Here is a 72,089-nt window from a genome sequence, read left to right as displayed (position 1 = left end):
GAGCGCGTAGAGCATCCCGGACAGAGCGCAGCCTTGCCGAACACCTCTACGCACCCTAAAAGGAGCACACAGGTTACCGTTAATCTTTAACATGCTCTCAATGCCACTGTACATCACCTTGATCTTGGCGATCAGACCGGCGCCGAACCCAAACTTCTCCAGCACTTGCCACATGAAGCTGTGTTCGACGCGATCAAACGCCTTTTCTTGATCTAATGCGATCAAGCCAGTTCTTAGACCCAATGAACCGGAGACCTCCAAAACGTCCCGAATTAGGTAGATATTATCTACCATGGACCTGCCGGGGACGCAGTAGGTCTGGTCCCGGTGGACGACCTGCTCCATAGCTTCCCTCAGCCGGGTAGCCAAGGCTTTGGAGAGGATCTTATAGTCGGTGCAGAGGAGAGACACAGGGCGCCAGTTCCTGATGTCCTGCAGATTCCCTTTCTTGGGCAGGAGGGCGATGACTGCCCTGCGACACGAAAGTGGGAGCGAACCTGCGGCCAGACTCTCATTGTAGACATCCAGCAGGTCCTCTGCCAAGATGTCCCAGTAGGCTTTGAAGAACTCTACAGTAAGACCGTCGATGCCTGGGGCCTTCTGGCCCTGCATACTCAGGAGGGCTGTGCGGAGCTCCTGAAGTCCCAGCGGGCGCGCCAGCTGTAGGTTACTCTCACCCGACACCTGAGGCAGCCCACCGCAGAACTCCTCTAGGAGCCCCTCGTTCTCCTTATACTCACTCTCGAACAGAGAGGAGTAAAACTCAACAGCCCTCCTCCTAATCTGGCCCGGTTCACTCAGCTGCTGCCCTGTGTTGGACAGTAAGGAATGGATCACCTTCCTCTGCCCGCGTTTCCTCTCCAGGCTGAAGAAAAAGCTAGAGGGAGCATCCATCTCTGCGATGTTCTGAACCCGAGACCTGACCAACACGCCTTGGACTTTTGACTCCAGCAGGTTGGCTAGAACTAGCCTTTTGGATTTGAGAGCTTCAATATGCCCTCGATTTCCTGTGGAATCACTTAGATGTTCTAGTTCCACTATGTTCATCTCCAGATCTCTAATAGATCTGGTGACATCACGAGTGACATTAAGAGTGTGCTGCTGACAGAGTTGCTTGATTTGAACTTTTCCATGGTCCCACCACTGCCTTAGACAAGTAAAATCCCCCTTTCTTTGTCTAAAAACAGTCCAAAAATAACTTAGAGCTTCTCTAAAACTACGATCGTATGTTAAAGCCAGATTAAAATGCCAGTAGGCGCTTTTAGGTAAAATGTTTGTGATAAAAACATTTCCTAAAAGCAATGAGTGGTCGGTAAAAGCTACTGGTAAAATCTGACATGTTTTAAACACATTAAAATGGTGTTTAAAACAATAAAAACGATCAATACGAGCAAAAGAGATGCAGCCTTGTTTAACGTGGGACCATGTGTACTGTCTGGAACCTGTATGCATCCTCCTCCACACATCCACCAGGCCGTGGGACGAGACCAGCTGCCGCAGGGTTTGCTGGGAAGCTTGATGAGGCTCTTTGTGGTTTCTGTCTAACAGGTCGTTTTCTGTACAGTTAAAATCTCCGCCTAAAAAAACATAATCGTCAGACCCACAATCTCCCATCCTCTCCCCAATTTTCTCTAAAAAATTCTTCCTCTCTGCACCGACATTAGGAGCATAAATATTGATAAAAACCAGGTTAAAATGGTCAAAACTAGCTTTTACTAAAAGACATCTTCCCTGGACGATATTTTCTACATTAAAAGAATTTGGGGTAAAAGCCGAGGAAAATAGGAGGCCCACCCCAGAACTCTGGGAGGTGCCATGGCTAAAAAAAATTTCCCCCTTCCACTCTTTGCGCCAGTCTGCTTCATTTTTAAGATCACTGTGTGTTTCTTGTAAAAATGATACACTAATTCTTTTCTGGTTTATCGTTTCATAAATCATAGTGCGTTTTACAGCTTTCCTAGCTCCATTGACATTTAAAGAAGCTATTTTAAAATTGTCCATGTTGAGTAAAAGGCTAAAAACAACACCACAATAAAACAAACAAAAATATAAGTTGATACACATCATTGTTTCAAAGTTGTTTTCTCACTTTACCCATTAATTTCCTTAGTCTGTAAATCTCTGTATCAGAAAGCCCAGATTCCTCTTTTCTTCTAATGTAATGTCTTGCTGACAAATAAAAAGTTTTTAGATTGGGAAAGTGTTTTTCTAATTTTATTCCTCTTAAACCTTTTGTCTCCTGGAGAAAGTTAATAAAAGATTCAATTGGATAACGTGCTTCTGTACTGTTGCTCGGAGGGAGAGACACCTCACTGCTGTCAGACAGCTCCCCTTCACTATCACTGCTGTCAGACAGATCTTTTTTCTCTGTGGCCAGCATGCAGGCTTGCTTGCTGGTTTGGACAGCAGCTACTACATTTTTCCTTTTGCTTCTCCTTTGTAATTTCAAAGGAGCCTCCTGCTCCATCACTTGCTCTCCCTCACCTTGCTCCTCCACATTCACCTCCCCTCCATCAGCCACCACCTCACCTTTCCCTCCCTGATCTCTACACACACCATCCTGCTCCATTTTACCCAGATTTTCCCTCTCCTCACCATTCACACAAGTTTTCCCTCCACCACACACCACCGTGCTCCCCTCACTCACCACACAATCAACACTCTGTGGATTCATGGTTCCATCCACGTCCACGCTCTCCCCTCCATCGGCTCCTGATGCCGTGGGTCCCTCCGCGGCTACGCTGGAGTTCCCCGCGGAGCCAGGCTGCTCCGCTGCGGCAGGCTCTCCAGCCTCGCCGGACACACCCACCTCCGCTACAGCAGCAGCGGGCTGCTGCTCCGCCGCAGCCGGCAGGGCCGGTTCGGCTCGGTTCGGGCACATTTTTATCAAATGTCCCTCCTGTCCACAACCAAAACACTTCATGGTGGACGATGTTGCAAACAGGATGTAATCAAAATCATCAATCTTCACCCTGAAGCGCAGGTTGAGCTCCTCGTCACGTTTATTCAGAATCATGAAGAGCTGCCTCCTGTGAGAAACAACATGTTTCAGTAAAGGTGATTTACACCCCGACAAGATCTTTTTAACGGGGGAAACCACCTTTCCGTGACGTGACAGCTCTCTGACAAGGAACTCATCGCTGACAAAAGGAGGGACATTTGATAAAATGATTTTGGTGGCAGGCTGCGTGAGCGGCGACACCTGAAGGAACGAGCCGTTCACTGAAATGCCCGACTCCACTAACAGGTTCGCCTGCTCCACCTTTTCCACAAAAAGCACTGCAGCTCCGTTCATCCGGGCTGCAGACTTGATGGAACTGTGCCCGATTACCTCACCGACAGCCAGACAAACATCCTCCACGCTGCACGGAGAACCAGCACCCACCTTGATGCCGTTCCTCCGAGTCAGCGTGGAGAAACCTCCCGAACTCCCCACCACAACCATGGCGTTCAAAGACGCCGACCTGCCGCCGGGTAGAACCCGACGGCCCCACAACCCACAAAAACCACCAAACAACTAGAAAAACACCAAAAACACAATTATATACACAATATTTACATACACCAAGTGAAAAAAGGAAAGAAAAAGTAAGAAAAATCCACTCAAACAGAGTTTTTCTCACGCGCTCTCTCTTCCACTTCTCCACTCACACTCCTCCCTCTTTGGCCCCAACTTCTGATTTCTGATTTGAAATTAAAGTCAGAATTCTGAGATTAAAGTCAAAATTCTGAGAATAAAGTCAGAATTCTGAGATTAAAGTCGGAATTCTGAGAATAAAGTCGGAATTCTGAGATTAAAGTCGGAATTCTGAGATTAAAGTCAAAATTCTGAGAATAAAGTCGGAATTCTGAGATTAAAGTCGGAATTCTGAGATTAAAGTCAAAATTCTGAGAATAAAGTCAGAATTCTGAGATTAAAGTCGGAATTCTGAGAATAAAGTCGGAATTCTGAGATTAAAGTCGGAATTCTGAGAATAAAGTCAGAATTCTGAGAATAAAGTCAGAATTCTGAGATTAAAGTCAGAATTCTGAAAATAAAGTCAGAATTCTGAGATTAAAGTCGGAATTCTGAGAATAAAGTCGGAATTCTGAGATTAAAGTCGGAATTCTGAGATTAAAGTCGGAATTCTGAGAATAAAGTCGGAATTCTGAGATTAAAGTCGGAATTCTGAGATTAAAGTCAAAATTCTGAGAATAAAGTCAGAATTCTGAGATTAAAGTCGGAATTCTGAGAATAAAGTCGGAATTCTGAGATTAAAGTCGGAATTCTGAGATTAAAGTCAGAATTCTGAGATGAAAGTCAGAATTCTGAGAATCAAGTCAGAATTCTGAGAATAAAGTCAGAATTCTGACTTTTTTCCCATGTTAAACTGAAATAAAATTTAAAAATCATTTAACTTTTTTTTTTTTCAGTTGCCCTAATCCTACACTTTGATGACTTTGTGTGTATTGTTAGGGTGAAACTACAGATTATAGATGTGAGGTTATCCACAGATGTCCAATAGAGATGTATCCTAGGTTACAATTATCATTTCATTTTAATTTAATCTAACTTTTCCACAGCTTTGAATATTTTTTTATACTTTTGCAAACTATATAACGTCTGTCAACTATGTAATAAAACCGTTTAACATTCAGTGGTTAAGATCTGTTGGATCTTTCATCAAATATGACTTAAGGTGTTACTTCCAAAGAATGAATTTTAAATGGATTGTAAAAAACCTTGACAGAATTAATTGATTAACTGATTTATTGATTGACTTTATTGATCGCACACTGGAGAAATCTACTTTAGATTTAAAGTACAATAGTAAGTATTCAAATTTAAAGTATTTGAATTTAAGGAAAAGTGTGCATAGGATATATACAGTGAGTCTGCATATGACAGCTTTTTTTAATAATAAGATCATTATACTGGGTTATTGCACAGGTTGTTTGCATGGATATCTATATAGATGAATATTTATGTATGTAGTTATTGCACTGGATGCCTGATATAGAGTAACAGGTTATAGCTCAGGATATCAAATAAATTGCACATTATACATAGCACAAGTTATTGCAGCTGTATAAAAAATAGGTTATTGCACCGGGTATTAAATAGTAATTAGACATTAGATATTGCACAAGTTATTGCCGCTGTAGTGTTGCATTGTAGAGTTTGGTTACAGCAGGGATGAAAGACCTGTGGTAGCGCTCCTTTTTACAAACAGGGTGTAAATGTCTTTGACTAAAGGAGCTGCTCAGCTCCTCTACAGTCTGGTGCAGAGGTTGGAAGGTGTTGCCCATGATGGATGTGAGCTTGGACAGCATCCTCCTCTCAGCCACTTCCTCCACTGAGTCCAGAGTGCCGCGTGGGACAAAAACTGGCTTTCTCACCAGTTTGTTCAGTCTCTTTCTGTCCCGCACTGCGCTGCCAGGGACCAAGCAGACAACAGCGTAGAGGAGGGCTGATGCCACCACAGGGTCATAGAAGGTTTTAAGCAGGGGCCTGCTCACTCCAAAGGACCTGAGTCCAGTCCAGTCCAGCTTATTATTGAGGTGAACACCCAGGTATTTGAAACTCTCCACACTTTCTATGTCCTGCCCCTGAATGTTCACAGGGAATTTGATTGGGGAGCTGTGGTCCACCACTGTACTTCTTACCTTCGGTTTTGGTCGCCACAGATCGTTTCTGTTTTAAATTTGATGCATTCTACATCCTACAGCTGTAGCCATAGTGTTGCCTTTTAGATCAACCCATAGAAATAAGCCTGGTAAACACTGTCAGAATCCTTGGGTTTTTGGTTATGGTTCCAATTTTTTGCCCTTCTTTTACAGTTTCCACAGATAGAAACTGTAAAAGATAGAAAACTTTGAGTCAATTTGACTGGATGATCTGATGAACTGTAAAGTGCCTTGAGATGATGTGCTATGAATTGGCGCTATAGAAATAAACTGAATTGAATTTAATTAAAATAAAAAAGATTATACAAAATATTTAGTTCTGTATAAGTATCATATTTTTATATTGAGCATGTGATAATTTTTGGTCAAAGTCTAAATATTGTGCATAGCTACAATACAATGCAAAACTCAGGTGGAATCTCAAATTAACTAATTTGTTCTGTAGCGTGAACTTGTCATCCAAACAACCTACTGGTATATATAGTTCAATGCATGACAACTTCATGGCTCAAAGCTGCATGGGTATTCAGATCTACATGATTTTTAGATTGTAAGTTTTTAAAAGTGTATAAAAAACCAAATTGATGAACTAATGATTTGGAAGCACAAACCTTTAGCTCCTTTATCTCCAGCTCACCCCCTCACACCTGACTGGAAAAGCTGGAGCAGGCCTGAATAACCACTCCTGATGCAGTGATTGGCTGGATTTTACTGTGTGACTGACTGTCACTCTAACCAACGGAGCAGCAAAGGCGGGACCAGGGGCAATTTTTACCGTGGGTTACACACAGTTTTTGAATGACTATATAATGACAGATATGCTCCCTTCTTATCAGTCATCTTACCCAGCCTCAGATTGTGAGCAAAGTGGACCTCTCCAGTCTGGACCCACAGAGAATGGTTTTATCCATTATGGACCAGAAAGATCTTTACCACAGCTGCACAAAAGCAATACACCAAAGCCATCTTCAGAACCGGCCAGTCTGCATCTGGATAGAAGAACTTTAGATAACAGCACCCCAGTGGAGGACTTTATACAAACCTCCAATTAAAAAACGAACTGGTGATCTCCAATGAAGAAACGAAACGAATGAATAAACCAATTACCTTTCTGCAGCCTGTCTGAAAATTAGTTCCAGGATTTAAAGGAATGCACAAGACTAATGACAATTTTTAGCCTTTTAATAAGTGTTTTTAGTCCTTTTGTGACGGGTTTTACAAAAGCTCTTTTATTGGAAGAGTTTGCCAGAATGGGAAAAATAAGCCAAAGGCCCGACTTTAACATTTTTTTTAGTCAGTGAAGCAAAGATGGCTGTTTACCTGTCCTGCAGAGATAGACTACAGGAAGGAGCTCACCTTGATGCCGTGGTTTTTGGAAGTGCAACGTTTAAGCCAGTATAAGGCTGGAGTTTCACAGAGCCACACAGAACATTGAAAACTTTATTCAGCTGTGGGGTTTTAACAACATTGCATTTACTGTGTCAGATGATGGACAACTACAATTCATAAAGCTCCTTATTTAATGATTTTTTTTTTTTACCTAAATAGTGATTTTTAACTGACTTTGTTTTACATCAATAATTGATTCTATTGTTTGAATTGTGTAAATAAAGTGTTGTTAAAATTCAAAAAAATCCAGATTATCTTTTGGATCACAGCATTATTACACTGTAACGGCAGCCTTTTTGGGAAGCCTGGGGGGATTTACTCCTGAGTCAACATGCCAGACCCCATTTCCTCCTTGCTCACAGCTTCCTCTCAACACCATATAGGGACTGCAGGAATGGTAAATCGCCACATGGAACCCGTGTAGATTAAGAAAAACCCTGAAAGTGACCCTGTATAATGTCTTAGTTACACACAGGGAGCTAAGCAGAAAGAATCTGACTTTGATTTAAGAAAATAGCTAAAAATATACATGACTGGTAGGTAAACACATTGAGAAATCTCCTGAGACTTGTTGTAACTTGAATGCTTACTTTGTAATATTTGGATGGAAACTGGGAATTTTAAAACAAAAATTGGGTCAAAAATTGTGACCCAGTTTTTTGGATGAGATAGAAAGATTAAATGGAGTCTTATCATTTTAAACAGAGGGTAATTTTCAGCAAAGAAAAAAAGGAATGATAGATCAAATGATAGATTATAATTATTGTAGTGTGAGTACCGTACATGAACTATATAAATATATATATATATATATATATATATATATATATATATATATATATATATATATATATATATATATATATATATATATATAAATATGGCTATTTATTTTATTTTATGGTTTGCGTTTTGTGTTTGACTTTCTTTTCTTTCTATAGAAAAAAACAGATTGAAAGCAGACTTTTCTTTGTATTGTTTTTTATTGATTACTGACAGCAGCTCCAGTAGATGAATTTAGTCTTCTGTGATGGTCACATGGTCAGTAACCCCACACAACACCACTTTTTCATAAGTTTTTTTAAATCAGAGTAGCATAAATATATTGGTTTGATTTTGACAATTTTAAAGACATTAGTTCCAATTGTAGCGCGCACATTTGGTTAACTTTTGTTTATTTAATTTTGTCAAATGCTTAATATATTTTCTGCTTTCTTTTCTGGTGCTGTGGGAGTGCAATCAACTGGGGGAATGTGGCTGACATCATGGACTGATTGGGTGGTACCATCTAGAGTTCCACTATGGGGGAAGACCATGGACTCCACATTTTAAAATATGTTGCATAATTTCTTCTTCTTACTTTTGTGATTTGCTCATTTTGTTAATTTGTATATTGATTGTTATTTAAGTTTAATCCTTAAGCTAACTGTTTAGTTATTTTTTTTTGTTAATTTGTTGTAGATGTTCTCCCTACCTCTTCCTCAGTGTGTCAGTCTGGTCTGATCAGCCAGTATTTAAGTCCCCTTTGTTTGCTGTGTGTCAGGTCAGTTTTTTGTTTGTTCAGTTAGTTTGAGGTTTCATATGTTTGAACTTAAAACTTTTTGCCCTTAGTTAATTTCTTCATTTGACCTCTTTTAAGGGCCCTGAATTTTTTGTTTGGATTATTGTTACTTTGGGGAAATAAAACCCAGTTTTTTTGACAATCACCACTGTGTCCTCATGCTTGGCTGGCTCGGTCCCTCACATCTTCTGATAATCTAGACCATCTAGTTCTTGATACTTTAAGTAGTCCTGCAACATCAGCGAAGGATGATAGCAATCCAGACATAGAAAAAGGACTTCAGAATTTTTTTTCTACTGTTTTCACTGTTTTGTATTTATTAGAAATTAGTAGAAAGTACAGCAGTTGCTTTAAGCATCGACTGAATTGCAACGATCCTCTAAAACTGAATGTCTACCCAAGTTATTTTTGGTCCAAAGTGCATCTATGGTTTTAAATTCCTTAAACATTAGTGATCGTTGTTTCTTAACAAACAAGGTTGCAGATTTGATTCTTTCCTTTCTCTTACAACATGAATAAAGAATCCATTGTGTTGTCTCCAAAAGCAAAACACAACTGAATTGTTTCAAGGGGATTTGCATAATCATTAGTGACTGTGGCTCTATTTTAAGCAGAATCTTTTCCAGACATGGCTGTTTGTACGACCAGGAGAAAAGACCAAATGTTGAGGCAAACGAACTATCAAAGAAAAGTACTGGACTTTCATGTTGAAGCACTCTGGCTGTATTACGGATTGGTACCAGGAGAAGGAAACTATTAATGCAATCCAAAAAGGAGGCAGACGTTCTAAACGCAGTATGGCATTAGCTATGTTTCTATTTAAGAAATGTACTTCAGCAACCAGTGAGTTACATTTTTGGTCTAACCAGGGGCCCACTTTGAAATGATACAAAATATTTTGTCTATAGGTGCAAGATGGAAAACAGACACCAAAAACTGTTTCATATCCACAGGGCTGTGTAGATGGTGTATGCTCATCTCTTTCTTAACAGGGCCTTACCGTCGTGTGATTATGCACAGCTGCAGCCTGGATTATTCAGCAAAACAAGAGGAGCGGCTGTCCTTAAGGGGCTGCATTGTGGTGCAGTTTGTAGCACTGTTGCCTTGCAGCAAGAAGGTCTTGTTACTGCATGGAGTTTGCATGTTCTCACTGTACATGCATGGATCTTCTCCAGGTAAGCGAACTTCTTTTGACAGTCCAAAAACATGACTGTGAGGTTGGTTGGCTTCTCTAAATTGTCCTTAGCTCTGTGTGGGTGTGTGTGTCTGTTCTGCCCTGCGATGGACTGGCAACCTGTCCACGGTGTACACAGCCTTAGGCGCATTCACAGTTGGAGATGAGCACCGTGACCCTGATGGATTAAAAACATGTAAATCCCTTTATTGTCCCACAATGGCCAGATTCGTTCTCTACATTTTGACCCATCCCCTTTGAGAGCAAATAGCTGCCATCGTGCGGCACCCGGGGAGCAATCAGGGGTTAAGGGTCTTTCTCAGGAACCCAGAGTGGAGGCTGTGGAGACCAATCCAGGTACTTGCAACCTTCTCAGAGCACAAGTGGAATGTTTTAACCACTAGGCCAGGGGTAACCAATTAAAAATCAGCAGGGTCCGAATAAAGAAAATCAACAACCAGTAAGGCAAGGCAAGGCAAGGCAAATTTATATGTATAGCACAATTCAGTACAATGACAATGCAAAGTGCTTTACATGATTAAAATACAGGAACATAAAACAGAATCAAAGCGAGCAGGAAAAAATAAATAAAATAAAGTTAAAAAATGCAGAAACAAAAAAGAATATTAAAAACAGTAAACGTCTGGAGACATTTTTTATTTTAATCTGTTACTTTAAACAGAATTTAACACTGAAATAAAATATGTTATACATTTAATTTTTAAAATATATAGATATATAAATATATAAAAGAATATTCCAGTTTAAAATCTAAAGTGTGTTTTTAAGTAGAGAACAACAATCGTCCAGTTTGGTATAGAAACAATTTTGCTGATTCAAATATTTTATAAAGTTTTTTCTTCTTTCTTTTTTCTGTCTTAATGTTGGCAGTGGGCTTTAGGCTGCCCTGCAAGGCTTTAAATGAAAGAGAGCCAAACAAAAAACTGTTAACCAACCATAATTAGGGGTCATAGAATGCAAAACCCAGTTTCCATTATCATAGATGAATAACAATAGATCAGTGGGTGAAATGGACGTACAGAGAAGTTCAAACCCCATCAACACCTCCTTTCTCTACAAATCTCACAATTCTAAACTTCTACCATAAAACGGATGAATTCAAACAAAGCCCCAAATTGACGTAAACTCAAGGATGTTGCTTAATTTGGTTCTGGCCTGTACTTTTGTCACTCCCCGAAATTGACATACAGACCAGCCCACTGGTTCACTATTGTAGATGCAGTGTTCCAGGCTGCACAGAGAAAGGGGAACATTGTCCCAGTCTTCCCAAGGATCCAAAGACTCGACAGGCATAGATTATTTTGTCTATCCCTGCAAAGCTTGATGCTCTGCTGTTCGTTTGCTCGAAGCATTTTACCGAAGACAGCTTTAAATTGTATGTAAAACTTGGACATTTCAAAGCAGGATTTGCTCAAATTCTTTTACATAAACAAGAGGCTGGGCGGCTGAATGGAGCGGGCCTTCGAACCGAGCCGTGAGCTCCGGGGAACCCTGGCGGCCGGGGACGGAGCGACCGAACCTGCCCCGGTGACGGTATGCTTCCACCCGCCTGCTTTAGGTCAGGTTCGGTTACTCTGTCCCCAGCCCCTACCAGCCCCGGAGCTCACGGCTCGGTTCTGCTGCACTGTAGTCGACCGAAATCCAGGACGATTTTGAAGGGGATGTCTGGTCACCCTAACCTGACTCCACCAAATGGATTTGCCTCACATATCCATCTGGAAACCTTCCGTTGAAGTAATTTTGGGAAGGGGCGAAAATACTGCTTAGCTGATTGGCCTATGTTGGTGATAGACGGGCCAAATAAACCAATCAGATCAACGAAGCATATGACGTACTGACAGAGCGACGACGAAGAGGAGCCAATTGATAGATCAAACTCTTGCCAAAACCAGTCGGGAGAAGAGCAAAAACATCTTTTCCTCTGAGAAAAGCCTCCAGAGCAGTGTTTTGCTCTTCTTTCAGTGAAGAAATACTCTGTAATCCCGATAAAACTTGCTTGATAGCCACGCTAACGCTAGTTTCATCGGCTGAAGCCGCCATGTTCTTTAGACTGAACTGTCGCGCATTCTTCGTTGCGTCACACCTCAACCCGCCTTAAAGCCAACGCTGATTGGACGTTCGTTTGGTGAACGGCTCCAAATTTTCCTTAACGGAGAGTCTCCAGACTGATCTGCGAGTGAAACCTTGAAAGCTCGCGAGATCAGGATGGTCTCACGAGGCTATGGTCACCCTACCATATCAGAAATCTGATGTTTCAGTGAGTGAGTTCTTGTTGCTATGATGCGTCTTTGATCAGCAGCTTTGCTCGTTGTAAACCAACCAATCAGAGCACAGCTCATCTAAATATTCATGATCATACCATAAAAGAAAGAAAACCTGTCGTTTTATTGTAGGGCTTTTAACCAGGCTGCATTAGGGCTCATAGAACAGCTAATATGCCATTTTCAGCGCAACCAATGTTACACACCCTATTCATAGACCTTAAGGACCAGATACCCTATAGAATCAATCTATGACCCCTTTAAAGCGAATAAAAAGGCTAACCAATTATTGCACTACACAGTAAGCTTGGATAAAGTTATCATAACTGACAAATCTTGATTATCTGCACAGTTAAAAGCAGCAATTATATATTGCATAAAGATGCATCTTAAATTACTGGCAGATCTGTGTACTTGAGCAAACTTGTAACTTAAGATTCGTTCCCACTCAATGTTTCAAAGCAATGTAAAATACAGATTATTGCAGCAATCCACACTAATTGCGTTCCACTATCCTTCCAGTGTGTGTTACTGTACTGGCTGTTTTTTACTGATTGAAAGCAGGCATCGCGTGGGAAGTCAAAATGGAAATTGCATTCAGGCAGGCACCGTTTAGCCAAGGTTTACCACATGCTCACTCACCTGCACATCTGCATTGATGTTTTTAAGGCAGTGGCCACGCTTTTCCACCACCTTAATTGGAGTTTTGATTCCTGATTGCTCAGAAATATGAAAACACTTCCAAGGTCTGCTTCCTGGTAATGGTCTGGCTTGTGTTTAGTTATTACTCACTTGTGTTAAATGAGAAGCGGGCTTACGTGTTAGATTCAGATTCATACCAGAAGGACTTTTTTTTTGCACTAACCTTAAAAGTGTATATGCAAACTAATGAGGGCCAAAGGATGTATGCTAGAAGAGGAGAGCGATTGTGACAAGACTAAAGTGTTTATAGCACACGCATCCTGCTGTTATATTTAATTAGAAAGTTTACTAATTGATATCAAAGGTATCAGTCACTAAATATTAATAACAATGACATTACTGAAGTCAAGCGCAATTCTAAAGCTCTAAAAATGTCTCAGTTATTTAAAAAAAAACTTGCTCCATTCGTCAGCTTCATTTTTTGCCCTTTCCATGTGAATCACAGATAAATGTTTACCTTTGACCTGCAACCCCAACCCCACTTATTCATGGTTATACTGAATCCTTGAGAAAGTTTTTGGTTTGTGTTATTACTTCATTTCCTTGGCCATCCATCCATGTAAACACAAGTCAGTGGTTTTAGGGTTATAAAGAGAATAATTCCTGTAAAAGCAGTTTCTAATCTCAAGTATGTGGTCTCATTGTGAAGATACATTTATTACGCCACACTATTGCTCTCATTGCAGTGCAGCGTGTGCAATGTGTGGATAGTCCAGCAGAACACTGCTATACATATGGGGAACATTTTAGAAGAGGGAAAAACTGAGTTAAAATGAAAGAAAACATGAAATCACACAATAGATTGCCTGGAAACATTTACTGTCAAAGCGTCTCAGATCTAGAAAGCATACGTAATGTAATCTTCATTTCGATTCTTGGGGGCATTTTAATCAGTCAATAAAAAATGTTTTACCACAAATTTTGAGGTTTAAAAGAAGACGGAGAGGAAATATAAAAGCAAAGGTTCAAACAGAAATTCTTTATTAAAATTTAATTCAAGAAAGGCATGAATCAAATTAGCTGCATAATACTGTCCTTTGCACCGTACACATAAAGACATTGATGTTGTCATTAAATGCCCCAGAAGATGTAAGGTCTTTGGGGGTGTTGTCTTTTAGAAATTCTAGGAACCACTAGTAAACCTGCAGATTGAGAGCGAAGTGCTCTGTTAGGAACATAAGGAACAATCAGATCTCTGATATCAGATGGAGCTTGGCCATTTAAGGCTTTATATGTGAGAAGGAGGATTTTAAATTCTATTCTTGATTTAACAGGAAGCCAATGAAGAGAAGCCAGGATAGGAGAGATATGATCTCTCTTTTTCATTTTCATCAGAACTCTGGCTGCAGCATTTTGGATCAGCTGAAGGCTTTTAACTACAGTTTGTGGACTTCCTGATAGTAAAGAATTACAATAGTCCAGCCTTGAAGTAACAAATGCATGGACTAGTTTCTCAGCATCACCCCTGGACAGGAGATTTCAATTTTTGCAATATTCCACAGATGAAAAAAGGAAATTATAGAAACCTCTTTGATATAGGATTTAAATAACAGGTCCTGATCAAAAATAATACCAAGATTTTTTATTTTATTATCTGAAAGCAGTTTAATCCCATCCAAATGAAGTGACTGGCTAATCAGTTTCTTTTTCAGAGACTCTGGTCCAAAGACTATAACTTCTGTTTTGTCTGCATTCAGAAGCAGAAAGTTAAGAGTCATCCAGGTTTTTATGTCTTCAGACATGCCTGTAATCTATGTAAGGGGTTAGTTTCATCTGGATTATAGACAGATATAGCTGGTTATCATCAGCATAACAGTGGAAATTAATCCCATGCTGTCTAATAACTCTACCGATTGGGAGCATACATGTTGTCCAGATGATATATACATAAATATATATATATATATATATATATGTATATATATATATATATATATATATATATATATATATATATATATATATATATATATATATATATATATATATATATATATATGTATATATATATATTTAATATATATACATATATATATATATATATATATATATATATGTATATATATTAAATATATATATATATATATATATATATATATATATATATATATATATATATATATGTATTTACTAAAAAACATATATATATATTTAATATATTATATATATATATGTACATATATATATATATATATATATATATATATATATATATATATACATATATATAATGTTATAAAAGAAACAGCATATGATAGTATGACAGAAAATTTAAATTCATAAAAATAGAGTCATTATGCACACAGAACAGTTCTAAGGCTTCTAGGCAGAATTTCCTGCCTAGATAAATTCTTTGCTCAGTTTTTGTTTGTTTTTTGCAGGAAAGCATCTGTTTAACTGAACACAAAGCATGTAGATTTGCTCACCAGTCAAGATATGAACATTATGCCCCTACCAAGCCAAACACCCCCAAACCCCACTCCCACAGACTCTCCTCCATCCAGACTCAAGGCGCTGTGGGCTATCAGAGAATCGGTGCAGGAATGTGGCTTCTGACAGACACATCTCTCAGGGCCTCAGACTGAATATGTTCCCAATTAGCTCCATCTGATAAAGTGTGGGTGTAAGGGAAACCCAAGGCGGTCATGATCAATAGCATTTGACTCATTTTTTCAGATGGGCTTGACATTGACAGGCCGCTGGGTGATAAATCGTTGTGGTGTTGGGGATAATTATCTGACCACTTCTTCCTTTGCAGGTGTCATTGAAGTCCGTCATGTCTAAAGCACTTTGAATTTCGCTCACCGCCTTTCTGTTCATCTCTAATTAATCATGTGAACCACCATATAAAAAAACAGTTTCCTAGCAATTTGCCTGTCATTGATGTCACATAAAACATTCATAGAGATTTACTCATGCATCAGGTTAGTAAAGAACTGCCACCTACTGCTCAATCTGCACACTGCAAAAGTTTTTTTTTCTCTTTTCTTGGACTGGCAAGCTGTTTGATAAAAACAAGCTGCAACCAACTGTGGTTACTTCTTCACAAAGTCGTCTTCGTTTCCATGCTCACACAGCTGGATGTTTTTAGGTTTACCCAAACGGGGTGGCTGTGGCACGGACACTGGAGATGAAACAGGCCTGCTTTGGCGAGCAAAAACAGCACTACAATCCAAGCGTTGTGTACTGCTTGTTAGGATGACACAAGAGGCCAAGAGCTTTTTTTTTTAGTCTTGCTGAGGGTGGCTTGCAAATTAGCGCTGTGATCTGGAAAAGCTCAGCCTGCAAGGCAGCAGAGGGGAGACTGGGCCGGTGGAAGACAGGCTGCTTAGCGATGCTGAGGGTCTTTCTATGGATGGATGGATGGATCATCAACGAGGAATCAGAATCAGAAATACTTTAATACATGGGTCTTCAACGTTTTCGAGGCCAAGGACCCCCAAACTGATTGCGAGATGGAGCAGGGACCCCCTAATTATATATATTGTATGAAATAGTGTTCTATCAAACTGGTCCTATAGTCACTCTATTACATATGGAGTAATGTAACTAAAGTAACTTCTCCCTGGGATTATTAAAGTATTTCTGATTCCTGGTTGATGGGACAGGTGTTGTGAATGAAACGGTGCCCAGCTTGAAAGAAAGAGCTCCTGTGTCGCTGAATGTGAGCATTGATGACTGAGAGACATCTTCTGCTTTCATTTATCTGTTTACTACAGTGTGTTGAATTCATGTTAATGTGTATTTAAAGACATTTTAATTAGTGCAAAAAATTGCAGGAGGGAATATAAAAAAAGTCATCAACCAAGACTTTCGCGACCCCCATGCAGTACCTCCGCGGACCCCCTGTTGAAGACCTCTGCTTTAATAATCCCAGGACGAAATTACTTTCGTTACATAACTCCACCTGTAATAGAGTGACTATAGAACCAGTTTTATATCAATTTTATACAATATATATAATTAGGGGGTCCCTGCTCCTTCCTCATCATCAGTTTGGGGGACATTTTTTTATTTATTTTACCTTTATTTTACCAGGAAGTCCCTTGAGATAAAATCTCTTTTTCGAGGGAGACCTGGCCAAGAGGCAGCAGTAGAGTAAGACATATAAAAACACAGGACAACATAATAAAATCGATCATAAACTAGAATCTAGAATAACAGTTACAATTCTCTGTGCAAGCGGTTTTCAATAGTTATTTAAAATGCTGTAGCGCAGCATTTTAAATAACGTTTTCCAGGCCAAGGACCCTCAAACTGATGGCGAGATGGAGCAGGGGACCCCCTATAATTATAAATATTGTATGAAATTGTGTTATGTAAACTGGTCCTATAGTCACTCTATTACAGATGGAGGAATGTAACGAAAGTCATTTTCCCATGGTATAAGTATTTCTGATTCCTGGTTGATGGGACAGGTGTTGTGAATGAAACTGTGCCCAGCTGAATGTGTGCATTGATGTCTGAAAGACATATTCTGCCTCCATTTATCTGTTTACTACAGTCTGTTGAATTCATGTTAATGTGGATTTAAAGATATTTCAATAAATGGAAAGAATTGCAGGAGGAATATATAAAAAAAAAAAAAAAAAGTCTAATCAACCAAAACTTTTGCGACCCCCATGCAGTACCTCTAAGGCCCCCATAGGGGTCACGGACCCCCTGTTGAAGACCTCTGCTGTAGCGGAATAAGAGTCCGTAATTGCAGGGAGTTTTGAATATTGTGCCCCGACCATGGTGCCGCATAAAAAAAATTTTTGCCAAGATCTGTGTTGATCCTGGGAATAGTGAAAAGAACACGACTTGAAGAGCGTGAGTTGTAACCACTGTTAGCTACAGACATGAGGTGACACAGGTATGGAGGGAGTTTACCCAGGATGGCCTTGTTAAAGCTACAGTGTGTAATTTTCAGCGACATCTAACGTCCAGACTGCAGACCGCAGCAACTTGAACATCTCCCCCCCACCGCTTCTCCTCCCCAACAGTACAGCGAGCGTTACGGGACAAAATGTCTTCCACGACGTCCGCATCACCTACCTTCTCAAGTGATGAGGTTTGTTTACATAGATAATTTTAATACTGCCTGTCGCTACCCGATCCGTACCAACAGCTCATTTGCGCCTGCGCGAACAAAATAACTTCCGGGTCGCCAAAAAATAATGTAATTACGGTACTGAAAAAACTTTATTTATATCCTTAAATAATTAAAGAATACTAAACTACATCGTAAACACAATATTGAAGACTTTTCTGGAAGAAATGGATGCTTTTTAAATTCAATCCATTGTATTGCTTGACGTCCTTTTTCTGGAATAAAAATCCAAATTTTCGGGAAATGTTCCCTTATCAATGAAAAACTGCAGGTCACGAAAGGTAGCAAATGAATCCATTGTGGGATCAGTACTGCTGGAGTGCATAGTTAAGTACAGAGTAAATCAAATATTTAAACAAATTTAAATATATACGATGTGTGACATATATTTGCGCATGCTCAGAGCAGTCAAAGTAACTATCACAAGGCGATTGAACTTTTTTATGTATTTCTGTTTTTTTATTTTTAGAAAATGCAATATTGACGAAAATACAAAGATATATAAAAAGAAACCCATGCCTCTAAAAAATACAAAAGAATAAAAAAGTAAGAAAAAGGCCACCGGAAGTTATTCTGTTTGCGCACGCGCAAATGAGCTGATGGTACGGATCGGGTAATGACACTGCCATCTACTGTTCAGTACCGTCTCAGTTCATCTCTCTCAACTTGCCGTAGTTACTTTCGAGCGTAATGGGCGATCTCGCAATCGCTAGTTTGTTGGCTCTGCGCTGCCGTAGCGCAAAGATGTCTGCCTCCATGGCTGCGAGACCCGCTCCTATGTAATTATAAATGACGAATTCTAAGGCAACGCAAATATTAAGGTTAAGAGGCTGAGCTCGTAGATGATGATAAATAACATAGTTATGTATAATATATTACATTTCTGACTGTATATCCCTGTAATTATTACACACTGTAGCTTTAAAGGAATAGTACACCCAAAACATGATCAGCCTTCATTTTCTACTCACCCCCATGCTGAACAACACTCTGGAGTACTTTTTTGATATCTCAAATGCATCTGGAGATCTGGGAGGCTTCTTGCTGTCTGCTGACATTCAAATAATGGAGGTCTATGGCGCCCGAGGCAGAAAGGTCCATAAAAGTCCACAAAAAACGTGTCAGTATTCCTCCATACTGCTCGTCCAATGTATTCCAAGTGTCCTGAGTGGGTAGCATCCAGAATTTACTCGAAACGAAGTCATTTAGAATGTTTTTAGAGCATAAACACTAGTGGATAGGATTTCCTAAAAGCGCGTTCACGAGTCTACGGAAACCGGCTGACCAAACCAGATGAAAGTGCGCATTCAGCGTCTGCTCTGCCAATAATGCAAGCGTAGAAGAAGAAATGTGCTGTTTACCTGTGCAAAGAAAGGAACAACGAAAGAAAAATGTCTGAGGACTTCAGTGTTGAGGAAGAGCATGAGTTCTTTGCCGAGCTGAATGCGCACTTTCATCTGGTTTGGTCTGTCGCGGTTTCCGTAGACTCGTGAACGCGCTTTTAGGAAATCCTATACACTACTGTTTATGCTCTAAAAACATTCTAAATTACTTCGTTTCGAGTAAATTCTGGACGCTACCCACTCAGGACACTTGGAATACATTGGACGAGCAGTATGGAGGAATATTGACACGTTTTTTGTGGACTTTTATGGACCTTTCTGCCTCGGGCGCCATAGACCTCCATTATTTGAATGTCAGCAGACAGCAAGAAGCCTCCCAGATCTCCAGATGCATTTGAGATATCAAAAAAGTACTCCAGAGTGTTGTTCAGCATGGGGGTGAGTAGAAAATGAAGGCTAATCATGTTTTGGGTGTACTATTCCTTTAATAAAAGTAAGCCAATGATGTTGTCTTCTGAGGCTTAGAGAGGGCCATGAAACCAGAGCATACAGTTCACAATGATGAGTCCTGAAGGCAGAGTTGGTGATGAAACGTAAAGCACTGTGATAAACTATGTCCAGGGAGTGGAGAGCTGAGGAGGCAGCATTCATATATATGATGTCTCCATAGTCCAGAACAGGAAGGAAGGTGGTCTGAACAAGTGACATCTGACATCGGCCTGGAAAATATTGAAGAAGGGGGAAGACAAATCAATGATTGACCTTTGTTTTGGGCTAAAAGCTAAGGATTTCTGAAATGGTGCATTTTTCAAATGCATCTTCTTTTGCTGTCATACATTCAACACATATTGTCAAATTCTGTTTTGAAATCTCTTCCAAAAAGCTACTAAATTCGATTTGCTTTTTTCTGTTTGCCATAAACACATATTTTTAACATGCCGTTTAATGTTTAGCTCTTTTTTTTTATGAGACCGCCACATATCAGTCCCTTTTACTCCAGCATTCCTCAAGTATTGCTTAACACCATACTGACAGTTGTGCAGACCTCCAAATGAGCGATGGCACATTATCCCTCTGTAAGCCTGCACAGTATATTCCCATCTCTAATGTGGGAAAGCTCATTAGTTTCCCCACAAGCATCTTTTTTCACAGCCTGGGTGGGTTTTGTCTGCTGCTGATGCTTCGTTCCCTGCTTTGTGACTGAATCAACTTATGTCGGAACCAGCTAATGTTCTTGAGACTTCTGTGCTTCGTCTTCCTCCTTTGTTTTTTCCTAGTTTCTCTTTGTCACAGCAACTATTCGTTTTTGAATAATATTGTGACTTCCTTGCGTTAACATATTCAACAGCCATTGTGCAATTGAGTGTCCATTATTTTAAAGTCAACATATAAGGCCATTCATTTGCATGGATAAATGTAAGAAAGGTGTTGGATTGGTATTGGAAGCCAGTTTAGTTAAGTATTGAACTAAAACACTAATAAAATGGGGGAAAATAGAGATGTCTATTTTTGCATCTGGAATTCTTTAGAAGCCATGATGACTGGAACTGCTAAATGAATCTCTATTGCATCCTGTATTATGTAGAAAAAGCAATAAAATCAGCCAATCAGCAGCTTCCCTGCTTCTCTATAAGGCTTCTTCCTTTTTTTTAATCATTTAGCGACCTCTTGTGGTTAAAACTGGTCACATGTTTTATCTTTTCAGTGTGAGATGCAAACAGGTTGTCAAACTCCTCATTAGGAACTAAAATCTAACAAACAACCAACAAATATTTGATATAACGTCTCTGTCATTTTCTTGTTAAATCTAAAAAACACAGCATTTCAAAAGGGCCAATCTTTCAAACTAAAACAAATGAGTAAATAGACTCTTATTTCTAAGTCTTTCTCTGCTCATTTAATTATTCATAATTCTGTTTAATATATAAACTGCATTTTTTGTTAATAAAAAATGAGAGTTTCCTATGTGATTATTCCTTGGGTGTGATTTCTTAGTGAAGCTAACCCATGAATTTATCAAAAATGGTAGAAAATTTGTTTATCTTTTTTTCCCCTCGACCTACCATACGGATTATAGGTTTTGACCCTGATGTGTATTTGAAATTTTGTACAGGTGGACATTTCAGATTTTGTATTAGACTTGGCTGTGCTGAATTGTTGTTTGTCTTGTTTCTAAAAGACAATTACGGAAGAGGATTAGGGCCACTGAAAAAAAAAAAAAGTTAACTGATTTTTTTTATTTTATTTCAGTACAGTATGGGAAAAAAGTCAGAATTCTGACTTTAATGTCAGAATTCTGACTTTTTTCTCAGAATTCTGACTTTTTTCTCAGAATTCTGACTGAATTCTGACAATAAAAAAAGTCAGAATTCTGAGATTAAAGTCAGAATTCTGAGATTAAAGTCAGAATTCTGAGAAAAAAGTCAGAATTCTGACTTTAATCTCAGAATTCTGAGAAAAAAGTCAGAATTCTGAGAAAAAAGTCAGAATTCTGACTTTTTTCCCATGTAAAACTGAAATAAAATTAAAAAATCAGTTTACTTTTTTTTTTTTCCAGTGGCCCTAATCCTCTTCCGTAGACAATAAAGTATTGTTTAAAAAAAAATGGTAGAAAAAGTTTCTATAATTTTAAAGAAAGTTTTTCCAAAGTGTTTTTTTTTTTTTTTTTTTTTTTTTGTCAGGTTTGTTCATGTATTTAGGAGCCAGATGCCATGTTTTTCCTTAAGGACCAACCTGGGAGTTATGCGTTTTTTTCAATGAGACTACTTTTCCTCTGAAGGCACAAAAAGTCATTTTTGAACAAGCACATGTCAGGATGTTAGTTATGCAAACAAAAAAATTATTTTCAATTTTCTTGTTAAGGTGATGATACCTTTGTTGGGATTTGGCTCTTTAGTTTCCAACCTCTAATTTTGTGGAGACATTTTTTCACCTTTCACACTCAATTGTTCCTGTACAACTTATAACTTTGTAAAGTTCTGTTATATTCAGGTCTTAAAATTCCACTTTTATGAGAAAATAAAATCACAAAAGGATAAGATGATACTTTATGTTGGCTCTAGGCAAGGCAAAACAGGCAAGTTTATTTACAAAGAACAATTAAGTGCATTTACTAAGGACTTTATTCTACATATTAATTTTTGACTAAAGGGCTGCACAGTGCATTCGATTCCAGGGTCTTTCTGCATGAAGTTTGCATGTTCTCCCTGAGCATGTGTCGGTTCTCTCCGGGTACTCCAGCTTCCTTCCACAACCCAAAAACATGCCTGTCAGGTTAATTGGCTTCTCTAAATTCTCCTTAGGTCAGTGTGTGCATGAATTTTTGTTCATCGCATTTGTCTCTGTTTTGCCCTGCGATGGACTGGAAACCAGTGACAAGCGTGACGGAAAATGGATGGATTTCTGACTAAAGGTAAATGTTTTTAATATGTAAATCTTTTTTTTTTACTTTTTTTCACAGAATTAAATAAGAATTTCAATTACTTTTATGTGATAAAAGTAATTGAATAAAGCGTACAGTGGTTTTACAACAATGGCCTCTTTTACAAACCTTAGAAATAGTAAAAAAAAATGGAGATCAATCTTTCAACCTAAAAGAAATTAACAAATAGCTTCTTATTTCTAAGTCTGGCTGCTTCTAATTAATCTTCATAATTTTAAAATATAAACTTGAAGAAAAAGTAACTTCAAATCTATCTTTGTAATATCTATACATTTTCTTTAGACAGAAATGCAAAGATTTGAATTTGGCTTTATAGAAAAGAATAATCATATTCATCTTAACCAGAAGGTTTGGATTTCAGGGACCTCCGTATTTTTTATTTATTTTCTAAGTCTCAGACAAATATACATTAAACAAAATAAGTTCCACTTAAATTGGTATTTATTAAATATATGAGCAGTGGAAAAAAAAACAAGATTTAGGAAAATCAGGAATGTTGCAGAAATTAACCTTTTTTTCCCTCCATGGTTACTCTCATCCACAAGAGGGCGCCACTAGTTCAACCTGGCAAAAGAAAATCCTTTGTCAGGAAGGTTTGTATGGAAGCAAATTGTTACCATATTTCAAATGAAAAACCATTTTCAGAAATGCTTTTTCATTTTAAGAATGTGGCTGCATTACTTGACTCATAAATTAGTAATCAATAATCCTATTTGCATTTTAATTTTCTTCTTAAAGACTGCTCATCCTTTTCCTTAATTAAAATGAAAAAGACATTTGAGAAAAAGACAAATGTCTTTTTCTTTTTCATTTTAATTAAGGAAAAGGATGAGCAGTCTTCAAGAAGAAAATTAAAATGCAAATAAGATGATTGATCACTAATTTTATTTATGAGTCAAACAATGCAGCCACATTCTTAAAATGAAAAAGAATTTCTGAAAATGTTTTTTCATTTGAAATATGATAACGATTTGCTTCCATAGGTTTGATGTGTAAAAGCATTTCTCAGTGATTTTAAATAATATTTTACAAATTATTCGTTAGCTCAATGTTTTGTTTTTTTTCCTAATCAGAAAATTTGTCCAAAGGAAAATAACATAAGAAATTATTGTAGATTTCTGCATAATTATTTATACATGATTTAAAAATACAAAGCCAGTAAAAAGAAGCCTACTAATAGTATTATTCAGCATTATAGAGGTTTAAAAGTGTCCGACTATGAGAAAACCTGAAAAAGGTTTAAACACCCCCAAGCTAGGATGCTTTTTTTGTTCATTTATACCTTTACAAAACTCAGTGTATAACAAAGTCAAACATCTTTAGTCTTAAAGTTTTTTTTTTCCCCGTTTGTTCTTTACGATTAGAAATGTTTAAACCTTAAGCGCAGGTTTGCATGCGGAAATGTTTAGATGCAAGTCCGCTCCTCGTTTAATTCCAGTCGTATTGCATGAATAAGCCTGTATGGGCTTTAAAGACAGCTGTTCATCAAGGCAGCCAGAAAAGCCACACGGTTATCGCCCTAAACCACGCTGCTGTTGTTGAGCTTGGTCCACTCAAAAATGTCCTGCTCACACACGATGTCGGAGTTGAGGAGAAGGTAGCGATCCCCGACACAGAAGTGCTTCTGGCAGGCGGCACACTTGAAGCACTCGAGATGGTAAACCTTGTCCCGGACGCGCATCGTCATCTCAAACGCTCGGATTCTTTTTTCGCAGGAGGCGCAGAGACCATCCTGACCGAAGAGCCTGGTGGGATGAGGCAGAAACAGGAGGTTTAGTGTTTGACCCAATATTACTGCACGTTTAAACAAGCTTCTATTGATACCAGCAAATGTTCACCTGAGATAATCCCGACGACAGAGCTTCCTCCCCAGCTTATAGTAGAGCCTCCGGCCCACCTCTCCAAGCCGACAGCCGCAGAGGTCGCAGCTAAGGCAGTCCTCATGCCAGTACTGCTCAATGGCCTTCAGGAAGAAGCGGTCACCGATGCTCTGCTGACACCCACCACATGTCAGCAGGGATGGAGGCATCTGAAGAACCTCATCAACTGGCTCCCTGAACCAGAAATGAGACAGTTAGTATTGCTTTTTCCCCCCTGTATGTTACTTTTCCTTGCAGCCCTAGTGAAGATGGGTAAAAAAAAAAAAAAAAAACTTAAAATAAACTTTTTTATTGCATAGAAAATGTTATTTGAATACATTAAGATAAAGAAAAATACTTTATTGATTTTGCGTCTGCTGAAATATTTCTATTGGTCTTCTGACCCGTTTTAAGTTTACCAACACAGATTTCACTATAAAATAAATAATTTATTTGAAACATTCACTTTAACACTGCACTCTTACACGACTCTTAGAGGAGAAACAGGCCCACAGCATCATGGACACACCACCATCCTTCACAGTGTCCACTTATCAAAGGAGTCTTTGCAAAAAAGTTAAAACTGTTAAGGTTCTGGAGTTTTTACTTATTCAAGTCATTCTGTTTTGTTGGTCATTCTGTGTTATATTCAAGCTGTGTTGCATTTTTTGAGTTACTCTCTGTTGCCTTGTTGTGCCATTCTAATTTCCCCTTGGCTCCCTTCTAGTTACTTCTATCCACACCTGCTCCATATCAGCTGATTAGTCCATTCTTTGTTCTGTCCTCCATATTTACTTCTCATCTTCAGTTGCTTCTGCTAGTTTCTTGTTGTTAATTGGCTCCTCATGCGCGTTTTCCCCCCCCGACATCTCCCGGTTTTTAGTTTCCTGTATTTTGGTTCTTGGATTTTGTTTCTGTTTCCTTTTTAATTAAATCAGCAAAACTCTCTGGCTCCTCATCTCTGCATTTAGGTCCTCAACCACCCTCCACCCCTACGTTATGCCTTATTTCAGCAGCACATGGTGCCAGCGTGAGTCTCACTTGAGATACACAAACTCCACCACTATGTTTATCATTTCATGGTTATTTCTGAGACTTTTTGTCCATATATGCTACTTTTTGCTTTATTTAACACACTGAGGTAGGAGAACTGTTAAATGTAGGGATGCACGATATAATCGGCCCCCTATCGGTATCGGCCTTAAAACTGAATATCGGACATCGGCCACCCCACCGATATTTAACCCGATATTTGATCAGCTTCTGAGTTTCTAAAGTCTAAAAAAAAAAAAAAAATACTACTTCTTCTTCCTCAAAAACTTCTTTTTTACAGACTTAAAAACTTCTTAAGACGAGGGAAAAAATATTGATACATTAAAATATCCCAATATCTTCATATGCTGATATATTGCCTTTTAAAAACACCATATCAATCTCTTTTACTAATGAAATATTGCTATATGTCATCGTTATGCTACGAAATCCCCCGAAAATTCACGAAATTTTGCCATATTTTTATATGTTGATATATTGACGCGGTATCGATCTATTTTACTAACAAAATCTCACAAGAATTTGCAAAATATCACGAGAGTTTGTAACAGAACGATGAAATTTCACGAGATTTTGAAAGTAAAATAGATCGATACCACGTTTTTTAAAATCATATTATTTTTCAAAGTGTCAGAAATGGATAACAAAACTGCTATTTTTAATTACTACTTATTTTTGTCCAGCTTTAACATCAGTATCGATATCAGTTATCGGCTACATGAGTTTTAAAATATCGGCATATCGGATATCGGCCAAAATCCCAATATTGTGCATCCCTAGTAAAGTCATGTTATCACTGTGCATTCTCTTTGCATGGTAACAGGATAAATGTGGGTCCTCCTTCAGCTTAACAGCAAAAGGCTAAAAGAAACAAAATCTGATCAACTTAAAAAGTATAATTTATAAATAAAAAATAACTTCAATTTATAAGGATTTTTAGGTGTACCAATAACCATGTAGTCTGTAATCCCTTTAAAAACTACTTAATATGAATATTTTAATCGCTTAATGAATGTCAAATTTTATGTTTTACTTTCGTACATTTTCAAACCAATTTAGCAATGACGTAAAATTCATTTTAAGGCTTCCTGCACGTTTTTAATCAGATAAAATGGTCATATGATTACTGAAACCTAATTCGAAGCTTTTTTTTCTTCATTTTCGCCCCCTAAATTTGCTTGTAAGTCACTTATGTGAAAACAGGAAACATAAAATTGTTCCATTTGTTTTGCAGATCTAGTGCACTAAAAATGTTCAATTGCTTCCTGCATTTGTTTGTCATTATCTTAACATTAAATAAACCCCATCTGTAAAATCTGCAATAATATTTTCATTATGATTTGATTATATGTCATTATAAGTAGAATTCCTGCTGTAGATCATAAAAATAATTATGTAAAGGCTTCCTACAAGTCTTTAAATCAGATTAAATAGTCATATGATCACTGAAACCAAATTCAAAGGCTTTTTTTACCATTTTCGCCCCCTAAATTTGCCTGTAAGTCACTTATGTGAAAACAGGAAACATAAAAAATCTTCAATTTGCTTTTGCTGATCTAGTGCAGTAAAATGTTCAAATGTCTCTTTATCTTAACCATTAAATCAACCCATCTGTAAAATCTGCAATAATACTTTCATGTTGATTTCCTGATTGTATATTTTATAAGTTGAATTCCTGCTTTAGATCACGTGGGACTGCTTAAAAAAAAAAAAAAGAAGTGGTTTTATCCACTTATTTGTAAATAACGTTTAATTCTAAGCTTTTTGACCCAATTAGTTTGTAACCCAGAATGTAGTTTGGTTGTTATTTTTAAACATCAGCTGTTATTTTTAAATCCTCAGACTCACTCATTGGCCTCCAGTGTTTTCCTCTCTATCGTTGATGCCATTCCTGCAGCAGCTTCAGCGGATCTCAGTCTTCAGCCTGCGGGACAACCTGCGGGACAACCTGCGGGACAGGCGCACCGCACCTGCTCCTTATTCTCTATCTCGCCTTTTTATATATACAGTATATATTTAGACATAAATATAAAGTAAAAACCAAACATAAAACGGTCGCAGATAATGTTTCCTCTAAGCAGCGAAGCGATGATGAAGGACGCTGTCATCGGGGACTCAGAGATCCGGATCCGATCAGCGGCTCCCCTGCAGCGGATCTCCGTGATGACCGCAGCTCTCCGCTCCACATGCGGCCCCTGGTCTGCGCCTCATTGTACGGACGGACAGACAGACGGACGGACGGAGTGCGTGTTTAAATAACGCCCCGCCCCCCTCCTTCGCTCTCCGCTTTCGTTTCCATCTTCCTGTTCACGACCGCCTAACAATGGGGGGAAATGGGTGTTAAAGCGGCAGCTAGAAACGGCTGGCTGCTCCGGCAGCTGCGTCGTGACTCCGACTAATGAGTTCATTAGAAAGTTCGCCTGCAGAAGCTCTGATCGCTCACAAGATAAACCCTGGCCTGCTTTAATCAGCTCAACACCTGTGCTTGTTCCCTGATAATTAGTCAGCAACTGTGGAGGACCAGCTCTGCCATATTTACAAATACAGAAAGAAAAAAATAAGCATATAATTAATTGCCCCCCCAAAAAATACAAGAGGATTATACGGAAGAGGATTAGGGCCACTGAAAAAACAAAAAAGTTAACTAATTTGTTTTATTTTATTTTTAGTTTAATATGGGGAAAAAAAGTCAGAATTCTGACTTTTTTCTCAGAATTCTGTCAGCTAACAAACATGTTAGCATCAAGCCGTAGCCATGTCTGTTTTAGAGACTAGCTCTCTTGTTTTAATGACCTTCTGCTCCTCCATTAATGAGGGGACCCCTCGGGCACGTAAAAAGTTGCCTTATTTCATCATTTTCCACCAATGTGTCACTGGCCACCTCAAACAACTCACATCTTTGTCGGTGAAGCTGAGTGCTCCCACATCTCTTCCTTTATGGTGCCCATCTACATTAAGATCCAAAATTCTGAGATTAAAGTGAGAATTCTGAGATTAAAGTCAGAATTCTGTCTTTTTTCTCAGAATTCTGACTTTAATCTCAGAATTCTGACTGAATCTGACAATAAAAAAAGTCAGAATTCTGAGAAAAAAGTCAAAATTCTCAGATTAAAGTCAGAATTCTGACTTTTTTCCCATACTATACTGAAATAAAATTTAAAAAATCAGTTAACTTTTTTTTTTTTTTTTCCATTGGCCCTAATCCTCTTCCGTAAAGATCCAACATTCTGAGATTAAAGTCAGAATTCTGAGATTAAAGTCAGAATTCTGAGATTAAAGTCAGAATTCTGAGATTAAAGTCAGAATTCATATTAAACTGAAATAAAATTTAACTGATTTTTAAATATTTCAGTTTAATATGGGGGAAAAAGTCCAAATTCAGACTTTTTTCTTAGAATTCTGAATTTAATCTCAGAATTGGGACTGAATAATGATAGGTAACAGACACGTGAGGATCAAACTGTAGCCATGTCTGTTTTAGAGACTAAACTCTCTTGTTTAATAACTTTCTGCTTTTCCATTAATGACATAGCATCACTGAGGACCCGGTGAAAAGTCAGAATTCTGAGGAAAAAAGTCAGAATTCTGAGATTAAAGTCAGAATTCATATTAAAGGAATAGTACACCCAAAACATGATTAGCCTTCATTTTCTACTCACCCCCATGCTGAACAACACTCTGGAGTACTTTTTGGATATCTCAAATGCATCTGGAGATCTGGGAGGCTTCTTGCTGTCTGCTGACATTCAAATAATGGAGGTCTGGCGCCCGAGGCAGAAAGGTCCATAAAAGTCCACAAAAAACGTGTCAATATTCCTCCATACTGCTCGTCCAATGTATTCCAAGTGTCCTGAGTGGGTAGCGTCCAGAATTTACTGGAAATGAAGTCATTTAGAATGTTTTTAGAGCCTAAACAGTAGTGTATAGGATTTCCTGAAAGCGAGTTCACGAGTCTACGGAAACCGCGGCAGACCAAACCAGACGAAAGTGCGCATTCAGCTCGGCAAAGAACTCATGCTCTTCCTCAACACTGAAGTCCTCAGACATTTTTCTTTCGTTGTTTCTGTCTTTGCACAGGTAAACAGCACATTTCTTCTTCTACGCTTGCATTATTGACAGAGCAGACGCTGAATGCGCACTTTCATCTGGTTTGGTCTGCCGCGGTTTCCGTAGTGTCATGAACGCGCTTTTAGGAAATCCTATACACTACTGTTTATGCTCTAAAAACATTCTAAATGACTTTGTTTCGAGTAAATTCTTGATGCTACCCACTCAGGACACTTGGAATACATTGGACGAGCAGTATGGAGGAATATTGACACGTTTTTTGTGGACTTTTATGGACCTTTCTGCCTCGGGCGCCATAGACCTCCATTATTTGAATGTCAGCAGACAGCAAGAAGCCTCCCAGATCTCCAGATGCATTTGAGATATCAAAAAAGTACTCCAGAGCAGGGGCGTCTCTAGGTTTAGGACACAAGGGTGGCTCAGCCCCTAGAAGATAATGCGCGCGCATAGCGCGCGCCGAATTTTTTCAGTGCACCTGCTAAGGCGTTGTCTAAGACAAGGGTGTAACTTTGTGTTGAAAGTTGGTGGGGACGGCTCATAAGGAAAGGGAGCTACCTGCGCGACGCCTTTTTTTTTTGTTGGAAAGGATAAAGCCAAAAAAATGCGAATAACATTTATCAATTTAATGCTTACAGTTGAAAACATAACTGTTACAATATTCACTTATATATTTTGTGCAAAAAATATCACATAAATCTAAACAGACAGTACAAATCAAATAAATATATCAATTTTGTAGAACATTTATTGACAGTCAATTTTGGGTCACTTTTTAAAATTAATTTACTTTTAAACCAGGACTCGGACAAGATCTTATGGGACCTTAAGCAGAATATGATTAAGCAACTCCGTCTTTCTGTCAAGAACATCCACCAGCAGGGTATCCAGGGGGGGATTTACCATTAGGCAATACTAGGCAGTTGCCCAGGGCCCCAAGTTCTGGGGGCCCCATAAAACTCTGTTTCCATGTATCGTTAATACAACTAATCCTTATTTGTGCACATTAATTATGTTTTTGATAAAAATCCTTTGGCTAAAATGCCATCAGAACGCTGATAAATAGAGAGAAAAAAGGGACAAGAAGAGAGGGACAAAACCTAGAACAAATAATGGATGTCTATTCTATTAACATTTCTCTATCTGTAGAATGGGTCTGTTTTATGGGTTTTCTTCTCAGGGGGCCCCATGCCTGTCTTTGCCTAGGGCCCCAAATTTCCTAAATCCGCCCCTGAGGGTATCACTACTGATTTGATAGAATCTGGGAGAACGGACTATGTTCAACCATCCATTTTCTTTAACCTTATCCCTCAGTGGGATCAGGAGGTGCTGGTGCATATCTCTAGCCACGTTCTGGGTGAGAGGTGGGATCACCCTGGACAGGTCACCAGTCTGTCGCAGTATGTTCAACCTGCTTAAAAGTAATCGGTAATCAGATTTATTATTTGCACTTTTACTAAGTGAACTTTCTAACTCCCTTAAATCTGAAATTCCAATGCCAAAATTGTTTAAATCTTTTATCTTTGGACCCCCTGCAGAGTGACGTCACACCTGCAAGATCCTATCCTTACCTTCCTGCTAGATTGCAAAAAGCAGCTTGCTCATGAGTTGTTAACATAACACGCTAAATCTTAAATGTACGTGTACATATAAAAGAAAAAGGGGCGCAGTGCTTGCAACTGAATGGCAACACTATCAAAGTCAGGAAAAAGTTTTAAGTAAAGCCGGGATTAAAACAGTAGCTACAAGAAGCTTCAAATAAAAGGTGTTCTTTATGTTCAACCTAAACACCAACTCCGATAGACCATCAGTAGAGCAGCTGCTTAAATTAATCAATCACTGCTGCGAAAGCTTATAGCAGTGAAAGCTAATATACCACAGCCATCACTTAATAAACGCAAAATAAACAACCCTCTAAAAACGGAAAACTGTAATGGACTGAAAGTCCTGTTTTTTATGTGGGAAATTATTTGCGTGTGTTTTAGTATAATTCTGATTTGGCGCTGTTGTCTGTTTCTATGGCAACGATACTGATTGTAGTGTAGCTTAGAGACCTGCATGGGTCGAGTTTTACCAACACGCACCCGCCCGAACCCGTTAGGATGACTACCGAACCCGACCCGTCTCCCGCGGATATCTTCAATTCAAATGTTATGGGGAGAGGTTGGAGGGGGGTGATGGGGAGAAAGCGAGAGGCAACAGATTCTTTTTTCTGAGTTTTTTTGTCGGGGTTTGTGGACGGTGAGCAGCGGGGAGAACTTTTTTTTTTTTCTTTCTGAGGAGCGGCATGAATGGGGTTTTAATCAGAATACACAGCACCGAAAGCAAAATACGTGTACAAAATATTGGTGGGGACATGTCCACACCAGTCCTTAAGGAAGTTACGCCTATGATTGTTCAGATTAACTTGTCTTCTTTATGGCTTTTATTCGGTGCTTTACTGCATTTGTTTTGGGAAAATATGAGGAAAAAATAAATACAGAAAAAATATATATATTTTTTAAAATCGCAAAATAATTATAGGGTGGCTAATGCCAAAGAAAGGGTGGCTGAAGCCACCCTTAAATAGGTCTAACGACGCTTATGCTCCAGAGTTGTTTAGCATGGGGGTGAGTAGAAAATGAAGGCCAGAGATGGGAAGTAACGAAGTACAAATACTTTGTTACTGTACTCAAGTAGATTTTTCTGATATTTTTACTTTACTTTACTACTTATTTTTATGGCGACTTTTTACTTCTACTCCTTACATTTTTACACAAATATCTGTACTTTCTACTCCTTACATTTAAAAAAAATTGGCTCGTTACTTTAGTTTTGAATCATTTCAATGGAGTTACCGTTACTATTTTTCACGTCATCAATACCAAATTCAATCTAATTGGATGGGAATCTACGTTGCATTTGACGCACCACTACAAGATGAATCGACAGATTCGGCGGTATTCATTGGCGGCAAATCATTGCAGCTTGGTGGCGGTGGCGTTAGCATAGTAGCATGGACGACGAGATGATTGAAAATGAACACAACGGAGATCTAGTCCTATTGGCAGACATCCATTTAAAATGTAGGCAACGGCATGAAAAAAGTGGTTTCTACTTTTACTTTTATACTTTAAGTAAATTTACAAGCCTGTACTTTGTTACTTTTACTTGAGTAAAGAAGTTTAATCAGTACTTCCACTTTTACCAGAGTATTTTTTAACACAAGTATCTGTACTTTTACTTAAGTACGGAAAGTTAGTACTTTTGCCATCTCTGATGAAGGCTAATCATGTTTTGGGTGTACTATTCCTTTAAACTGAAATAAAATTTAAAAATCAGTTAACTTTTTTTCAGTGGCCCTAATCCTCTTCCGTAGGATTAAAAAAAGTTTACTGATTTTTAAATATTTCAGTTTAATATGGGGGAAAAAGTCCAAATTCAGACTTTTTTCTTAGAATTCTGACTTTATTCTCAGAATTTTGACTTTAATCACAGAATTTTGACTTTAATCACAGAATTTTGACTTTTTTCTTAGAATTCTGAATAATTTAATAACCTTCTGCCTTTCCATTAATGAAATAGCATCACCAGGGACCGGATGAAAAGTAAGACTTCTGGGAATAAAGTCAGAATTCTGATTTTTTTCCCCATATTAAAGTGAAATAATATTTAAAAATCAGTTAACTTTCTTTTCTTTTTTTGTGGACCTAATCCTCTACTGTAATAAACAATTCAGATTCAGTTTATTTATATAGCGCCAGTTCATAGGGATAGTACGATTCAGCCTCCCACTATCCCTCTTCTCAGCGTTTTAGTTTTTGTTCATTGAAATAGGAAAAAGGTGCCTTATATGAGACATATTTTTATGAAACCACAAGCTTTTTAAACAAAGAGTCCATATCCTGCAAAACGTTTCCTTCTCTAAGAACAGAAATAACAAGCATTTATAAAAGCAAGTAACCAGGGCCATGTGGAGGCCTATCTAAGTTCTATCTCCAGCAGTTACTGAGTGAAACACAGGTTACAACCTGGAAAGGTTGCCAGTCCATCACAGTGTAACACACAAACATAAAACCCCACTCACGTTTTACTGTAATATAGCCCCCCTTCAGTGTCCACCATATTGGATCAGTCCATTTGCTGCACTTGTTCAGAAAGGTCCAAACAGACAGCAGCAAACCATTTGAAAACAAACGATGCAAAGAGCAGTGTTGCCAACTTAGCGCTTAGTCGCTATATTTAGCCACTTTTCAGACCCCTCTAGCACTTTGATTTCAAAAAAGCACCTAGCGCCAAATCTAGAGACTTTTTTCTGCTACCGGAGACTTTGGAGACAACTTCTAATTCAGAGTTCCCCTTACCTGTCTATACCTACGGCCCTAGATTTCCTAAATCCGACCCTGACCTGATATGATATCAGCATGAATCATTCACGCTTTTATTGTTCACTTTATAGTGTAGAATGATATAAAAGGATTGATCAATGATCAACATCAGGTATGAGAGCAACTGACCCATTTACTTTTCAGCAAAGTTACATAAACTTTAAAGAAAAGTGAAGCTAAATGTTTCCATGATCTTTCTAATACCTGAGATTTCAGGCCAATATATTCCGTTATTAATTATTAAAATACACAGTTATTAACATAGTAATTAAAAGTACCACTGTCTGCTTTGCTCTTGGTGTCATGTTTAAACGGCTCACCATCATGTTGAAATCTGGTATGTGTTGCGGTTTAAATAAGGTCCGGTGCGGTCAGTCACTTCAGTATCAGGTGGGTTTAAGAGGATTTTTATGCACCATGACATCTGCAAAGAGACGTCCTAATCTACAATTGCGTAGGGGACCTACCAGGCGTCAGTGAATGGGCCCCTAAGAGGTCATAGGCCCGTAATTAACTGCTGTCTCTGCTTACCAATTTTTACGCCATTGCACCCCTCGGGGATGGGTTAAATGCAGAGTTAATTTCATACTTGTGACAGTATAATGACAATAAAAGCACTTTCAGCATGCTAATGATACAAAACATAACCCAAAATATGATTCACTTGCCACAAAATGTTTTATGTCCATGTCAGACATCAAACCACCAATAGAGAACTTGTGGGATGGCCCAGAGGTTAAAGAAGCATTTTAATTATTCTTTTCTTTTCTTCCAAAATTGTTCAGAAGTTTCTGGTGCCACTAGCTTGTATTATAAGGCATTATAGTCTGAAAATGATTTTTTTCCCCCTATACAAATGTATATTTTTGGTTGTGTCCTTCTTTTTAAACCAGAGCTCGAATGAGCCTTTCCTCTTATCTGCTGCCAGCTCTTCAGGGCTGCCTGCAGAGGGACGGACGCAGACAGCAGTTAGGCTGGGAGGAGAGATAAAGCAACTCAGCTCCAGCAGCCAGAAGCAGCGCAGGGATAGATCGAAAGTATAAACACTAGATGTAGGCTGAAAGCTTCTCTGAGCGTCCTTGCTGCTGAGTTGTGTGTAGGCTTACTGGACATAAACCAAAGCCCGGGAGCAACGTGAGCATGGTCCGGCTGGGTGCCAGGTACACAGAAAGCAGAGCAGCTTGACGGGGGATAAAACTCCAAGCTGCAAATCCATCAAATGGAAAAAAAAAAAAACACGTTTCTACAGCACAATTACTCAGCGCACAGATCACAAAGGCTTATATAATCTTTATTATACAAACTTTATTCTTTTAAAGACCCTAAAGACTTATCTATTGACCTGTCATCAACGTTCAGTAGGAGGGGCTATAGGCAGGGTAATGCCTGGAAAGGGTGGCCACAACCTCACAGGTTTACACACAACCAGACAAAAAAAATAACACTCAAAATAATATTCCTGCTCCTTGAGGACATTTTGTCAAGAGTGTAGCAGCTGCTGACCTACTGAGACATGTCTGGGTATAAACCAAAGCCAAGAAGAGTAATAATTAGAGAAGCATGGTAGCTTCGGATGATCATTTCCCTCAGTGGAAGAGGGCCAATAAGAAAGAAATGTTAAAAAAGCCAGACTTTTATGTAGTCCTGTTCAAAGTTTGTCAGAAATAGAAACATGTGACCTACGGAGGCTTTGGTCCTTGACCTCAACGCCGCCTTCAAAGGTTTGGATCCCGGTCTGGTGACCTTTGCTGCGTGTCTTCCCCTTCTCTGTCTGCCCACTTTCACAAATAAAGGCCACTTGAGCCTAAAAACTGAAAAAAACTTGAATTATTTAAAAAAAGAAATGTCAAAAATAATGTTAACCCTTTAAAGCCTGATTCAAGAATAACACAAAACAGAAAGTTACTTTTTTTTGGTTTCAGTCCTTATTTGCCCTTTTAACAAAATATGTAAAAAGAAAAAACAGAAATACATTTTTGATATTAATAATTTATTACTATGCGATAAGTCAAGATCATTTTTTGTGTAGTCTTCTACTGGCTGTTATCAGGTATATCTGATCTGAATAGGATTTTGAGCAAAGTTTTTACCATTAAATTATGCAAAAGGTGTCAGACGCAAAACATTTCAGAAACCGCATGTATCAAATATGATACATTTGGCATTATAGGGTTAAAGGACACAGCGCTAAGCAAAAAGTTAAAATGTTAGCATACGTGTAAAAACCCATATCTAGTGTACTTATTAGCACTGCACATCACCCTGATCACACCAAACCATCATGAAACCGGATGGTGGCAGTATCCTACTAACCTGACAACAGCCAGATGCATGTCTCGCTCCGCCCAGCTCCACTCACATACATCTGGGAACCCGCTCATTGAAAGTGATTTCCCCAACCGAATTTATGGTCTGTCCAATCAGAACGCAGGGCGGGTGTGTCCTGGAGTGGAGAAGCGACCGTGAGATTCCAACAACAATGGCGGCTCGCATTGAGGAAGCAAGCGTTAGCATTGATGCTGCTATTTCTTCTGTGTTGTCCAATCTTTCTGATATTGTTTCATCAAAAGAACATCAGAGAACGGCTTTGAAGGCTTTTGTTGGTGGAAACGATGTTTTCGCCCTTCTCCCGACCGGATTTGGCAAGAGCTTGATCTACCAAATGGCTCCTCCTCTCACAGCGTCACGGGTTAGCTTCGGTGTGAGTGGTTGAAATAGCACGTCAATAAAGATGACAGACAAGTGGCTTATCCAATCATATGCAAGGAGTTTTGATAAGGCCCAGCCTTCAGTAAAGGCAATTCCTATGGCGGGTTCCCAGATGTATGTGAGTGGAGCTAGGCGGAGCGAGACATGCATCTGGCTGTTGTCAGGTTAGTATCCTACTGGCATAGCTAGGAAGTGACTAATGTTAAAAAGTAGTTTTTTCTCTCCACTGTCGCTACATCCTTCCTCATTGGTAGGGATTGAAAGTTGGTGGCTCAATGCAATCATCTGGGATCCCTTAGTTGTAAACCTAGCTGATTATAGCGGTAAACTGTATAAGACTTCATTGTTTGGAATAACTTTGATTATTTGGAGGGACAGGACTTTACAATGGAATCTGAATTAAATTGACTCTGTGTAAAGTTCCCTGAGACAATATATGTTGTGAATTGGCACGATATTAAAGTGAGCTGAACTAATATTAATATGATGTATGAACAGTCTTACTGAAGTACGATTTCTCCAGTAAGTTCAGAGCTTCAGACCTGAACCACTTCAGAGTCAGTGGTTCAGGTCTTTAGGCACACACAGGGGTGGATTTAGGAAATTTGGGGCCCTAGGCAAAGACAGGCAGGGGGCCCTCTGAATTAAGAAGACAACACATAAAACAGACCCATTACGCAAATAAAGAAAGTTTAATAGAATAGACATAGAATAGTTCTTCAATGTTTTCATTTTTCGCAATATGTGACTTTTCATGCTGTCTTAAAATGAATGAAAATTGCTCCTTCCAAAAAGGCGACGGCAAAAGTGAGAAACACTGTAGACAAGCCATGATCTGCTTATCTGTTCTCCATTTTTCATTTGGATGAAATAATAGCTGCATGAATCATGACAGCAGACAAGATAGAGGAGAGCAGGAGGCGGGGTTACCAATCTACTTGCTCTGGAGAGCAGAGTTCGCTGCTTTTAGATGTTGTCTCCAAAGTCTCCAGTAGCAGAAAAAAGTCTCTAGATTTGGCGCTAGGCACTTTTTAGAAATCAAAGTGCTAGAGGGGTCTGAAAAGTGGCTAAATATAGTGACTAAAGCGCTAAGTTAGCAACACTGCTCTTTGCGTCGTTTGTTTTCAAATGGTTTGCTGCTGTCTGTTTGGACCTTTCTGAACATGTGCAGCAAATGGACTGATCCAATATGGTGGACACTGAAGGGGGGTTGCTGAGACACAATATTATCAGCGTTCTGATGGCATTTAAGCGACAGGATTTTTAGCAAAATGATAATTAATGTGCACAAATAAAGGATAGTTGTATTAGCAATACATGTAAACAGTTTTATGAGGCATCTGCCTGGTATTGCCTAATGGTAAATCCACCCCTGTGCACACACCAACTGCTCTAAATGGAATGCAACTGTTAGCTCTAATAGCACAAGAACAACACAGTTACCAGAATCTGAAGCTAAATAAATATCATTCAAAATTCTCAAATGGTGAACGAATCAAAACTGAAAACCCTAAAGGATGCTGTGTCTATAAACTGACTGTAGACTGTTTTCTCAAACTTTTGATATAAAAGGTAGTTTAGCCTTTAGGCAAAGACTATTAGAGAACTTCTGCCCCTCTCATAGTCAAGGGGCCGTTGTCTCATTGTTTTAGTTGTTCAAAAGTTTTCTGTTCAACAATATGCTTAGATGATAAACTAAATTTTGTATTTCTCAACAACTGTAGTCTTTCACTTGGGCAAAGCTGACAGAAAAAAAGAGAAAGTGAGAGCAAGCATGACATATATCATCCCTAACTTCCTTTAGAGTTGACTGTAAAAGGGATGTGTGATGTGCAACCGACATGCAGAGAGGACGCTTTCCTGGGGGGGTGGTTGGGGGATGCATCCCCCCCCCATGCATGATGGCACCCTTTCATGGTTTCACAGTTGGACAGGCGGAGTCCAGATGCTCTTGCATGATAGCCGTAACCAGGCCTATAAAGCAGCTTTTAAACTCCAGTTGGGTGTCATTCAGCGGCTCCACCCTTATCTACAGCAAAATGCTAACACATCACAGGAAACGACATTACTTTACAGCAGGCTTGACATTTACACCATGTTTTAGATGGTGGTTTTCTTTCCAGATATTTTTTTTTTCTGAGACAAGCAGGAAAGCTATCAGTTTTTAAATGATCATGCTGGAAATTATGTCATCATCTCTAGCTTCCTGTTATGCTTGGTACTGGACACACTATTATATGTTCCAGAATTCAAAAGAATAAAAAAGTCCTTAAATGTCCATTTTTTGGAGCATTCTAAGTAAATTAAAATCAATGTCCATCAAGTTTCTCATTCAAATTATTTAAATAGAGTTGCTAAGAATGTCTTTTTTTCTCATTGACGTAAAAACTCTGTATCTGCGTTAGCAAATTCAACTACTTCCTGTCCAGTTTGAAGTATAGCGAGAACTGTTAGCTCTTTTGTTGCTCTATCTGGACTAAAAAAAAATCTTGAGTGTGCTTTTCTATTAATCACAAAGTTTTTAGAGAAGTTTTTGCAAAGCTACAAACTGGATAGCTATGTTTGTCCCGTAAAGGCAGGCTTTAAAAGTCAAAGGCTTGATTAAGGAACCACCCTGGAAAGCTTGCATGGCTGGTGAGTTGCTGCCTGACCTGAAACACTGCAGCCTGGCAGGAAATGAGTCACTCGCTGAAAGGGTGCTTCTCTTGGCCTTTGGAGCCTCCCCTAATCAGTATTATCCCTAAAAGAAAACACTTTCCATGGAAGAATGCAATCAAATAGTTTTGCAGCCATGTTAACTGTTTCCTGTATTTGGGGAAAACAAGAGAGAGATGGTTACATGTTCTTATTGCATAGCTTTCGTGCAATTGTGTCTTTTCAGAAACTGATCTAACATATTGATGAAATTAAAGTTTAACTAAAAGGACGAGCTATACCTTAGATAACCAGATGAGCTCACAAAAACATATTTGAAAATTATTATTTAGAATTAGTTGATTTTGTTCCCTTAAGCGTTTTCTGCAAGCTAACAAAGAATACAAAGTGGTTATATATATATATATATATATATATATATATATATATATATATATATATATATATATATATATATATATATATATATATATATATATATATATATATATATATATATAGCATGATTTGCCTTTATTGCTGCTCTTTGCTGCCACCTACTGTCAAAGAGATCAACATTGCAACATTGAATGAGTTGAGTAGATCCCAAATATTTGATATGAAATAAACCTCTGGAAAAAAGTTAAACATTTCACATTTAAATGTATTATCCAACCTATGGGCTGGAAATTGAAATTTTAGCAATTATGTAAATGTGCAAAGCAAATATTATACATATTGACAGTGTAGCCTGACTACATGTTAGTATTTTTTCCACAAAACGTTTATGTGCAGGTTAAAAATTGCCCTAAAAAACATAATGATAAATAATAATCATGGTTATCAGCAACGCTGTTATTATTATTATTATTATTATTGTTGTTGGTTTTTTTACGTTATATTATATCAGCATAGCCTACGATATCATATTTTGATATGAAAAAAAAATTAAATATAACATGATAAATAGAAAAATCTTTATTGTTAAAAAAAGTTCTTATTTCAAAATATTAAGTATAGGTAATTAATCAATAAGTTCCCCTTAATTTTTTTTTTTTTTGTTAATGCTGTAGAGTTATAAGAAAACACCCATACAGATGAGATAAATGCCTTACCTATAGCAGAATCAAAGCATATGATTGTGCAGATTTTTTGCAAAGAGTATGTAGAGAATTATGCCTGTCTATAAATACAATTAATTTGTCTTTCAGCTCTCGTCCCTTTGCCATAATTCAAATCATACATTTATTCTTCGTACGTTGGGAAAATGTGAACAGTCATAGTCGATGTGCTAATTTTTATATTGTTTTTTAGTTGTGCTGATTTTATCAGGCATATCACGAACAGCTAAAAAGGGAACCTCAGCCTTTATAAAGAGTTTCTCCCCCCGTTTAACCGTCTCAGTTGTCGGTGAGGCCGGCCGGGCGGATCCCATATCAGAGTGAAACAGAAAAATAAAAAGCAACACAACTACAGTAACAACTTGGCCTTTACCTAAATTAAGATAACAAGCTCCCCCGTGGATATATAACCAGAAGGTGGGTGAATCGGGAGTCAGGCATGTCGAGGAAACAAGGTGCCCGACTCGCTGGTGGTCAGCACGCGCTGGTGTTAACATCAGACAGGCGAGCTAATGCTAAGTCAGCGTTGTGTGCTAACGGTAGTACGGCCATGGCCACTTTTACCGAAACTGGAAGGAAATGCAGACAAACTGACCTCACTGTTGAGGAGAACACGGCTTTATTACCCTGAATTACCGATACGTTGCTTATTATTGTGTAACTTAGTCTCGTGTTCTTGCTAGATTGTTGGGAACGAAAGTTACCCGGTTGTGGCGGATATCGCCTGTTTAGCAGAAACAGTTCTTGTGTTACGAAACTAAATATTCCAAAAGTTTAAGCTACATATTGTGCATTCTTTTATTTATTGTGAAACTCTCTTGACTGTACCATCATATAAAAAACAAGACATGTCATCGTAAACAAGGTTTCTCTTGAAGTGCCCTTTTGAATGCGTAGCTTAGCACCACACGTTAACATACAATACTGAAGTCAAGCCAGCCTCCACCTCGGAATCGATCACAAGTTATCGGTCGCTCATAGACTGTGAAGTACGGTACCACTGCTGGCTTAGACTTTTCAAAACAAAACCTTCAAGTTTAACTTATAAACCAGGATTGGTTAATATTTTGCAACCGTCTGGTCTTAAAATAATTTCTTATATGCTTATGTGAATATGAATATATGATAATTTTTATTTTATGTGGTTAGAGTTTAACATGGTTAATTTGTGCTCTTTATTCCAGGATGTCCATTTATTTGACATAAGCTTAAATTGTTGTTAAACCAAAACTTTGTTTCCCTTTACTGATTTCACTTCAGGGTGCCAGTCTAGTAAAGCAACCCTCGATGTTTCTCACTAGTATTCATCAAGGTCTGATGTGGAATTTTAAAATGAAATCCCATCAAAATCTGTAAAATTGGCAATATTTATCTCTTTTTCACTACTTTTTGTCAAAGGTCTTCAATCTTTGATGTGGGATTTAAGAATTAAAGTCTCAATATCTGTAAAATTGGTCACTTTTCCCTATATTTTTATATTTTATTCTCAAATATTACGACGACACTCCACATTTCAAATCTCACATTTCAAATCTAACGTCAGACCTTCGTAATATTTAGTGAGAAGCACCTAGGGTTGTCCTACTGTCACTTTGAAGTGAAATCAGGAACTGGTATTGGAATTTCTGGGCAATAGACATAGAAATATAATAAAAAAAATCTAAATTTTACAGATTTTGTTGGGCTTTAATTTAGAATTCCCACATCAGATCTCAATATTTGGTGAGAAGTATCCACTGGTGTCCTACTGTCACTCTGATGTGAAATAACTAACTGGAAATATGGAGTATTTTAGAAATATTCCTGGAAAAATAGATAAAATTGCCAATTTCACATATGTTGATGCGGTTTAGTTTTGAAATTCCATATCAGACCATGATTATCTTACGTGAGAAATATTAAAGGGTGCTCTAGCATTACCCTGAAGTCAAATTAGTAACTGGAAACAGTAAAATTTATGGCCTTTCTGAAATTGTGCACAAATTAACCATGTAAAACACCAACAACAACAAAAATCCATATTCACATAAGAGCATAAATAATTCTTGGCCCAAAGATGTATAAATTATAACTAATTCTAGTTAATAAACGTTATAATTTATCAGTAATAATTATTATCGGTATTATTTTGAACAGTTAAGCCAGCGTTGGTACCATATTTCATAGTGTATGCGAGACCAAAAAGCCAGTGAGGGCTGGCTTGATGGTTTTTGAATTCGATGCTGGCTGTACTTCGGTTATTTAATTTGGATAAATCCGTTTCTTTCTAAATGTTCAACCATTCAGACGTCATCTATCTCAACTTGTTTTGTGCGAAATCGTGTTTTTAAGACTATAAATCATATTGAAAGGCAACAAAGCCTATTGGTGACCTGTTTTGTGTTGATTTCAACATTTGATTACATTTTGACATGTATTATCTGCTCACTCCTATCATGCTTGCTTTCTTATCTCCATTTTTGCTTACAAAATGCACAACAAATTAGTTATATATATATATATATATTTTTTTTTTTTTATCCATATATTGGCCAGCTGGAGTTTATGATTCAAGATTAAAAGTTGTGGAATAATCTTGGTAAAGTATCAGCCATACAGTACTCATTTACTGTCATAATCTTTGTATTTATGTGCCTGTTAGTTGTAACACAGAGTTCCAGTTTTAAAGTAGCTTTAATTCTATCATGCAGTTCCTTTATTTTATTTTAAGAAGATTCCAGTAAAGGGACCAATGCTCTGCTTTTATCTAGAAAGAAATTAAACTACTAACTCCTCATGCATCAATGGGGACTGCTAGTTAACTCCTTCCTCTTTAGACTAAAATGTTCCTGACAGTAATGACCTGGGAGGTAATGGGGTGAAAAATGCTCCTTTAAGTATCAGAGGTGTACCGATTCAGCTTAAAATGTTTGATTTAAGTCAGTTTATTTATGAAGAACTATTAAAAAAATGCATCCAAACTTGATTTTTCTTCCTTTTTTTTTTAGATAACTGTGATAATTGTGATAATTCGTTTCAAGAACTATTAAAATGGAAAATGATGTACTTGCTGCAACTTCTTTAATTAATCTGAAGTATTAAATCTAACAGAAAATCAAAGGTATTTCAAGCATTTATTCATTCGAGATTACAGCCGGGATGCCATGAGCAGGATGTCTGTTTAGCAGCTCAATTTACACGGTTATTTGAGCAATGGCCCCTCTAATTATCTAATATTAGCTCAGTATACATCTTAATCTGTGAAAAAAGCGGATGTATAATATCCATATAGTAATCATTTATAGCTGTTTATTATAAATCTGTGCATTTTAGAAGCAATGGGAACATTTTTAATGGCTTTTGTGAAGCTGTTTCATTTTAGCTGCAGGTTTAGTAAATATTTTTTTTTTATACTATATATTCTTTCCAGACATGTATCTTTACTTTAGGCACCTTTTTATTAATGATATAAATTATTGCCACTATCACATGTTGTAGTGTTAATTGGTTATTTTTCCTTTAGATGCCCTCAGCAATGAATGCAAACAGGACAGTGCAATCAGCCAGCCCAGAGATGGGATCCGCTCCAGGGTCAATGGGCGGCTGTGGGCAGTCTGAGGTATTGAAGCAAGTGTTGTGCGTCATCGACAAGAAGGTCCGCAACATGGAGAAGAAGAAGGTGAGGTTTTTAAACCAAACGGGACTCATTATTAAGTACAACCTTTGACAAAATGCATTGCTGACTCTAAGATTATTTCTGCGCCATGTTCTGTGCGATTGCAGAGCAAATTGGACGACTATAAAGTCAGGAAGAACAAGGGGGAGGGTCTCAACCAGGACCAGCTGGTGAGAGAACTGAAGTTTGATCATTCTGTCTTTGTAATAATAGAAAATGTGCAATAAGTTCACCTTCTATTAGTTTTGAACCTTTTGTTTCTCTGGGATGTTTTTAGGAGGCTCTCTCCAAATACCAAGAAGTCACGAATAATTTGGAATTTGCCCGAGAGCTGCACAAGACGTTTATTACACTGGGACAAGATGTAAGAGGTTTTTTGTTTAATGGTTATTTTTAAGTTTTTCTGAGTTGTGTGTTTTTAAACTTTTTTTTCTTCTGAATTATCCTCATGACGATCAGCTCCAGAAGGTAGTGAAGAAGACGGCTCGGCGGGAGCAGCTGCAGCGAGAGGAGGCGGAGCAGAGGAGGCTGAAGACCGTCCTTGAGTTGCAGTTTGTCCTGGATCGGTTGGGTGACGAGGCCGTAAGGCAGGAGCTGAAGCAGGGGTTGGGCGGCTCACCGCTTCTGACGGACGAAGACCTTGCTACTTTTGATGAGTTCTATAAGTTGGTGGGACCAGATCGCGATCAGAACGTGAGGTTGGTTGAATATAATACAATGTCAGAGATGTCAGCTATTTAATTTGTAGGTTTAGAGTAGGGGTGTAAATCACATCCATCATGGCGATTCGATTCAGTATCGATTTCCTGACCCAACGATTCGATTATTTTCAATACTCAAGAATACACCAAGATACGATTCGATTAATAGGTTCATTTTCTTTTCTTTCTTTTTTTTAACACCTTACAGGCTAGACTATGTTTTAAATTTGAAATAAATCAATAAAAGCTGTAATATCAGCAAATAACAGAAGTAGAAAAGTTGCATCAAAAAATACTGCACAAAATCTGTGCAATGAGTGAGATAGAAGAGCAAGGTGCGTGAGAACGCTGGGACCCTTTTTCCACCTGGATCTCCGCTCTTTTTGGCCCTCATGTCCCTCCGTCGTCAGACTAAACTCGCCCCCACTTCCTCTCCGCCTCGGCCGTATGTAGACCCGCAACGTGTAGCACAGACCACGCTTCAATATTGAGCATAAAAGAAAAATGTCTGTGTCAAGCTTACTGCGACACACTGCTGTAAGAGTATAACCAGGAAGCGAGGTCGGAGGGCAAAATAGGTTTAGCGCCACCGCAGCGCGGGAGGGAGAATTACGTCCAGGAGCAAATGGATAAAAATAGACCAGAGAAAAAAACAAAACATGAATCGATTCTCTTGTGGACGTGTCGATGCATCGGATCGTCGGCTGTTGGATCGATGCATCGATACAAAACGATTATTATTTACACCCCTAGTATAGAGGACGATCTTTTATTTCCGGGGGGATCATCTAAATAAATGGTCCTCCCAACTGTCAATCATTCTGGTGATACGTTTACATAAGGCCGTCCTATGTGCTCGTCCAATTAGCTATCTTTTTCTGCGCATGTGCACTGTCAGGTGTTTATCTGTGAGCTACGGTTTCAGTCATTGAAGCTTACCTTTCTCACCGCGGTTCTTTGAAAATGGCCGATGGCCGTAAGAGGAAAAGTGTCTACGAAGTGTATCAGAAGAAAAGGAAGACCTCAGAAGAGGCAGATATATCCCAGAATGCTTTGTGCAGAGAGCTCTCCTCTCAAAGCATTATGGGATTTGCAGTCACAGGGACCCGCTGTCGCTACTAAACAGCAGCGACTAATAACAAAGATGGTGCGGGCACTGCGCGGAGGAGGAGGCGTTATGTGACCAACGCAACAAATTGCAGCTATCATCTGTCTGAACGGTCAGTTAACGGAGTTTGCTATATAGCCTCCGCTGTATGTGGACACAGTAAGCTTGTATGAGCTATTAGAACAGCACATTTTAAACAGGGTTTGCACGAGGAGGAATGGGTTCTTCTGCATGCTCTTGAATGCACAAAAGCATGCCTGAATTTTGCCCTGAAATCGAAGGCTTGATGGTTCAAGCTCCGACTTTCAGTGTTGTTGTGTCCTTGGGCAAGACACTTCGCCTGCATTGCCTACTGATAGTGGTCAGAGGGCCCGGTGGCGCCAGTGTACGGCAGCCTCGCTTCTGTCAGTGAGCTCCAGAGGAGCTGTAGCTACAATGTAGCTTGCCACCATCAGTGTGAGAGTGAATGGGTGAATCACTGAATGTAGTGTAAAGTGCTTTGAAGTCACCTGACTTGAAAAAGTGCTATATAAGTATTAGGGATGGAACGGTTTATGAAAACCGTCCGAACCGTTCGGTTCGCGTGTGTTTCGTTCGGTTCATGCGCTGCTCCTTTTTCTCATAGGCGAAGCGTTTACACTCCAGAGCAGAAGGTGGCAGTACTTCGACCAAAGCCAACCACCAGTAGTAAACAAGAAGAAGAAGAAGCGAAGCAGCGTAGCCGGGTGTAGCAGAAAAAAATCAGTTGTTGTGGAGAATTGTGTGGGTATGGCGAGTGGGAAAGAACAGGAGTTGGAAGACGCGCCAGCAGCACTTTATAGGTCTGCTGTATGGGACCACTTTGCATTTAGAGTGACCTACGATGACGGCGGGAAGAAAGTTGTGGATAAAAGTGCAACAGTGTGCAAGCATTGTGCAACACGTTTTGTTTATGCTAACATCAACATATACCGAACCGAAAACCGTGACCACGAAACCGTGAACCGAACCGTGGATTTTGTGAACCGTTCCAGCCCTAATAAGTACAGGCCATTTTTTAAGTGGAGAGGGCGGGTCTTTTAAAAAAATCCTCCACAATACCTTTAAAACAGAGATTCTGGCATCTACTTGTGTTGCTTGCAGGTTGGCTGATCAATATGAGGAAGCATCTGTGCACCTTTGGGACCTGCTTGAAGGGAAGGACAATGCTGTAGTTGGAACAACATGTAAGTATTAGTCAATACGTGGATGGCAACCTTAGCTTTACTTTTTCTCTTGCATGCCTCATTATCTTCAGATAAGCTAACCTTAGAAGGGTTTTATTAGCCTTTCCTCACTTATTACAGTATATTATAATACTAATATGCTCTACGGTTAAAACTAGAGCTGCAGAGAATTAAACATATGATGTTGGGGGGAAATCTATGTTGCCTCTGTCTGGTTTCTTTGACTTGTGAGGAGTAGTAAATGCAGAACAATGGTGAGAGAAGGGCTGGGCAAAACAACTAAAAAATAAAATCTAAATTTAAGTCATCTCGGATGCTTACAATTTTAATTGAAGTATTAAATCTTGTGCATGTAATACAAATGTTCACTCAACAAAAGTGTAACTGATTTTTTTTATCAGTAAAAAATGTACACCGATATATTCAGTACAAGTGCAAGAAAAAAAGAGCTTCATATGCTGAAATATGCAATTTATCGAACAGTCAATAACATTTTTTTTTCGGGTAAGTAGGTGGTTTGTAAACAGCAGCTGTTTAGAGCCCAGTTTACTTCGATATAATGCAGTTAAGCTCATTTACGGCTGAAAAAAATCGACTGGACCAAAGGTCTGTAGTAGTTGCAAAAAAAAAAGCAGACTTTTCCAAGAGCGCTTGTCGTCTTTCGTTGTACAGTTTTGATAGCGCAACCTCTGCAAAGTATTTGCTACTCGCAGGGTTCCCGCGGGTCCTTAAAAAGTCTTAAAAGGCATTGAATTCTTCAAAATAAAACTAAGGCCTTAATTGGTATTAAAATGTCTTAAATTAGTCTTTCGTAGGTCTTAATTTTTAAATTAAGACCATAAATAGGATTGTTTTTATTATGATTTATTTTTGTAATCTAAATAAAACGTTTAAAAAAAATAACGGCTCTCCATTATTGGTTGCGTCCCGATAGCGGAACCAATAAAGCGTTGTTGCGGCCGGGACATTTGGGAGATGCACCATTTACTTTTTGTCTGGAAAATATGAGCAAGTGTAAATGTAACCAAAACAGTCTCCAGCCAAGAGTTTCCTCCATGGCTAAAACCAGGGAACATCCATGAGGCTCAGTTGATTTTGTGCAAGAAGTCATTCAAGCTCAGAACGATGGGAATTAAGGCAGTGGAGTCGCACATGCGAAGCACGAAACACAAAGCGTCAAAATGGAGTTACCGAGAAACAGCCGGTATTTCTCAGTTTAGTTCCACCCTTGTCTCTGCAACGCCTCCACTTATCACCAAATCAAACATACTAAGAAAACCATAGAAAGAAAAATAGCTGCAAAAAAGACTTAGCACTGGTTATGTTGGGGCTTTAAAACTGATTTGTTTTGTTCCCTGCTAAAACAAAGTTTGTGAATTCAGTTAAATAATTGTTAAAATATATCTGTCATTTGTGTGTTTTTAGCTTTCTTCCTGTATGGGAAGCTTTTCAAAATTTGAAACATTAGTGCAGTGGTTTATGTTAAAATAAACCTTTGGGTTAAGTTGTCGCAATCAGGTTTTGCTTGCGTTTCTTGTGAATTTGGTCTTAAATTTTTATTTCAAGTGGCATTAAAACGTCTTGAATTTAACTTGCCTTATGCTGTAGGAACCCTGACTCAGCAGATCAGATTTAGAATGACACAATTTTAGCTTGTGAAAGAAGCCACGCTTCTGTACGGTGTGAATGGGAACCATGTCCATCCCTATATGAACAGCTACAACGTCTGTCATCTGCTTCCATCGCATCCTAAGCTTGTCGTACGGCACAGAATGAGGTGGCCATGGTTTTGTGCTTTTCGTGTCGTGTTTGTTCTTCGCTCGTGCTACCAACACTGCACTCCCAAAGCTCCGAGTGCTCTGTGCAGTGCCTTTGCCGGAGATGCTGAAACAAGCTAGTTGTGCCGCTAGTCTTGGTTTTGACAGCATTTCGACAAACATTGCACACTACTGTAGTCTGCTCCTCATTTGCCTTTTCAAAGCCGAACCGCTTCCATATAATCAATGAAACACGAGTCCCTTTTCTCAGTACCAACTCTTCAGATTGAGCAGCGGCCATGGCGCAAGTAAACAGTGCAGCCTGCTATCTGGCGGAGGAGGAGAAGGAGGAGGAGATAGGCGGCAGAAGCAAACGCCAAGTAAAAAAAAAAAAAGACTTGCTCAATTTTACTATTTAGAAAATGTAAAATCTTGGACTTTTAAAAACATAAATTGGTCGAATTAAGTCGATTTATCACCCAGTCATAGGTGAGAGACTGCTTGGTTGCCGCAGCTTCCTTTTTTAATGAAATGGCCACTTGTTACCATGGTTTCCAAAAAAAAACAACCTTTTAATTAAAGAAAATATATACCCATAATTGCGTAATATATTGAACCACAATGAACTGTTTAGATGCGCTGTAGATCATTACATTTCAGGTGAATGATAACATCATACTCCTCCCCCGCAGTCCTACGCTCTATATAGTGGGGTTCCTCTATTTCTGTGCTCTGCTTCCACACTTGATTCTAGTGGCTGAATTTCCCTCTCAGCACGTAGTCCTGGTGATGACCTGCTTGTTAGACTCAGGTGTGTTGATGCAGAGATGCATCTAATATGTTCAGGACCCTACTAGATATAGATATAGTCATTGCAATATTTAAAAATAAAATCCCTCTTTGCCCTTTCATGATATTTTACAGCCATACTATGTAGGTAAAATAAGTGAAATCTTGCCCTTTCAGTGGAAAAAATTGCATTGTTTCCAATTGATTAGAAATGGTAAAAAAAATAATTAGGATTTTGGCTATGATTCAATTCTATTCAGTTTATTTCTATAGCGCCAATTCACAGCACAAGTTATCTCAAGACACTTCAAAATTCAACCAGATCATCCAGTCAGATTGATTCAAAGTTTTCTTTCTAAGGGAAACCAGCTGATTGCATCGACTCATTGACTCTTCAGCAATCCCTCACACTAAGCATGCTTGTAGCAACAGTGGAGAGGAAAAACTCCCTTTGAACAGGAAGAAACCTCCAGCAGAACCAGGCTCAGTGTGAGCGGCCATCTGCTGAGGCCCACTGGGGTTCAAGGAGACAGAAGCAGACATAGAAAAAGAAGCATAGATACAAAAGGCAACTGTCAACCAGCTCCACAGGCGGCCCCGTCCAGGAAACACACAGCCAGGCAGACGAGCTCCGAGCCAGCTCCCATATCAGAGGATGAAGAGAGCACATCCAGTTAGTCACAGTCAGAGAAACAGGACTACACTGGAAAACAGGCCAAGCTCCAACATCTAGAAACAAAGGTGTTGATGGCAGCAGCACAGCTGATATTTCTCTCCAGGATGGAGTCACAGCCAAACAGGAACAGACCAGATGAAGCTACTATGAGAAAAAGCAGAGAGAGCAGAAGGTTAGAGATTGAACTAACAGATTCTGCAGAGTGGGAGAATAGAGATAGAATGAAGCAGAATGATGAAAAAGGGGTCCCTATGTCCTCCAGCAGTCTAAGCCTATAGCAGCAGAACTATAGAGATAGCTCAGGATAACCTGAGCCACCCTAACTATAAGCTTTATCAAAAAGGAAAGTTTTAAGCCTAGCCTTAAAAGTAGACAGGGTGTCTGCCTCACGGACTAAAACTGGTAGTTGGTTCCACAGGAGAGGAGCCTGATGACTAAAAGATCTGCCTCCCATTCTACTTTTAGAAATTCTAGGAACCATTAGTAAACCTGCAGATTGAGAGCGAAGTGCTCTGTTAGGAACATAAGGAACAATCAGATCTCTGATATCAGATGGAGCTTGGCCATTTAAGGCTTTATATGTGAGAAGGAGAATTTTAAATTCTATTCTGGATTTAACTGGAAGCCAATGAAGAGAAGCCAGGATAGGAGAGATGTGATCTCTCTTTAAATTTTTCATCAGAACTATGAGAACTATAAGAACTTTGATGACAATTGTGTTGTTTTTTTTAAGTGAGGAACTGTGTTGCGTATATTTCCTTTTAACTGAAAAAATAATACTGATGAAAGTGTGACTGGGCCGGTGTTCTGTCAGACCAGCATACCCATAGTCAATACCCGTTTGTCCCTTCAGTTTATCCCTTTAGTTTTGTACAAAAAAACAAATTATTTAATTTTTTGTTTTTTAAGTATTTCTGCGTTAACTGGTTTCTAAGCATTAACCAGCCTTAAAGAGATACACGCCGGTCGAGGTTAGTCTCGTGAGACCATCCTGATCTCGCGAGCTTTCAAGGTTTCACTTGCAGATCAGTCTGGAGACTCTCCGTTGAAGAAAATTTGGAGCCGTTCACCAAACGAACGTCCAATCAGCGTTGGCTTTGAGGCGGGTTGAGGTGTGACGCAACGAGAAGCGCGACAGTTCAGTCTAAAGAACATGGCGGCTTCAGCCGATGAAACTAGCGTTAGCGTGGCTATCGAGCAAGTTTTATCGGAATTACAGAGTATTTCTTCACTGAAAGAAGAGCAAAACACTGCTCTGGAGGCTTTTCTCAGAGGAAAAGATGTTTTTGCTCTTCTCCCGACTGGTTTCGGCAAGAGTTTGATCTATCAATTGGCTCCTCTTCGTCGTCGCTCTGTTAGTACGTCATATGCTTCGTTGATCTGATTGGTTTATTTGTCCCGTCTATCACCAACATAGGCCAATCAGCTAACCAGTATTTTCGCCCCTTCCCAAAATTACTTCAACGGAAGGTTTCCAGATGGATATGCAGAGCTTCTTATTCATCTTTTACTGGTTTAGCTTCCAGATAGATGAGTCCGAGTATCTCAGTCTCACTGCGGAGCTGAGTCCGATGTGGTTTTTAGACGTACAGTGTGAGCAGGTAGATCGCATCAGAGCATTGGGCCGCACAGTGTGAGAACAAACATTGTGGGCTGTTTACTTTTAATCCCTGCGGTTGCGTCGTACAGTGTGAGATGTAGCTGCGTGCAACGATTGAAAAAAAATCATACAGTGTATGCCCGGCTTTAGCAGATGTGATTCATGGGAATTTCATCTCTGTGACCTTTTGCAAGTGGGCGATCTTATTGGCAGGGGTTGATGTTAAGGATTTTTGTCACTTGCCCGAAGGGCAAAATGTTTTTTTGTAATTCAGTAAGTTTCCAGGTTCCTGGTGTGTATCTGCATGCGTCAGATAATGAATTCAAGCCTACATTACCGTGTTAACATGCTTTTCAATCCTTCCTGCTCATTCTTTTCAAACTAAACTTTGCTTTAAACTGTTGTGTGCTTGGAAAAATATAAATTGTAATGTTAAAAATAAAAAATAAACTTGACAGGTTAGAAACTTACACTACTACTACTCACCAATTTAACATGTTTAGCTCTATAACATTTAAATGCACCACTCCAATGTCTAAGAGAAAAAAAATTTAATGAAAATTTTTTTATGTATGACCTGCATCACTGTACAGAAGACTGCCATATGATAGAAATATTTACACTGTGCGCATACAGTTATTATTTTCCTAATCCCTGACTGATCATTTTTAATCTAGCGTGTATTATAGTATAGATTAAATTCATCATCCAGCTGCTGCTCTGCAGAATTCTCTCCCCAAGAGCTGAATCACGCCATCTAGCGGAAAATCACGTGGCTATTTCAAATCACGCCAGAATGTGTACAAAACAACAAAGATGGTGCCGGCAACGCTTGTGGGTCGTTTTCAGCGAATGTCGGTGATTTTAAAGCAATTTTGAGTGATAATTTCTTTTTGCGACCATTGCACTTGCCCGACAATAAAAACTACTTGCCCAGGGCGATCGGGCGATGGTTAACATCGAGCCCTGATTGGTGTTTAGGTAAATAATCTGCTGCCCTGAAACTCTTTCCAACTCAATAAATGTTATATTGGCTGTAAAATAGAGGTCCTAAATACTCAAAGATATACCTGTCCTTTGCAATTTGTATACTGCAATGAAAATATAGCTGAAATAGATTGTAAAGCCCTAATTGGGTCTAAATTTCGATTAATCATATTTCAACAGTCATGTTTCTAAACCATAAAAACTTATTCAGAGCTTCTGAATAAATGTTTATCGTCTAACTTGGGCTCCAAAAACTTAGTAAATGTGGCTACATAAGCTGTTAAAAAAAAAGAACAGAAAAATCATAAAAACAAAGTTCTTGGTGACTTGGATGCCTTCTCCACATGTTATAACGAGTCCCCTGATGACAGGGGCCAAAATCCAACAATTTAAACATCCAGAACACATTAAAAAGTTCCTGCTGCTGACTGCAGTCAGGCTCCTCTCTTTACCTACAGCAATTTAAAGGAAAACTGTGTTCATGTTTTGGAAACAGGAATTTGGAAGCATATCTGCATTGGTTGGGAGTATTGATGTTGGCTCAGTCTGTTACAGGAAGTAGCCACAGAGGCCTTAATTTCTTCAAAATGCATAAAACTTTATTACTGATTGAATGGTTTACAATTGTTCTAATCGCAGCTTAAGTGTTGAATGTATTTGAGATGTTCATCTTTTTTTCAAATATCTAAATGTTTAAAAAGGCAGTTAAATGTCAATAACATATACTAGAGAGCTTATTTTAAACCTCCAAATGTTCCTGTAAATATTCCATGTATTTCGAAAAATGTAGCTTATAAAGTAACGCTATAGCTCTGACCGCGTTTACATCTGCGATAGATTTGCTACATGATTGGACTTTCTCATTGTTGCTGCTGACCTTGTTAATCCTCTGCTAGACAAGGCACTGAAAGAGACATTGGACCAGGTTCTGCTGAGTGGGTACTTTGACCGGATTCCATCTCACCAAAATGGAGTGTGCGAGGAAGAAGAGGAGGAAGAGCCAGCAGCTGTAGCAGCAGCAGCAGCACCAGTCACTGAATCATCAGAGGCAGAAGAGCAGACGGTTGACCCAGGTTATTCTCTTTTCTTCTTTCTCATACCCCATTTACTCTCTAGCCTTTTGAAAATGGAACGCGACTGAACCGGACCTTGCCAAACACAACCGAACCGCGCTAATTCTAGTGCTAGTTTGGCTCGGCGCATCTGAGACTCGGTTCTTTGATAACAAAGGACGGATGAGCAGACCGCATCATCTCTCAGTGAAATTTGGGCGGAGGACGTATTCCAGGTACATAAGTTCCTGAATGCCTCCATGTTTGTTTGTGTAATTCATGCCTTGACAGCTATAGTATCGTGGACTGTCGATTGGAGGCATAGAACTGTGCTAACATTAGGAGTGGAATGGTTCACAAAATCCACGGTTCGGTTCACGGTTTCGTGGTCATGGGGTTCGGTTCAGTATATGTTGATTGTTACCCCGAAATCCTATAAAAATTTATGAAAAAAAAACAAAAAAAATTAATGGATTGTAATTATTTTTAATGATCCGAGGAAACCCTGGATCATTTCCGTATGTTTTGCTGCTTTGAATTTAATCATCTGGCGCATGCTCTCTACGATCTCCAAGGAACGCAGAGCGGACGGGAGCCACAGTGGAGGCTATAGGCTTTGCTTTGAGCAGGCGGTCTGGAGCGCAGCGGGGCGGAGCGCTGACGGAGGATGAGGGATTTCGGGGTTAGCATGACATGTTGATCGTGTTGCTGTTAGCATAACCAAAACGTGTTGCACAATGCTTGCACACTGTTGCACTTTTATCCACAGCTTTCTTTCCGCCGTCATCGTAGGTCACTCTAAATGCAAAGTGGTCCCATACAGCAGACCTATAAAGTGCTGCTGGCGCGTCTTCCAACTCCTGTTCTTTCCCACTCGACATACCCACACAATTCTCCACAACAACTGATTTTTTTCTGCTACACCCGGCTACGCTGCTTCGCTTCTTCTTCTTCTTGTTTACTACTGGTGGTTGGCTTTGGTCGAAGTACTGCCACCTTCTGCTCTGGAGTGTAAACGCTTCGCCTATGAGAAAAAGGAGCAGCGCATGAACCGAACGAAACACACGCGAACCGAACCGAGACAGTCGAACCGAACGGTTCCGACGGTTCTCATAAATCGTTCCATCCCTAGCTAACGTAATGTGTAAATGGTCATAACAACAAGCTTGGCACGATTAACTGATCCAAGCTCGGTCTGAACTCGGCACGGATCGGTTTCATGTTTCGAAGGGCTAATTTAAATGAGGCATCAGATTACTGCTTGTTTTCTTCAGTGTTTCATCAGGTGACAGTTCTCTACATTATTCTATATGAATGTTTGGGGTGTTTTTCCATTACAGAAACTGAAGTCATTGAGGAATTTACAGAGGCCATCACAGTGGAAACCACAGAAGTGAGATGAATGAAAATCCATTTTTTCTTTTTACTTTTATTTATACTTTGAAAAGTTCTTTAAATATTTTTATTTTCTTTTCAGTTCATAAACAGACAGTTCATTCCAGACAGTTCCTACAGCGGCAGTGAAAAAGAGCAAGGGGATGAGTGGACCAGGGAACCCGAGGTATGTAGCCTAAACCTCATTATTATGCCAGGGTATTTGTGAAATGCAAAAAGAAATGACCTAAATTTGCATCTCATATATTTTCAATGTTCCATATTACTGTCACTTTACCTCGTTCTAGAGCAACATTAACAAGTTCAGTTATGTTTCCCTTTTGGAGGCTGAATTTAGCCGCCCTTTAAACACCTTTAACGCATTTTATGTAACGACTTAAACCATCTACATTTTTACAGCTTTTGTTTTGAAAGCCGAGGTATTGCTTGTTGTCTGTTGTCTTATGACACCCGCATCTTATTTGCTGAGTCATGTGGTAACAAGTTGAGACAGTGAGGCTAGACGTGTCAACAAATAGGAGACATTTTTCAGATGTTTTGTCCAGCCTGTGCAGTTTGCTTTGATGGCAGCAGCAGCTTCGGTCCAAATAAATTAGCTGTCACATGTTTTTGGGGAATACAGCTGGGAGCAGTGAGTTTATCTTCTTTCTCATGTCTATAGCCGTGTTATTCTACCCCGGTCCTTATGGAACGCTGCTCTGAATGACATTTACACACCTGATGTCAATTGATGACATTTTATCAGGTTTTGCTGAACTGCAATCATCTGAATGAGGTGATATGAAGCAGAAAAGCATCTAAAACATGCAGGGCAGTGTGCCTTGAGGACCACTGTTGTTCTATAAAAGTGATTCCCAACCGGGGTATCCCTAGTTGTTATTGAGTGCATTGCAAGGGGTCGATGAAAATATTTTATTTCTTAGGTAGTAAAATTAAATAGGGCTGGGATCTGTTTTGCCTTGTGAGGACCTAATTGAAAAATTAAGCAAGCATTTATCGACCAAAAAGTAATTGGTTCTTATGTTTGAGTTCAGCTTCAACTTTGACACTCATCTGAACCAAGCAGAGGTAGGGCCCTATAAAATCCGTTTTATTTTTTACCAAAATTCCGTTTTATTTTTTCCCAAATTCCGTTTTTTCTTTTTTAATTTTTGAAAATTGCATTTTTTCCGCTTTATGTATGTATTTTTGCGCTTCCAATCAATGGAATGTTGACAAAACTTGCAAAACAATAGTTCACCTGACACGTAAAAGTCGCGAGGGAAGTGCTTGGCTCTGTACTCGGGGCTTAGCGTCGTGTTTCTCTTCGCCGTTTTGATTGGGGGGATGAGCGGAAATGACGGAGCGGGAGGGGTTGTGTCGCCCGGATTTGCGTCCCCCGGTCTGCATTTTTCCCCCATACATACGTTCTTCTCCCACACAAAAACAGAATTTCATTTCAAATGTAGAAATTCCGCGTTTACACTAGATTCCGCGTTAATTTGCCAATTCCGCGATTCCGAGATCGCGGAAATTATAGGGCCCCACAGAGGAGCAGACTGGATGTGGAGAACAGCCTGAGATCAGCTGTTTTTTGCACTGAGCTGTCAGAGCTCATGAAAGCAGCTCAGGTGTCTGAATGAAACAAAGAAAAACTGATGAAGTCAGTCTGACTATAAATTTTGTTCTGTATTTTGTTCTCAATTCATCCAGTGTAAATATGATTATAAAGGCGTTACTCAAAGGAGCTCCAGTTTTATAAATACAGGTTTATTATATGATTTCATTTTTGTAATTATTTCGATTCTTTACTGACTACATATTTATGTTGGGTTTTTTTTTAATTAAAGATTTAGTGAAAAGGTTTTTGTTTTATAATCAGTTACTGTACGTTCCACTTTTGGGCGATCATCAATCCATCTGACTGAGAGGGGAACTCCTGGTAAGACAAGATGCCCAAAGGGCAACACAAGTCAAAAAAGGTTGGGAAACGCTGGTCTATAGCACAACTCCATCCATATGGATTGGACATGGAGATTACTCTTTAAAAAAGTAGAAAAAAAAGATAAATTTTAACTGTTTATGGCCTCTTTCCCACAGAAAACATCTCGTTAAACCGAGTTTTAAAAACATGGGTCGACCCACTAACAATCGGCATTTAGCTCCCTTCCTACTGTCAAAAAAAACAAAAAAAAAGCTAGTCTAATTCCTCGCTGGCAGCTGCATGGCCTCTGTCCCCCCTGCAGCTGCGTGTCTGACGCCATCAGGCTAGGTTAGCGTAGATGATGTCACCAGTGTGACAGAAGTCAGGAAAGTAAACAATGGAGAAAAACATGGAAGGAAGCCAGGGCGTAGTCGGTGTGCTAAATTGTTTCGCTCTATTATCTGTCTGAATCCCTCTGACCAGAGCTACTCCATGTTTATCCAATGTAAACAGAGTTGTTTCTACTTGTTAGAGGGAAGCGACTGGCGCGGCGTCTTGACGTCCAAACGTTGCGTTCAATGGTGTCACGTAATTTAGCGGGTCAACCCGGCTCAGCATGCTGATCAGAGCCGGGGCGATTTTAACGCGGGTCATTTGACTCTGTGTGAGTGAGCTGTTCCCACTGGCACAAAAAGCCGGTTTAAACGGGTTTTGCCATTTGGAAAGAGGTATTAGGCCCCGTCCACACGAAGTCAAACCCTGGCCTAAACCAGCCTCTCATCCATACGAAGCCGGCGTTTCGGGGGTCTGTAAACAATCTTTTTTTTATTCAGCCTTCAGAGTGGGAAGATTTTGAAACGCCGTTTTCGCATTTCCATCTTTAAGCTCTAACCGCATTTTTTTTTTTACACGCATGCGTCATAGCGTCACCTCTAAACACGCATGCGCGACACAGTATCACAACAACAATGGCGCCGTCCTGTGTTGAATGGTTGCTGCTCATGCTACTCACCCTGCTGTCGGGCTTACAACAGAATCTTCTTCTTCTGGAATATCTCCAGGAAGAACAGAGCAATATCGACCACATAGTTCAGCACCTGAATTTGACTGAACCACGAAAATGGACCCGCAGGGCAACCATGTATAAATATTAGTGCGCATGCCCAACATTTCGTCGCTTATTTTTGCTTTGGCACCACAGCGCCACTTACAGGCCTGGCATACATTTTGCAGTGTTTTCATGCATTCGTGTGGTCGGTCACATTTATTTTACGTCTCCGTCTTTACGACAAACGTTTTGGAAAATATCAGCGTTTCGTGTGGACGGGGCCTAAGTTACAATCTATGGATTATTTTATTTTAGTAAATTGATTTAAAAGGTTGTTACTCATGAGGCTATTTGTTAATTCTTTTCAGTTTTTAATAGTTGTGGTTTACATCAAATGTAAATTAAAAACTTTAATTTTTCAAAATGAATTGAGACCAAATTTTCTAATTTGATGAGAAACTGAAGGCTTACTAAGCCACCATTACTAAAATCATCAACATAAATGACTGAAATACATCTGCTTTCATATAATGAATGAGTTTCACTCTTTGATTAATTCTGCTAAAATAAAGTAACTTTTTATAATCTTATTTGTTGAGAGGCATGCTTATATAGAGCGTTATAACCAGATTTTCCTGTATGAGAATGAAATGAGAACTATAAAAAGTGTAACGTATTTATTTTGTGAACTGGTTCACAGCTAAGAGGAGATTTTTTTTTTGTAAGCTAGGACATTTGTTACCACTGTCCTCAGTGTTATTCTAGACAAGCTGTGATTTACGGTAAACTCTCTAAAGCAAATTTTAAAATGGCTAATTTAAATGAAACTCTGAATTACTCTTACAGGCTGTTAGTGCCTTGCAACAGCAGCAACAACAACCCGTACAGCCTACAGCTCCCCCTGTTGCTCTGGAGACCCATCCCATGAACCTCACGTCTCCTGTTCCCCCAACCGACCCGCTGGTCCGTAAGCAAGTGGTGCAGGACTTGATGGCACAGATGCAGGGGACATACAACTTCATGCAGGTGGGGTGGGCTTTTCCACAACCTTCCAGATTATTGGTTGATGTTGGTGCTGATAGCTTCTCCTCTCAGGACTCCATGTTGGAGTTTGATGGACAGCCCATTGATCCCGCCATTGTGTCAGCACAGCCGATGAAACCTCCTCAGACCATGGACGTACCCCAGATGATTTGTTCTCCTGGTATGTTATTAAATTAAACACTGCTATGTGATTTGGAGAGAAGGTTTGATTTTATTGAAGTGTTTTTTTTTTCTTTCAGTTCACCCCGAATCCCGACCTACGCAACCCACCTCTGTTCCTGTACAGCCTGAGCCCTCACAGGTGATCATTGACTCATCATCACAATGCTGGTCACCAGAGTGAAGCAAATAGTAAAGGAATATGTTTTTTTTTTTTTTTTTTAGGTCCCCATCGTCTCACCAACACCCCCTCCATTGTATCAGACCTCTCATACACCAGATCCTCGACCCTCAACAGAACCCATCGACCCCATCCAGGTAAATCTGCCTGTTTGTTGAATTCTGGAACCAGATTGTTCATGCAGGAAATTTCAAGTTTTTCTCAAAATGTATCCCAGCTTTTAAAATTGGTCACACATCCATATCCTTTAAACTGCTGCACATTTAATAACTTCCTAAAAAAGTCAATGTTTTTTGAAAAAAAGAAAAACATAAAGGCAGCACAAGTAATTAAAGAAAGTTAAAATATATAAAGTAAGATGATTATATTACAAGAAAAATGAAGATAAAAAATCAAAGGAATGTTTGACTGAAAACTTAATTTTGTTTATATGGCACAAAGGTTGTTCTAAACAAATGTTATCAAGCTTGAGTTAAAGCAACTCTTTTAAAGTTCTTTTAAAGTTGTTTAGTTTAGCATAAGAACTAAAAGTTCATTCACTTCCTGAACCTCCTGAAGATGTCTAACAATTTCTTAAAATAAGTGTTTTTCCACTTAATTTGAGTAGGAAAATAAGATGATCTACCAATGAAATGAGAATTAGGGCCACTGGGAAAAAAAAAAAAAAAAAAAAGTTAACTGATTTTTAAATTTTATTTCAGTTTAGTATGGGAAAAAAGTCAGAATTATAACTTTTCTCAGAATTCTGACTTTAATCTCGGATCTCTGACTTTAATCTCGGATCTCTGAATTTAATTTCGGAACTCTGACTTTAATCTCGGAACTTCTGACTTTTTTTATTGTCAGAATTCTAAGAAAAAAGTCAGAATTCTCGGAAAAGGCCAGAAATCTTCTCAGAATTCTGACTTTTTTCTTAGAATTCTGACTAAATTCTGACAATAAAAAAAAGTCAAAATTCTGACATTTTTTCCTCAGAATTCTGACATTTTTTCCTCAGAATTCTGACTTTGATCTCGGAACTCTGACTTTTTGTATTGTCAGAATTCAGTCAGAATTCTAAGAAAAAAGTCAGAATTCTGAGAAAAAAGTTTTTTTTTTTCCCATACTAAAATGAAATAAAATTTAAAAATCAGTTAACTTGTTTTTTTTTTCCAGTGGCCCTAATCCTCTTCCGTAGAAATGAGCTTTTTTACCCTCAAAATAAGATAGATATTATGCACTTGAAATAAGAGACTGTAGTTGTTTTCTCATATTTTAAATGTAAATTGTCTTATTCCATTGGCAAAGTGTCTCACCTACCTACTCGATTTAAGAAAAAATGCACTTATTTTTAGAAAAAATGACTTACTTAAATTGACAATTCTTGCAGTGTTCCTCATATATGGTTCTGGGTTTACAGAGTAGATGTGAGCCAGAATACCTGAAAGGTCTGTAATGTGTTTTGGTGCTAAGCCAATAAATGAATTATCAACTAAAGGAAGTATCTTAAAGTCTGTTCTGAGTTACAGTGAGCAAGTGCACAGACTTTAGAACTGGGACTATGTGCTCAACTTTCTTAGCTTTAGTGAGGATGCTAGCAGCAGCTTTCTGGATCAACTGCACCTGTCTGATCAACTTTTTAGAATGACCATTGCAGTAATGAATTTTACCTTTAAACCATTTGAGACATCAGTACCTTAATCCTGGAAATGTCCCTCTGAAGGTCCAGATCTCATTCCATTCATCATTTTTTTAGCTTGATGCTGCTTTCTAGATGTAATGACTGAATCTGTTTGCCAACTTTGGAATATTTTCCTTTGGTCCAAACATTTTTTCTTCAGTTTTGTTTGATTCAGCTGATGAAAATGTTGGTAAATCTATGCACGCAGTTCTTTGCATTTAGTTTAGCGCAGTGTGCATGAGCATTCCACCTCTGTGCCATCATACCCTTAAGCAAAACTGTGGTTGCTTTTATAAGGCAACTACTTGGTTTAAAAAAAATTGTCTATCTATATCCCAAAAAAGTGAAATAATCCACTGGACTTTTTTTTTTTTTCCAAGTTTCTCTTCCCATCCAGGAAGCTTTTTCAACTCAAACTTTCTGATTTGGCTTTGAGTTCAAGGCTTTATCATTTTGAATTGAAAAAGCTTCCTGCATGGGAAGTGAAACTTTTTCAAACTTGGGGGAAAAAAAGTCCAATCGATTGTTTATTTTATTTTTTTTACACTTTTATTGAATGACTATGACTTGGATGACTGAGAATCTTTACCAACAGTCTATCATTTTTATGGTTGTTCAGGCCTCAGAGATTGATGAAAACCATTAGTCTAAATGCATCATGAGGACCAATCCGCACATCAATCCCATCAGGGATCAAAAACTATCCTAACCTTAGAAAATCAAACTACCAAGAGATAACCCCCACTTAAATGTTACCTCTGACAAGGAAAACATATTTCAGAGAGGCAGCCATGTTAACCATAATAAATGTTTAGGAGGTGCTGAAGCCCATTGCTCTGTTAACAGGGTAACTATTAGCTATGTTCTTCACAACTCTGTCTGTTTTTAAAAGAAACCATAAGAAGTACATCTTTTAAATTTCTAAGTTCAGGACCACAAACGCAGACGAAGGTGATCTGGTCTGATTAGACCTACATATAATTCTGTGGTTTACATCCCAAACACTGTGTGATAGAAAACTGACAGCCATGCTCCCCCTTCAAACCCACCACTCACATGATGAAACATGGTGATGGCAGCATCATGATGTGGAGTTCTTTTCTTCAGGAAAGAGAAGCTGGTTAGTGTTGACAGAAGATGGATGGACAGAGTTGAATAATTGATTGGGGGGGGCAGGCAGAGCAAGGCTGTACTCTAAGAGCTGCAGTTAAGGCATATTCATGTAATTGTGGCCTAGTCAAAGTCCGGAACAAAATCCATGAGAATTTGTACCAAGAGCTGAAATCCAGGGTTGGAGAGTTGGTCTTAATCCACTCTGACTGAGCTTTAGCCTTTTCTTCTATAATGTTTAAAAAACTCTTAAAATATGCAGAGTTGGTAGAAACATTCCCCTAAACATCCAGAGTAAAGGATGTAACCCTGACTCCACCCTAACCTATCCAATACAATGCCGTGGCTTTACTGTGAGGGGGAGTAAAAAGGTATAAAGAACGTCATGTAAATGGATAGAATTTGTCAGTTTTATCCATTTACAGCTGATACTTTGAGTCTATTCTCTGCATCTTGGATATTGTGTTCCAATCTTCCTAATATATTAAATAGTTGCATTCTTTTGGAATAGCTTGGTGCTTATACTGGATGACTCTGGCAAGCAGAGACTCCTAAATCAAATTCCTGCCTTTGCAAAAATACTGATAAGTTTGACTTCCACGCCAGTGGTGGCATCTTTCTCTTTAACAGCCTGTGAAAGGACACATGCTGGAGGACTAACAGCATTATTAACTTGCTGATCACTTGCTAATAAACAAAAAAAGCTTTTGCCAGACAAAAAAAGAGCTCGTCTCATATGTGGAGGGAAAATCTCATTTACAGTCTGTCCTCGACACTCAGGCAAACATTTTCATCCCAACCCTAAATCTAATGTGTGTTGTGTCTCCCTCTACAACAGACCTCCATGTCATTGTCGTCAGAACAGCCTCCCCCCTCCACAGCTCTCCCTCCTGCCTCTCAGACGCAGGTCTTTCAGCCTGTTTCCAAACCTCCTCACAGCAGTGGCATCAATGTCAATGCAGCTCCATTCCAGTCAATGCAAACAGTAAGGCTGTGATGATACTTCCTGTTTCTCTTTCTAAAGGCCAAACTAGTCTCATACTGCTAAATAATTTGCCTTCAGCCACTGAATGCCAACTCATGCTTATCTTGTGTGTTTGTCTGCATTGTTCTGCATGACATAATGTAATTAACTGCTAAGGCCTATATTGGCTCTTTATCAATAGAGAACTGGCAAAGATTTGACTTTAGTGACCTTGCTTGGGTTTAAATTTGCACAAAAACATGGTTGCTTTTTATTTTTATTTTATTTATTATTTTTGCATTGCTAGCTTTTATCCCCCATTATGAAGCCAAAAATGGTTAAAAACAGATTCTGTAAATACATTAACATCTAGGGATGTACGATATTGGGTTTTTGGCCGATATCCGATATGCCGATATTTTAAAACTCATGTAGCCGATAACCGATATCGATACCGATGTTAAAGCTGGACAAAAATAAGTAGTCATTGAAAATAGCAGTTTTGTTATCCATTTCTGACACTTTGAAAAATAATATACTCAAATATATTTTCATATGCTGATATCAAATAGATTTTTAAAAACGCGGTATCGATCTATTTTACTTTCAAAATCTCGTGAAATTTAATCGTTCTGTTACAAACTCTCGTGATATTTTGCAAATTCTTGTGAGATTTTGTTAGTAAAATAGATCGATACCGCGTCAATATATCAACATATAAAAAAATGGCAACATTTGGTGAATTTTCGGGGGATTTCGTAGCACAACGATGACATATAGCAATATTTCATTAGTAAAACAGATTGATATGGTGTTTTTAAATGGCAATATATCAGCATGTGAAGATAGTGTGATATTTTAGTGTATCAATATTTTTTCCCTCGTCTTTAGAAGTTTTTAAGTCTGTAAAAAAGAGGTTTTTGAGGAAGAAGAAGAAGTAGTATTTATTTTTATTTTTTTTAGACTTTAGAAACTCAGAAGCTGATCAAATATCAGGTTAAATATCGGTGGGGTGGCCGATGTCCGACATTCAGTTTTTAAGCCGATACAGGCCGATACCGATAGGGGGCCGATTATATCGTGCATCCCTATTAACAGCGTACACTGTGTGTTTTTTTTGTTTGTTTTTTTTTCCCATTTTTATTTTTTTCTCAATCGTTGCACGCAGCTGCTGCTCACACTGTGCGACTAATCGCAGGGTTTAGTCGTACAATGTGAGCTCACAGCTCACGATTTATATTCGGCCCGATGCTTTCATGCGATCTACCTGCTCACACTGTGCGACTTAAAACCATGTCGGACTCAGCTCCGCAGTGAGATGGAGCTGCTCTGACGCGTCTATCCTGAAGCCAAACAAATAGAAGAGGTATATTAAGCTCACTATAGGGAAACGCGCTGCCTTGGTTATTTGTGCAGTTTTATGCTGAAAGCCCTGAAAAGAAAAAATGACGTATTTGGAAAACAGACATGGCTGAGCTAACGTGGCTGCTACGGTCTGTGAATTTTACAGACAGAACTGCATTTCACTCATTGCATCCCTGCCATGCTGCTGTGTTTACTGAAGAATCCTTTTTTTGCGCACTGAGTGATTTGCCCACGACGACCTCCCGATTCCTGATCGGGAGGTCCTCGTGAGAGGTTGATTGCCGCTCGTAACCCCCTGTACAATAAAAGACGCACGATCAGGCTGAAAGTTGGGCTGATTGAAAAATACTCGCACAAATGGAAAATAGCCCCGAAAATCCCACAGTGTACGCCAGGCTTTAAAGGTATAGTGTAGATTTTTTTAAAGTAAAAAAACACAAAACAATGAATGCGTTTGCAAGAGCGTGCACAAGCCTATTTCTCCTCGTGCACGCCCTGTTTAAAATGTGCTTTTCTCGTAGCTCATACAAGTTTACTGTGTCCACATAAAGCAGGGACTTTGTAGTGGAATTTATAGTGACCTCAGTTAAATGATCACTGCTTTTTCGCCGTTGGTCACGTAACTCCTCCTCCATCGCACAGTGCCTGCACCATCTTTGTTATAAGTCGTCACTGTTGGGTAGATACAGCCTAATGCCACCGTGGCGTCACTGCCCGATCCGTCCTGGAAGCACGATCCGTCCAGCGCATGTGCAAATAGATACACATCCGGGTGTCCATAAATAATGTAATAATGGTAGTAAAATTACTTATTTCTACCCTTAACTCACTAAAGAATGCAAATTCACATCTTTAAAAAAATGTTTATGACTTTTCTGAGACAATTTTGATGCAATATGGTATAAGGTATGTCATAAACATAAAACTCAAAAAGACTAGACTGTTTGGCAACACTTGGGTCACTTCAGGCCGCTGTGTGAACGTAGCCTTAAGGCTGATTTATACTCAGAAACCAGGTCATCTGGGTGTCTGTCGCAGTGAATGCAAATGTGTCCCTGCTGCAGACACTCTGCTGCAACTCTCCAAAATTTTAGGTGACCGCAGACAGGAGGCGTCTGATTTAGTCCACTCTACACTGTCTGTATTTCCTGTTTGGTACCTTAGCGGCTTGTTTTGTTTCTATGACCGCCATTGTGGAAAATGACTCATGAAGTTGGACCACCTAGAAGAGCAATGTGCGTGAGAACGCTGGGACCATTTTTCCACCTGGATCCCCGCTCTTGTTGGCCCTCCTGTCCCTCCGTTGTCGCACAAACTTGCCCCAACTTCCTCACCCCCTCGGCCGTATCTAGACCCACAGCTGGTTCCCGATTGGCCCTCTGGCGTTGTGGCGCAGACCATGCATCAAAATTGGTCATAAATCAAAAATATCTGCAAAAAGCTCACTGCGACACACTGCTGCTGGAGGATAACCAGGACTTAAGTCATGCGAGTTTTGGACACCAACAGACATGAAACATAAATGTAAAACAACACGGAAACGTTTTTTTCTACCTCTAAAGATTTAATCTTACAAACATCTTTTGCTTTGGTGGTCTGGCTGCTAACTACCTGCTTGAGCCATCTGTCGTAGTCTTGGTATGAACTGTTCTCTCAGGATTGTTTTTTGTTTCCTTCCTGATCAGAAAAGTTGTCCAGCAGACATGAGTTTATTGGTCAGGTCTCTTTCTTTGTTTATTTCCACAGCACTCTACGGTGGCCCTGAAGTGCAAACTGCAACTACAAATCTAAAAGCGCAACAAATTAAGGAAATCGCAACTACATAAAGCAAAGCACAACTACATTAAGGAAAACACAATTACATTAACCTCCCGGAAAAGGTCGGTACCAGTGGGAAACCTGAGACATCGCTGATTGGACGATGGTGCCGTTTGACCCTTGAACCGGAAGTCATTCTGCCTGCTGCGGCTTTTGAAAACATGGATATTGTCGGCGCCCCAAACATAGCTGCCGTTATCCAGGAATATTTTGAATCAGGACATACGTACGAGGTGATACAGGATATGCTCAAGACTAATCACCAAATTTCAGTTAGTTTGCGTACACTGAAGACACACTCAAAAGAAGCTGGACTGTTCAGACGACGCAACTTCTGGTTCAAGGGTCAAACGGCGCCGTCGTCCAATCAGCGATGTCTCAGGTTTCCGACTAGTACCTACCTTTTCCGGTAGGTTAATGTAATTGTGTTTTCCTCAATGTAGTTGCGCTTTGCTTTATGTAGTTGTGATTTCCTTAATGTAGTTGCGCTTTTAGATTTGTAGTTGCAGTTTGCACTTCAGGGCCACCGTAGAACTCACCTGTCCTTCGTCTAAAAATTAACTTTACAGTTAGGGTGCTTACTCTATCTTTTTATTCTCATCAGTAAGTGACCACATATTCATATCAACGCTTCCTTTATCCATCAAACAAAAGGTCCGTTTTCCATTTACAACAAGAGCCCATCAGATGCTGGGGATCCAGATATGTCACCATCCACATACTGAACCTCCTTCATCCTGTTCCTTGGAGAGCGGTTGTCATGAAGGCATTTTGTTTGCTTTAAAAATAAATTCCTTTTGGAAAACAATGAAAAGCCTGAAAATGATTAAGGGTTTCATATATGAAACATTTATTGATTTTATGACTTCTGCCCATCTGTCAAAGTGTTTTGGTTTGTTTTGTAGTATTGAAGTCGTAGGGAAATCATATTTAAATGTCAAATCATTCTGGCTTAAACATGTAGATAAATGTTCTCTTTATCAGACGATATTGTCCCAAAATTTTGAAAATTTCTATAATAAAAAAAAAAATCCTGTCTTAAAATCAGTTTTTTTTTTCTTTTTCCATTATCTTCTGCAGACCAGTTAGTTTTCCGTCTGCCTGAACACCTACATTCGGCCAATTATATATAGACATTTTTTCAGTCGTAGCATCTTGATTCATATGTCGCAGCTAATATACGCAATGGTTGAAATCAGAATCCTTTCCTTTCCCATTGAGTTGCGTCCCAGTGTTCACGGGGATGGACGTCTGTGTCTTCGGCAGGCGTAGAGCTAACAGAACTGGCAGCGTTGCGAGGCAAGGGCTCAAACATGTACGGCTGGAAGCCTTCTACACCAAACCAAGCTTCTGCCCCCCTGGCGTCCTCTTCCACAACATCTTCGTCCCCGCTTTCCTCCTCTAAATAAAAAATGGATGACGGAGGAGACTCATCCACGACCTCCGACACTAAACTCTCCTCCTCTTGCATGTTTCCTCTGTCCATAGCGTTCCTTGACAGTTTCGTTTCTAAGTCACCAATTTAGTGCTACTTGGTCCCAATGGAATTTCCCATTGGGAACCTGCTAGCACTACGTTGCTAACTGGTTAGCAAGGTGCTTCCGAGAAACTGGCCACAACCGAACTTGCTTGTGAACCTTCCGCCACAACAATCCTTTATAATCGACCAATCACATTCACTAAATTCACTCGTGTAAAGTCGTCCACCACTCGGGAGAATTCAGAAATGCAACGATTGGAACAGCCGCTTCCCTACGACTTTAAAGGGGGGCATGCACTGGGCGCGTTGCTGCACTTAAGCTCAGCAGAGCGTGCGCTACGCATAGGTTATGCACCTGGCGGTTTACCATTTTCAATAGTAAAAATATTTACAAGGGGTGCTTAATGTTCGTTATGTTCGTTCAGCATCCGTAGATACACAATGCTTTTCCTAATTGTTGAGTTTCTAATTTCAGATGCGTATACGCTCCAGTTCAGGCTAGGAAGAAACAGAAACACAACATCTGGTTTCACAGTTCCCTTCAGGCCACGGTGCGTGTTCTACTTGGAGCATTAACGCCCAACCAGCAGATGTGGTAGTTTTAAAATGCTACCAAAATACATATTTGATTTCTCTTCAGATCTGTCAAGATGCTGATTTTTAGTGATCATATACTATAAGTTTATAACTTTAACACATAGTACTGGTTAATTTAGGTCGTCACAGGAGCTCGTTTTTGTTCAGACCTCTGTTGCTGTGGAGCGTTCTCTTCAGCGTCTGGTGTAAATTTCAGTTTTCAAAGATGCGAACATATGCAGCTTTTACTGTGCTTATGTGCTGTTACTACTGCGGTGTATTTACTGCTTAACTGCTTTGTGCCATGTGCAGGTGCGTTTTTATTGTGTGAATGCTGTAAAGCATTCACATAATTGAGATCCTGTTTCTCTTTATTCTTTACTTATTGTTTTTCTTTATTATTATTATCAAGTGGGAATGCTTAAGCATTCCCACTTATTGTTTTTCTGTTTTTCTTTATCAAGTGGGAATGCTTATGCATTCCCACTTATTGTTGTTCACTTTAAATTTTTCTGACTCTAACTAGTCCCGCAGTTTTCAACCGATTTCCACAATTTTGGTATCAAAACGTTCAGCTCGTTCAGGAGAATTCTGCTATGTCTTTTGGTAAAGATATTTTTGGTAGTTTTCGCGTTATTCAGCTTTTTCTGCGTTTTTTTTGTCCCATTGAAATGCATGTAGAATTCTTAGATTTCAGCAAAATTCAGCTAAACCTTCATCATCTTCGACCTTTAACTACTTCAGCATACTTTCAGCTAGAAACACCATTCAACTTTTAAAATGTTTCCGTATCTTTCTGCTATTACTGTTTAACTCGGCTTTCTGCTAACTTTTACAGTTTTGCTTCAGTGAAGCTTCAAACTTTAAAAGAAATTTTTAAGATTTTCAGATTTATAATGGAAGTCTATGGACGGAATTCTTCAACTGCTAGAGTGAGTGCTCTAGCTTTTGAGCTGTTCGGGTTTTTCCGAACAAATTGTTCTCACTCTGTCATTTTTCACTCAATTGAAACTGACTTGTTCGAGCATAGGAAAACGCTGATTCTGAGAAAAATCCTCAAACTCAGAAAATGCACATTTTTACATCGTCACCGTGGCCAAATAGTTTTTAGTAGAAACATGAAAGTTGGCACAGTCGAAGCCGAAGGATGGCTGACGCCAACGGTGAAAGAATTTTTTGACTACCTTTTACGGTTTTAGCGCACCAGTCGTTTGTTCGCAGGGAAAGTTTTGCTTTTGAGCGTTCTGCTCTACCATGTTGCTGCATGTTATTTAATGAGACCAGCAGGATTTATAAACCTTTATATTTCTCCTTCCCATTAAGGCTGAGAATGAGCTACAGCCATGAAAGTTACCCCAATTGGAGATAAAGGATAGCTGTCGCTTAGACTGAAAGAATTTTTTAGATACCATTTACGGTTTGTCTTCAGCAGTCTTTTGTTCTGAGCTGATATTCCCATTCAAAAAAGCCTGAGAGGAAAGGAACGAAAGTGAAGCGCGTTTCTCTCTCTCACTGACAGGCTCGTTAAGCGTTGTCAAGGTAACCGTGCTTCAAAGAGACTTTACCTCTGCCACTTTAAACAGCACATTTTAATCTAATGGAGGGAGACAACACTGATTTAACATTAGGAAGTGGATACAATATGACTACTGACCATGACCCTTCCCTTCACACACAACCCTGATAGACTTTCAAAATAAGACTCCGGGGACCCTTCAAAATAAAAGCCCCTAAATTAAACTCATATTTTTTTCCCAGCATATGGCTCAACATTATGACCCAAACTCAACCACTTTTTTAAAAATGAGACTCCAGGGTTTTTTTTTAAAACACACCCCATGGAAAATTTCAAAATAAAAGCCTCCCATTGCCACTTTATCTACTGCCCTCATAACAAGGGAAAAGAGTGATTTAATGATTGGAAAGTCATCAAGTATCACTGCTGGGTCTGACCCTTTTCTCAACACACAACCCTGCTAGACTTTCAAAATAAGACTCCAGTGACCCTACACAATAAAAGCCTCTATATTATACTCGCCTATTAATTGATGCAAATGGCTCAGCATTATGACCCAAACTCTACCAGCTTGTTTCTATTAGACTCTAGGGACCTTTTCAAAACATACCCCAGAGCAAATTTCACAATAAAAGTCTCCCATTTACACTCTTAATACAGCATCTATTCACCCAATAACATGGAAAACCAGTGATTTCATATTTGGAAATGGATTCTATATCACTGCTGGGCATGACCCTTCCCTTGACACACATCCATGATAGACTTTCAAAATAAGACTAAAGGGAACCTACAAAATAAAAGCCTCTTCCTTACGCACACTCATTCATTGTGCCGTATGGCTTGTAGCTATGACCCAAAGTCAACCAATTACTTCAAATTACACTACCAAGGCCTGTTGACGACACACCTCAGTGCATATTTCTTAATCAGGTTCTAAGATTTACACTGTAATAAAGCATCTGCTAACCTCGTAACATGCAGCCTAAGCCTGCCAATGGTGCTGTCATCAACACAGCGGCTCGTAACATGCAGGTTAGATTTTTTGATAAATTCAGCTCCTTAAGTGGTATTAGCTCTCTTTCTATAAGCTTATCTTTTTGTCCTTCCTCTGCTTGTCATGGTCCGTCTTGCACATAGGTTTGTAGATTTTCAATCCTCAAATGATGACGCTGTTGTCTTTATGCTGATCAACCAACACATTTTAAATCATTTCAAATTGTTTTGCCAAGTCTTGACATTTCCACAATTTCTAAATTTTGATACTTATTCAATAACATCTTCCTCAACATTTTACTTCCCATCCTTGAGCTACTCATTTTTTCTTCAACCAGATAAGATTCAAGTTTTTCTTTGTAATTTCTTTTCTGATTCAGCTAATTTAATACTTTTCAGCCTATGTTGTGAACTTTGGCTTCATTCTGCTCTCTTTCTGGACAGGAATTAAGCTTTTCTGTTTGCTGCTATTCATAACACACCTCACATCTTTCTGGGCAGTAGGTGGCCCCCCTTCAAAATTTCTTTAGAAATTTTTCTAGAAATTTGGGAGACATTATATTAAGAACCTTGTAGTAAACACATTCAAGACATTTTTTTATATTATGTATGGTTTGGCTGTGCAGCTTTTAAGATGAGTTTGTTTCTGCCATTTTACTGCCAAATGATTCTACCCTACAAAATCTTCAGATGATTCAATTGTTTTCTGCAGTTTGAAGTTTCTGATGACTTCCTATCACATTTTCATATGTTCTTCAGGTAATTTCAGCTTTTTTCATTCAGCAAAAGCATTCCCACTTTGATGTTTCTCCGAAACAGCTTTTTCTAGTTATTATCAAGTGGGAATGCTTAAGCATTCCCACTTATTGTTTTTCTGTTTTTCT

The 72,089-nt window shown here is 39.0% G+C and overlaps 2 protein-coding genes across 3 annotated transcripts; one reads left to right on the top strand and one right to left on the bottom strand.

Annotated features, from left to right (window-relative positions):
* Positions 1-23,996: 23,996 nt before the first annotated feature.
* On the bottom strand, positions 23,997-34,335 carry lmo2 (LIM domain only 2 (rhombotin-like 1)). 2 transcript variants are annotated; one of them, XM_038274408.1, is made up of 3 exons: positions 34,317-34,335; positions 24,491-24,706; positions 23,997-24,397 (listed from the first exon to the last, which is right to left on the bottom strand). In XM_038274408.1, the coding sequence occupies exons 2-3, from the start codon at positions 24,679-24,681 to the stop codon at positions 24,172-24,174; spliced, it is 417 nt and encodes a 138-aa protein (XP_038130336.1). In that variant the 5' UTR covers positions 24,682-24,706; positions 34,317-34,335; the 3' UTR covers positions 23,997-24,171. The 2 variants fall into 2 exon arrangements, with proteins under 2 accessions (XP_038130336.1, XP_038130334.1); XM_038274406.1 differs by lacking the exon at positions 34,317-34,335 and adding an exon at positions 27,413-27,963.
* Positions 34,336-40,718: 6,383 nt separating this feature from the next.
* On the top strand, positions 40,719-63,502 carry LOC119776138 (caprin-1-like). The gene is made up of 14 exons (XM_038274409.1): positions 40,719-40,877; positions 43,963-44,118; positions 44,223-44,285; positions 44,393-44,479; positions 44,575-44,813; positions 47,047-47,129; positions 53,835-54,011; positions 55,331-55,383; positions 55,468-55,551; positions 59,183-59,362; positions 59,432-59,540; positions 59,620-59,681; positions 59,765-59,857; positions 63,329-63,502. Exons 2-14 carry the CDS (start codon positions 43,963-43,965, stop codon positions 63,485-63,487), a joined length of 1,545 nt encoding a protein of 514 aa, XP_038130337.1. The 5' UTR covers positions 40,719-40,877; the 3' UTR covers positions 63,488-63,502.
* The last annotated feature ends 8,587 nt before the right edge of the window (positions 63,503-72,089 follow it).

The sequence above is a fragment of the Cyprinodon tularosa genome, unplaced genomic scaffold (assembly GCF_016077235.1).
Source record: "Cyprinodon tularosa strain WSP-4 unplaced genomic scaffold, ASM1607723v1 ctg911, whole genome shotgun sequence".
NCBI lineage: Eukaryota > Metazoa > Chordata > Actinopteri > Cyprinodontiformes > Cyprinodontidae > Cyprinodon > Cyprinodon tularosa.
Note: the sequence above shows the minus strand (reverse complement) of the source record. Positions and strands in the feature narration are given on the sequence as shown.

Excerpts from the sequence above, each read along its gene's own strand:
- lmo2 (XM_038274406.1), bottom strand. The coding sequence starts at position 27,453 with ATGGCATCAACGATAGAGAGGAAAACACTGGAGGCCAATGA. Across the intron at positions 24,707-27,412 it reads AAAACACTGGAGGCCAATGA|GGAGCCAGTTGATGAGGTTC; the intron begins GTGAGTCTGAGG and ends TTTCTGGTTCAG. Across the intron at positions 24,398-24,490 it reads TGTCGTCGGGATTATCTCAG|GCTCTTCGGTCAGGATGGTC; the intron begins GTGAACATTTGC and ends TCATCCCACCAG.
- LOC119776138 (XM_038274409.1), top strand. The coding sequence starts at position 43,963 with ATGCCCTCAGCAATGAATGCAAACAGGACAGTGCAATCAGCCAGCCCA. Across the intron at positions 44,480-44,574 it reads TTATTACACTGGGACAAGAT|CTCCAGAAGGTAGTGAAGAA; the intron begins GTAAGAGGTTTT and ends CATGACGATCAG. Across the intron at positions 55,552-59,182 it reads AGTGGACCAGGGAACCCGAG|GCTGTTAGTGCCTTGCAACA; the intron begins GTATGTAGCCTA and ends TTACTCTTACAG.